The 72,089-nt window shown below is 40.5% G+C and overlaps 2 protein-coding genes across 2 annotated transcripts in view; both read right to left on the bottom strand.

Moving 5' to 3' along the window:
- Positions 1-9,532, bottom strand: part of LOC123972950 — a 26,753-nt gene extending 17,221 nt beyond the window's left edge. Inside the window, 5 exon segments of the mRNA XM_046052729.1 lie at positions 1,024-2,220; positions 2,417-2,529; positions 4,808-4,924; positions 7,848-7,901; positions 9,492-9,532. Coding sequence (XP_045908685.1) covers positions 1,024-2,151 — 1,128 coding nt within the window. The 5' untranslated portion in view covers positions 2,152-2,220; positions 2,417-2,529; positions 4,808-4,924; positions 7,848-7,901; positions 9,492-9,532.
- Positions 9,533-13,558: 4,026 nt separating this feature from the next.
- kcnn1a (potassium intermediate/small conductance calcium-activated channel, subfamily N, member 1a) lies at positions 13,559-60,834 on the bottom strand. The gene is made up of 9 exons (XM_046052726.1): positions 60,697-60,834; positions 41,772-42,245; positions 38,081-38,176; positions 36,919-37,337; positions 23,773-23,914; positions 22,907-23,017; positions 21,846-21,973; positions 19,160-19,229; positions 13,559-17,805 (listed from the first exon to the last, which is right to left on the bottom strand). The coding sequence occupies exons 1-9, from the start codon at positions 60,781-60,783 to the stop codon at positions 17,500-17,502; spliced, it is 1,833 nt and encodes a 610-aa protein (XP_045908682.1). The 5' UTR covers positions 60,784-60,834; the 3' UTR covers positions 13,559-17,499.
- Positions 60,835-72,089: the final 11,255 nt, after the last annotated feature.

The following is a 72,089-nucleotide window of genomic DNA, read 5'->3' as shown; positions in this document are numbered from 1 at the left end:
TTGCTTCGACAAGGTAAGCCTCTGAAGTTGCATTCCCTCAGCCGGGAGCTGGAATTATTATATTCACTGCTGGCCTCTCACCATTTCTTATTTGACATCAAATACATTAGCTGACCATGCGGTTTCTCACCCGTAGGTGGTGGCTGTGATGCTCAATAGCATGGACTATATTAGCAAATAGTACTAAGCTTGGTAGCTGTTGAGGAACAATCACGAGTACTTGGGACACAACATTGTTTGTGCCAATGTCCCCTTTGTTACACTGGTAGACTACAGTAAACTTCTTACTTATAGATACCAAAGGTATGGGCTATAACCAGCATTTACAGATGCAGAACACACATTGGGTAGCAGAATAAGAGTGTCTACTTCACATTAAACTCATCTGTGTCTGGCACATTTATACTAAGAGGTCAATAAATGTAAAAAAAAAAAAAAAAAACACTTTACAGCTTTGGGACAAATCCTGGTTGAATGTCATGGCATCAGCCAGCAGAAAAAGCTGACATAACAGTACTGACAAATGGCATGCTCACTGCAAATTGTCTTGACTGACTTTACATTTCATTGGATTAGATCTGCCACAGTAATATTATCCCTTGCTGTTGATCCCAATAAATGGGGTGTTTGATTACTTCAAATAACCCCAAAAAACAAAAAAAAGGGGAGAGTGATGCCCAAATGTCATTTAGACAGCCTCCTGTCTCAGACTATTACAGAGCAGCATTGACAGGAGTCATACAAGAAAGGGGATAAAGCATGGGCAATATATCTACGGAAGCTGAGATCATAACCTGACAGTTAAAACTTTAAAGGGTTAACGTTGCACTTTTTGTATAGGCCTTATATAGTGAATTTAACCATACTTCTATACTGAATCCATGAGAAGCAGTTCCCACATCCAACTAAGTGCAACTCTTGAATAAGACACTTCCTTTTATGAAAATGATTTCCTTCCCACTAAATTTAGAAGCGATGAGCTTGTCTTTCATCTAAAATTTCCATAGGATAAATGAACTGTACCTTGTTCTTAAAGTACTCCCTCTCCCTACGTGTGGCCTCATGCCTCCACATCTTTAGACACACCAGGAAGCTTCCCAGATACATTGCCATGTTGATGAAAATGAAAGCTGTTCCCGCCATCTGGCCCCCATCAACCCGACACAGATTGGCCGTGATGGGGTTAACGCCTATGGTCATGTAGCACAGCCCCCCACGATTCAAGTCATTCAGGTAGACGATCCCTGCTGCCATGTAGAACAGGAACAGTGCCACGTTGATGAAGGCCTCTGTCAGAGGCCACCAGGGGGCGTCAAGGAGTATGGTGCGATAATACATAGTTAATCCCATCACCAAGAGAATGAGGGTTATAATCCAGGAGACTCCAGCTACTGCTAATATAAAGGGAGTCATGGGGCCTCTGTAGCTGTACCCAGATAGGCCTTGCCCATTATTATATACACCATTATAGAGTCCGTAGCTGTTGGACCACTCACTGTCTTTCTGAATGTAGGCAATGACACAGGCAAAGACCATGCCCCCAAATAGGAGCTGAAATCCGGCAAGAAGTCTGAGCAGGCCTGGCCAGGATTTCAAATAAGAGTACTTCTGGTTATAGACCTCCAGCTTCTCTGCGTAGTACTCTGCAGGGTGGATACTGGTGAGCAGAGATTCCTCTCGTGGACCCTGATTGAACAGATCATCAGAGGGGCTCGCCCTTAACAAAGGCTTATTGGAGTTCTGGCTGCAGTTGCCCAGTGATTCACCCCAGTTCCTACGCTCCAGCAGTGGACTTACAGGAGGACTCACCCTGGTCCCATTAGGAAGGATTGCGATGGTGCTGGCTTCAGAGTTATTGAAACTGTCACTTTCCCTTGTCCATTTATTGATGATGCCCCCCCATGACTGAGGGATGAGGGATTTCAGCCTGTCCTTCATGCTCCCTTTTTTCTCCTTCTCTGCATAAGGTGGAGTACTGGATGTGCGGCCTGTGGAATTTGTATCGTCATCATCTGTGATATTATCTGGTGTGGGTGTGTGAGTAACCCACACAGGCACTGGTGGATCACTAATGGAGTTCCTCTTGCTAGAGGAGGACCCAACCACACTGTCAGGCTCTTGTCTCTTGAATTTCTTGCTCCAGCTTTTCATGCTGCGGGCTGATTTTGGTGATTCATTGAGAAAGAACAAATCACAAAATGAAGCATTGAGAGGGAGAAACTGTGGGAGGAAAAGACAAATTGTATTAAGCATGTAAGCATATATACCATAATTATATGCTCTAAAATCTATAACACACGTCACCTTCATAAACCTCTCAAAAAACAAAGAAACCCTGATTTTACAATGCAATACAGACAACATTAAATAATAGAAACAGTCTTCTTCATGGAAATCTAATCTTAAAGGACCATACCTGCGTGTTTGCATGTTGCAGTATACTTCAGATTTTTACTGACTATTTTTGAACACAGGGCTTATGATTTTCAGATGTTCAGACGTTGCTGGCCGAAAACCCCAATCAATGCGCTGAAAAACAGGATAGGAAAAACTCAGGCAGCAAGTTGAAAGATCACTTATCTCCACCACTTCCCACTACCTCAAGCTGCCTGGGAAAAAGCTACATGTAGTAGCAAAAGCTTAGTCGGTTGCATATACTGTTTAAAAGAAGTGGAAGTAGTCACCGTGGCGTCACCCACTGGTTTGCGGACTACCATTGTAAAGCCTTGAGTTTGGCATTTTGGCCGTCGCCATCTTGATTTTTTTGGACAAGACGGTGGCATTAGCTAGCTTGATGAGCAAGGTGCATCCATAATTCACATTAACTGTTATTTTAACCGGGATGCTAATTTTGGCTAGCGAAAAACAGGCCTAAGACAAAATGTACTTAAATTAACTGCCAACTCTTAATAAACAGTGTGGTGTATACTAGTCGCGTCTAGCCTTATTGACTGCTTACATGGTAGTGACTTGTCAATCACAAGGTAGTCCCGCCTAAAAGCTTACTCTGCTTTATTGTCTATTTTCCTCTAAATGGGACCATAACTTACTAAATGAACATCATGTTGTATTGAAAAAGATTTGAAACTGGCAGCTGAGATCATAAACTCATTAGAAAAGTGTTTGCCAACATTATAAATCAGGTGAGAAGCAGAGTAATTTTGACATTATTTGTAATAGAGCAAGACTTCTTTTTGCAACCAGTGGAGTCGCCCCCTGCTGGCCGAAAGATTGCAGGTTTAAGACACTTAAGACACCGGAGGTTCCCGCTTGGTCGGTTGACTTCGTGGCATTGCTTTCCTTGACCTGGGGCATGCCATGTTAGGACCGGAATGGGACTCATTTTCAGCCTGCAATTCAGCTGCATTTTCATGCAACCTATTACTGAAAAACTTCAATTAATAGCCCAGGCTTTTATTTGCTAAAATCACTGAATTGACCCTGCCTATATTTGGGACAGGCTATTTCAGACTCAGCTATTAATTGAAGTCTTATGGTATACTGGAAATATCCTGTATAATTATAGCTTTACTATGTAAGTTTGCTATATTCTATTCAAACTTCTGTGTATTTTAAGGAAGTGCGTCTTGCTGCAACTTGGTATGCCACAACTGAAGCAAGTAATCTGACACCTTTGAAAGACACTCAACTATAAAACAAACAAACAAGGATAGAGAGAGTATCTAACCGGTACAATAATTGTATTCTTCTGGCATTATGATGAGCAGCGTGCCCAGTATCACTTCTAGCGCCATGAAAACTAAAAATAAACACACGTGGCTGCTCCTTAAGCCTTTTACCTAACACAAGGTTGTAAACAAATCTTCTAATTGTCACAGTGTAACATTTCCTCTGTCTTAACCTTCACTAACACTGCATTGAAACTATTTCCTGCCTTCGAATTTCTTTATAGTTTATACATAGAGTCGAGTATTACAGTACTTGTATACTTGGGGAATCTTTACAGTCTGCTTTTATGTGTTGTGCTGCTAGCCTGATGGACTCTCTCTCTGATTTAAAAACAGGACATAGATGCGACGAAAGTAAAACAAAATAAGTTAAAAAAAAGTGCATATAAATGTTGATTCATTACCACACCCTACTCCCGCCTAAGTAATTTGGGATATTTAAGGTCTGACCACACTGCAACCAAAATTGTGATTTAATACCATGTGTAATTGCAGTAACCCATGGATCAGAATTCATTATTCAGATGAATGACCAAAAAAAAAAATAAAATTCAGGTGAAAATGGGGCTTATGAGTTACATTTCACATTCAATGTGATCTATTGTTAAAATAAAAATTTTGACCACTTTAAACTTGAGTTGTATCATCCATCAAAATAAACACAAAGGCTTCTTTCCTATTTAATCTTACCTTATCATTAGGCCTACATGGAAATGTTCATTGTTATGGATTACACAGCTGAAGCAAGTTTCAAGAGTCTGCTAATAAAATTGAATTGTAATTAAGGAAGAGTCTGGAATGGTAGGAAAAATAAAGATTTCTAACAACTCAGGGAGGGACCACTACATGACTACAGAAGAGCTCAGACTCAACTAATAACAGAGGAGTTCAAGCTGAACTGTGACTCACAGCATGCTGCTGCACGAGCTCTTAATACACAGCAACAGTCTTGAAAAAGTCACAGTACATCCAAGTGGGAACACATTAATAACACAGAGCATATTTCTTTTCAGGACAATAAAAAGATCTCAAAACACCACAATGTTTCTTACCAGTTTGACCCAAAATTGTCTCTCTTGTCATGCAGATGTTAGTTGCTTGTAGGAACTGACACCTACTGTAAAATGGCCGCCGTGTCCACCAGGTCCAGTCAGCTCACCCTCTTCAGTCTCTCAGGTGACTCACTACTGGTGTTGGATGCACAGTTCCGCACTTGCAGGGCGATTGGCCAATGTCTGTGGAGAAGGGGGGAGTAAAAGCTTAAACATTAAACCTGAACCGCCCCTGTGCTGGTGCTGACTGGCACTAGGTTAATCTGTGGGGGAGAGAGAGAAAGAGAGAGAGAGAGAGAGGCTGAAACTGTTGGCATTAATAAAACTGAGGAGAGGAGGTGGTGAGCTAACCTGAAATGATGCATGCAACCTACAACAGGTGCTTTAAAGAGCCTGGATGGCCATTCAGGCTGCTTGGAGTTCATATTATTGACACTTTATTGATAAGTAAAGGGTACAAAGTTGATTATACACTCATTAATTCTGCTTCAGGGACTCCTGGTTACGTATACAACCCCAGTATTGTCATACTTAAAGTATTACGGATATCAATTTAAACTATCAAAAAAACAGTGTCTTGTCCACAAGATTACACTTATTTTTAGAGACAAGCATGTGTTTGATATCAGCCCTAAGATACCAATTACATCTCATATCTAAGATCTGTGAAATACTGTTTTATCATCCCATCATTTATGAATAATTCATCCTCATCGCAGCTGTGTCATATTGTGTTGTTGTCACAGAAGGAACTGGAGTGTTTGGCACTAGAGGGCAGCAAGCTCCTGTACTTCTCATTTTAGACCACCAACTCTTCTCCCCCTTTTTCTGTCTGTTATCCCAGCAGTTCCCAAACCAAACTTTTTAGACAACTCACCCACTTCCACATCTTGGTTACTGCACCCCCAAACCCCCTCTCTCTCTCTAGGTTTTATTTATTTATATATATATATATATATATATAATTTAAAAACAAACAACTTATTTATTTATTTACTTATTTATTTGGTCAATGTCCCGCCCACAGCACTATCAGATTGGTTACACGTTGTGAATTATGGCCTATTAACACTTTGAGCAGCGGAGCTTTGAAGGGAAGGCAGTCGATATTGCTGAAGGTGCAATAAACATCAAAATCTGATGATCTGTTTCTATGATGACAGCCAGCGCAGTGTCCCTGTTACACCAGTGAACATAGCCATAGTCACAGCTACTGGGTTTCACTCAGTGACACTCTTGAAAGTGACAGCTTTTAAGTCAGTCGCTCTCCCCTTACACCCACTCACTGCGCTTAAACACAGCATGCATCTGCCTTCTCTGTCTTTTCACTGCAACTCTGCATCGCGATGTAAGATTATATATTTATTACTTTAAAAAGTAGCAGAAAAAAAACCTCTTCTCAGACTGAACTTAGCAATCAATCCACAGTTCACCTGCGTGCAGAACCGTGCAGAGGGAGGTGGGGGATATTTCCATGACAAAAAAGAATATGTTTCAACCCCCCCCCCCCGTTTTTTTTACAAATCACACCCTGTTATAGCCTCATAAACAGATAACATGGACAAAAACAGGATCCATATGAGGATTTGTAAGTACAGTCTGTGTGGTTCAGCCTGAGAGAGGGAGAGGGAAAGAGGTGTGTGAGTAGCCATTTCCTGTGAACTAACTATTAATGATAACGTTTTTAAATTTTTTATTAAATTTACATAGGAAAGTTTTCAATTCAGGTTTTTATCTCGTGAAAAATTCCACAAAAAATAATTGTTGTAGTTGTTACACTACTACTAGGTATGTGAACAAAATTTTCAACATGGTTAAATGCTAAAGCAAATTGTACAGATAGAAAGAGCTTGAAATATCCTTTAAAATGATACCAAGACCATGTTTATAGGTTCAATAATCGCACAATACTGGTCATTTGACAGCCAAAAGTAGTCACTTTATTTTGTCCTCTGTTTTCCACTGAAGTCAAAGCAAAAGGTGTGACCCTGCGGCACGGCTAAAGCACACTCTGCTGGCTGCTTCTTACGTTGTTAGCCAATGGAAGCAGATTTTGCGGGCAATAAAACTCCCAAGGTCGTCGTTCAAATTCATTGAAAATTCGTTCACACGTAGTTTAGCAACTAAACTAAATGTCTATTACAGTTTAAAGAATGTTTTTACTCACTTTCAGCAAAAAACAAGACAATTTTGTGACCAACAAACTTTGATTTGCTCAAAATGCCAGTATTTTTTATTTTATTAACGGGAAAGACGGAGACTTGAAACGAGGAGGTATCTATGGTTTTTCTAGTGGTGTAATCAATCAGAACCCGGAAGTTCCACAAAAAACAAGCCAACAGGAGCAATTATTTTCATAACACTGCAAGTTGTCAGGGAAAATCCCGAGTTACGTCTGTTGGAACCAAGACGGCAGCCGCGATGGTGGAGATAGTCACGTACCTACTACTACACCATTACATTTTTCCCGTTGCGCACCCCTTAGGGGCAGCTCATACACCCCCAGGGGTGTACGCACCACACTTTGGGAAATGCTGTCTTGTCCTATTTACTGTCTCTCTCTTTCCAACTCATCTTTTCTCTGCTGCATTTAATGTTTCTAAATCTGGCTGCCCATGTAAACACCAACTAACATATAATATATGCTCTAGTATCTTTTGACCATGTTTCTTCAGTCACATGCTTATATTAGAAGAAAACAGCAGCTAAATTCATAAATTATTTCGTGCTCTTGAGATATTGTAATGTTTCCAAGTAGCCTGCTTTCTGTTATTTTAATATAACCAGTACCCAGTCTGTTTTATTGCAACATTCCTCTTTAGCAATGACTACATGTCTTCTCTGCACAAGATTTAATGCTCCACATCTGACTGCAAGAATCATGTGATGTCACTCTGTGCCATCTATTCTTCCAGAGCAGCGCTAATTTTCATGTAGACAAAGCTCAAGGCAAGGACATCTGTAGTGACTCCCCCTCCACCCACATTCCCTCCACCCTCACACACACACTCATTCTGCAGTACTCATAGCCGACACAGTACAGTAAACACATAATGCAACCCACTTTCTCAAGTGAGTCCCACCAGTGGCCCTAGCCCGGGGTTACCTCATCTGTTGGTGCCGTGCGTGTCCTCCATTGCTGGCGCAGGTGCCTGCTCAGCTGCAAGTAATACACAGAACAATGCAAGAGTATAGGGAGTGCTTAGATTGTATAAAACAAAGGCCTAACATGCACATACATACAGATCTTGTTCTGTGTAACCTAAATGTGTTGAATATTTGAAATAAGTATAGTACAGTAGAATCAAAAGTTTAAATTGATCTGAAATGTTTCCTTTAAAATATCATCATACTTGTACACCTGTTACGGAATGTATGGTTATCAGGGATGTGATTTTTCCGGATTAATCTGGAATTCCGGATTTTCCGACCTGAAAATCTGACCCATTTGAATCATGCAGATCTGTAATTAAAAAGAAATGGCTCTCGCGCATCAGTGGTACGTAACGTGTTGGGCAGTAATACTGTAATATTACTTTTCCCTGTAAAGAATAGTGTGACGGATTACTATTTCCAAAAACAGTTATGTTATTATAGTTACTAATCATGTTAAGGCTGCCCTACTGAACGCACCATCCCTAACGTGAATGCACGACTGCGCTGCAGCTCAGCGGCACCGGACCTTATCAGCTGTTAGCCAAAAAGCTAAAGGAAGACAGGAGAACAGGGAGGAGAGGTATTTTCGACAGCTGTAAGTAACGTTGTTGCCTATAGTAGCCTATATGCTAAGTGACTAGGTAATAGCTATATTATTTCTGAGTAAGTTGCCCAACACTGAGTCGACAGTAAGGACCGGATAAATTGGGTATGTTTTGATTATTGCTTGTTATAGGCTATTTCTAATGTTTACTTTGAGTTGTGGATTTATCAATCATATAGCCTACATACACTTTGCTGTATGAATGGTTGCCTTTGTCTTTATGTCCTTATGTTAAAGGTTTTGGCAAGTTATAAATTAATTTCTTGTGAATGGTTGTTACGGGTTTATATAAGGCCTTTTCAGACGGCTTTGATCCGCAGGGTCACTCTGCGCTCCTCATCAACAGACAGGCAAACAAGCGCTCCGCGAGGTAACCATGGCAACGGCTTCTGTGTAACTGGCGCGATCACATGTGTCCAGTATCAGTTATATAGTCTGTTGTGTTTTGAGTTTCTCTGAGTTAGTGTTTTGTCTGTTCAGTATCTGCTATTTAGTCGGTTTTAGTTCCATGTCATTGTTCCCAGTCCTGTGCCTTAGTTATGTTTTAGTATTCACTCCTAGTTCTTGTTTACATTATTTTTGGGTTAGTCTCCTTTGTACTCTGTTCTAGTTCTGTGTTCTTTTAGGTTCTGGCACTTTGTAACATGTGTGTTCTGTCTTTGTTGGTTATTCATGTTGCCCCATGTCTATCTGAGTTCTGTTTTACCTTAGCTTCTGTCTTTGTTCCTTGTTGGTGTTAGTTTATTTGTGATCTGTCCGCTTGTATTAGTTTATTTATATTACTCTGATGTTTAGTGTTGAGTAACTTGTGTTTTGTCTTTTCTCCCCTCAGTAATCTGCCTGCCTGCTACTCTCCCTGTTTTCCCTGCTGTCTCCCTGCCTGCCTGTGTCTCGTTAGTCTCATGTCTGTCAACTGTGTTGCTCCCGCCCTGCTTGTTATTCCCTGTGTATATACCTGGTGTTTCTGTCTTGTCTTTGTCGGGTCATTACCTTGTATACCTTGTGTACAGTGTGCTCCAGTGTGTTGTTTGCTCGTCTGCTCAGTCTCGTTTTGCTTGTCCCCCGTCAGTCGTTTGGATTTCGACCTGTTCTGGATTTTTCTGTTGGATTACCCTGTTTGTGTTGGATTGTAATTTTGGATTTCCTGAACTCAGCCACTCTTGTAAGTGTGCCCGCCCTTCATTTATTAAATCATTGAACTATACCTGCTCCGCTCTGTGTCCTGTGTTTGGGTCCTACAACCTGCCCTGCTTCACCACACACAAATCCCTGACAGAAAATTAGTAGTTATATATATATATTTAGTTATAGAATCAATTATTGAATGTTGCACATTTAACTGTTGAAGCTTGGTAAAAAAATTAATACAAAATAATTATTATAGAGAGGTGCCGATGTCGCAGTGGATTAGACACTTGTCTCTGATTCCCACTGCAACACATCCACCAAATAAGTTGTTGTCATGGGTCCTGCTTTACCATCCATGTTATAATAGAGCCGCTGCCAGTTTTATCGGGGTGTGGGGGGTTCTCAGTATATTTTTCTGCTTTTTTGCCCTTTGCCAATCACATGCCTGGGTTATAAAAGATGGGAATGGAAAGAGATAGTAAGTAATGCAGATGTTAAAGGAATAGTTTGAAATTTTAAGAAATTAGTTTATAGTAGTATAATAGAACAGTTTATTTGCTTTCTTGCCAAGAGATAAGAAGATTGATAGGCTACCCCATTCATGTCTGTCCATTAAGTATGAAACTTAGCTTAGCTTAGTACAAAGACTGGAAGCAGGTGAAAACAGCTAGTCTGGCACTAGTCTGCAGGCATGCTAACAGGCTGTAATTAGGCACAATGGCGCTTTGAGCTAAATGCTTACACATCTTAGTTTAGTGTGTTAGCATTTGTAACACTTGTTTTAGCGCTAAACCAGACTAGAATTGAGATGATATTGTCAGTAGCTAACCTAAGCTAACCATCTCATGGCTATTTCCTTTACTGAAGTGGTTGGCAACTTACTGCACTGTAATGGTATCTCTGGTCTATTTTTGTCTAATTGCATTTTCTTTTATTTGATTTTATTCTGTTGATCTCATTCTAGTTTGGTTTACTTTATATTTCTTGTTATTATTAGATGTTGTTCTAATGCCTATCTTTGCCCTTATGGAAAGCATTTTGAATTGCCTTTATGTTTTGTGTTATACAAATAGGGATGGGGATCGTTAACTTTTATTGATATTGATACCCTTATTGAGGCTGCTTAACGATCCGATTATTTATCGATACCACTATCAATACTTTACTCTTACTTAGTGATGATTTATTTGGTAAGACCAGACCCAATGGGCATGAGGTAGGCCTGCACGGTATGAGGAAAATATGTGCAATAACGTATATTGAAATGACATATCACTTGCGATAAATAAACATATATTGAAGTGTACATATTAACTGCCTGGTTGTTTTTAATTTAATATTTTAAATACAGCTAAATGTTGTTTCTAGAGCAGCAACATTAATGTTTACAACAGCAAAGTAACTCAATAACTTTATCTGACATCACAAGTAATGAGTGACGTTTAGAAAGAATAACATAAGTCTGTATCAGTCCCTCCTCCTCTCTCGCTGGCTGCAGGTGATGTTACCAGGTAGGAGGAAGAGGAGAGGCTGCATTGTCTCAGCCAGCAGCTGAGTTTTTAAGACTACAGACCAGTCTGTGCTCCAGACAGACAGCTTTCTATTTAGCTTGTTTTTAACATTTGGCTAATGCCAAGCTAGCGTTAGCTGTGCTTGTGTAAAACATACAGGATGAGATACTGAAGACAGAGATGATTAAATTAACCGAAGGTTTTATTGCACGTACTTACAGTAACGAGCGTAGCTGTCATCAACTAACGTTACAGTAGTTTGGAGCCAACTTAACCCTCACCTTATTCCACCGTGACGGCGCAGCCTCTCGCTCTGCTGCCGCTGTGTGTGTGTGTGTGTGTGTGTGTGTGTGTAGGAGCCGACAGAGAGCAGGCAGAGACTGCAGCCTGATGATTTTCTTATCCATTGCGTTGCAAAATAAAACTAAATAAAATTGACGAGACTTAACGTTACATCATAGGACCCGCAAGTCTCAATAGCAGTATCGATAAGCTCGAACCTTGTTGATTTTCGGGTTTTGAGAAATTTTGGAACCGGGTCCTTTTGGAACCGGGTCTCGATCCCTATCCAAATAAACTTGACTTGACCTTGACATGCCTATAACATCAGTTTTCCATTGACCTCCATGCATTTCTGACATTTTACATTTACTTTAATGTTTTGCATTTGCTAACACTGCAAGTGTTTATTCTTTTCAAAGAGGTCAACTGTATTAGTGGACAGCCTGACCTTGAGTGCCTCATTAAATAGTGATGTACTGGATGATTAAGTATTAACAGATGAAGCAGTGATGAGTAATGTCAGTCTTCAGTACAAGTTTTGGTGGCTGCATAGAGAATGTTAATGCATATAAGCACATTCACACTGTAGATACATGCATGTACACTTTCATGCTTGAAGTCCTGACACATGACTTGCGGACTCCGACTCTTTCTTTCCTTCACAGCTAAATGAAGCAGGGAAGCCATGGCAGCGTCCAACAGACAACCTCATTTGTATCATTTTTCATTTGTTCATTCTGCCTCAGATCTCTCAAAGAGAGAGAAATGAGCAACAGAGGAGGACACACAGATAGAAAGAGCTAGAAAGACAGAAAAAGAGAAAGGATGCTGAAAAAAAATGACTCTCAAGAAAGAACATTGGGTAGAATGAAAAGGCCCTTGACACCCACTCTCCACCACTACAACATTGTGCATTAAAAAGGCCAAAAAACAGGATCAAGACTCCTATTTTCTCTGATTTCCCCAAGTGTATGCCAAACCCCGTTAGCTGAAAGTGATAGGGAGGGCATTAAGCTTAATGCAGCTGCTAGCTATAAGCTCCCAGGGCAGGCAGGGAGAAAAGTGGGGCCTCTAATAAATTAAATAAATGACTTCCCCTGCCTGCTGCAAACTGTCCCCGAAGGACCTTTTCACACTCTGGGATGATCCTCAACAACCAGTCATCTTCAGTCTTCTGCAACCTGCTTCCTTCTCTTGCCTTTTCTTACTGTGGACTGATCTTCAGTACCCTCTAGGGGAGATCTCTGGTAATTTGATTCTTTTTTCTCGTCTTTCACATTTAAACACAAGAACAAGTAGTAGCTGGATAAATTATCTGACATTAAAGAAGGAAATAATGGTAAGCTCACCTGCTCAGGACATAAACTAAGCTGGGTATCTGTGGCTAAACTGGGCATAACTGACCACCTTTCCAATTGGGCTTGCACTGTGAAACTAGATTCTGATCTACTAGTGTGTGTTTGAAATCACAAAAGATTTTTATCACATATTAAATGATAAAAACAATATTCCATTTAATTATGCTGCACTTGTATGGGAGGGATAAAGAACAGAAGAGCTGTGCCCTCCTTTTCCATTGCTGCATATCTTTGGGATTGTACCGCAACAACTACAGGGTGACTGACTCTGCCATTCTTGTGGGATATCGGCCTGCTGCCAAGTCCCTCCTGATTTGGCAGTAATTAACCAGGCTGTGCCTTGTTTGTGCATGTGGACATGAATAGTAGCTTGTTATTTGAACATTAATGGCTGTGTGTGTGTGTTGTGGACAGACCATAGTTCACCTTGGAACAGCTCCTCAGCAGCTGCGTGTCCTCTGGAGCAATGTTTATGATTCGTCAATACATCCTCCTGTAATCCCGTTTTAGGATGTCCCTGACTCACAGTTTTAAAGGAAGCATGATGTCTGTATCTGTCCACACACGTGTCAACCCACCTTTGAGTGCCACAAGTGACTTTAGGCTGCTGCCATTTCCCTTTTCCTTGGGGTAGACCTTGTGTGAAAAAGTTTCTGACTGGAGGACATGCAGGAGTATGGACAGTTATTTTCTTGACTTGATGTAAAATGAAACACAATTTGATTTCAAATTAAAGGTTCATCTACAACTGCCAAAAAAAGAGGAAGAGAATTTGTGGTCATAGCTGAAGATAGTCTTTAATGATCTTGACCTTGGTGTCTCTCCTTGCTAGGACAAAAGTTCACCTGCAAAATGAAGGAACAGCCAACAGTACAGAGAACATGTTAAATCCATTTGCCATCCATTAAAAGTTGATTTATTCCAGTGCTACTACGTACATTATGCATCATGTGGCAGTGTACACAGAACAATGATTGGGTTACATTTCTTCACTTTTTCGGGGTTTTCACTGTTATTGTTCAGTAGAAGTGTGGTCTGATTCCTGCTCTAGGAGGAAAGCCTACTTTTCAGGATAATAAAAGACTCTGGGATGCGTTTATCACTTTGACTGATCTATCATCATCAGAATAACGTCATGAATGTCCCTCACTTCTACAAAATACTGCATATTTTTTATTGTCTGGTGGAGAAAATCGTGTCACTATCAAATATTGGAATGGTGTTTTGGCAGGACTTTGTTAGTAAGTATGAGGACTGAAGAAAACAAACCTTTACAACAGGGTCAAAAACAACAGAACCTGATCATACCGCCATCAGCAGAAATAAAGTGTGAAAACAATAGAAATGTTACCTTTAATTAACCAGAGTTTCAAACCCATCATGTCCTTTATAGATATTGTTTTTCTACTGCATACTTGCAACATATTGTGCATTGCACCCAGTTACCTAAACTCCTGCGGTTCACCATTTGTCCCGTTTACTTAGCGACATCTACAATGAGGTCATATTTACAGGACACCCACTCTTGCTGTTTACAACACCCCTGGGCCAAAACGGACATCTGTCAGTAAATGAGCTATTGCTCTCAGCTTTCCCCTTTTTTAAAATCTACTCTGTCCCTCTTGTCCTTAACACTCGTACCCTCACATCTCTCTGGGGAAAACACTCCAGCATCTGTGTAAATGCAAATGATCATTACACAGTGAGTGCAACATAGAACATGACCTGTCAGTTCCCCTGCTTCTTCCTTTCTATCTGTTATTTACATTCAAACCACTCAAAGGACTTTGCTACGGGCCAGTTGGGAATCCTCTTTGTGTGTGGGGGACTGATGTTCTTAATGATGACAGATGGCAAGCGCGAGGCTAAACCTGATGTAATGAAGAGGTGGAAACCTTAGATATACGAACAGGCAGGTGAGGTCGTAATCGAGCAGATAATCTTCCATTAGCTGTCCTGACTCATTGGATAACACTGATTGAAACAGAGACTGTAATGGCATGATAGATCCCTTCATACTGGAAGGGTAGAGTGTAGCACTGTAAGAGAAGTGAAGAGAGGTGGGAGCAGTAAAGAGTCATGCTTCATCAACTCAAGTTGAAAGGAAAAAAGCTAATATTCATGCTTGATTAAGTTCCACTCGTAGCAAACTGAATATGTTCTTAAATGAAGTGCTCTCTGGCCAGTGCAGAGCCAGTGGAAGAGTGGAATTGCTGTCTCAAAGGGTTTGACTTGGTTTGACTTCAGCCTGAAGAAGCTTGGAAATAATTAAGATCCAGGAAATAATAATGATCCTATTTGTTTGTTAGCTTCAGGGGCCATAAAGATGATTTTTAGCACTAACATCCTTTCGGGACTATCTAACTATTCAAACTACTTTAGGACAGCATGCTAGCCCGCTAACCCGCTGACTTCCTGATCTGCCTTTTAAATGTACTGTAAAATCCTAAAGATTTCTCTTCACATAAAAAAAAATCTCAGCACAACTTTAGGATGCTTTATATACCATGCCTTTGATATTTAAAATTTTGTAATTTCTCCTTTTATCATAGTGAATGTGTTTCAGTGTCTTTTAGAAAGACAAAACACGGTCTTGATGCTGTAACGTTAAAGGAAAAGCATATGATAGACAATTTGGGGAAATGCACTTATTCACTTTCTTACTGAGAGTTACATGAGAAGATTGACACCACTCTCCTGTCTGTATGGTAAATATAAAGCTACCGCTAGCAGCCACTAAGCTTATCTTGTTATAATGAAAAAATGGGGAAACAGCTAGCTTGGCTCTGCAATCCGCTGACTGACTGAGCCAGGCTAGCTATTCCCAGTGCTACCAGTCTTTATGCTCAGGGTAGCCAACCGTCTGGTAGCAGTCGCTTCACATTTACACTAGAGAGACGAATGTGGTATCAATCTTCGTATCTAACTCTTGGCTAGAAAGTGCTTAAGTGTATTTCTCAAAATGACGAGCTATTCTTTTAAAATTGCAGAGGGACCAATTCATCAAAGTTTCTTCAGCACTTTTATTTGTATCCTTTCAGGATTCTTTTGTATTAGCACTTTGTCTTCATCTCATATTTTTAACAGGGAATGCATTACAGAATCACATTACTGCAACTCTCTAGGTTCTGCAACTCTACAAACCCTAGGTATCCTAGTAAAAAAAGGGAACTTTTAGTAAAAAATGATAAAAGAAATAGAGGCAACAAACAAACAAAAGTAAACTAAAATCTAAATCATCAAGCCATCCACGGAAGATTGTGTTCCATTGTTATTTTTGCACTAAACCATGCAAAGGGGCAGAGTTGGTTTCCTAGTTCGACCAATGATGTGCGCCTGTGGGTCCGTATATACCAGCAGACCTCAAGCCATGCCATTATCTGAAGACCACAGGAAGCTCTAATTGGTAGTGGTGAGAAAGGTAGACTACTACATATTTCATTGTTATGTGTATGACTGTGCAGCATTGAGTTAAAAGTGAACATGTTCTCTAACAAACACAGTCACAAATATTCTCTCAGTCTGTCTCACTTTCGCTTACTCTCTGAACTTTTTCATTTCTCATGGTGTTAGTAGAAATAGGGGGGAAAAAAGGTTTTCAAAACATTTAGAGTTGCTGTGTAATGGAGGCAATGTTATGCATTACATTAAGACATTTTCTTTAAAGTTTTGGAGAGGAATGTATCTGAAAAAGGAATGCAATGCTGTATTCAGACTGTTAACATCGTAAAAAAGCTCTGAAATTAGTAATTAAATAACCCTCTACTATTTATACATTCAGGCACTGAAAAATCACATGTCAATATGTAACTAAAAAAGATAGTCGCTCTCATTTTCCCTTGGTAAGAACAAGGAAGCTGAAACCTTGAAGTTGGCAACTGTGTAAATTTTTCCTACCCAGTAGTAATTCCATATGTATCCCCTTTGCTCTTCTTTTGTGTGACAGTTTCTCCTCCCCCTTTCAAACACTGACCTGAAGTCAGAGCTATCATAGCCTCCTCTAAAGCTTTCACTCTAACCTATGGGAAAGAATCCATGACACTAGTCTTTTGAAAGGGAAATCCAATGGTTTGTCTCGCTCTCCTCACCGTATAAACAGATAGACGGACGGATGGGTGGACAGATGTCCTCCATGGCCTCAGAGGGCCAGCAGGTGAGCCAAGGCCCTCAGCTCCACAGACCAACTTCCCCCCTCTTGGTTAAGGACTCTCCGGTGTGATAGCCAGCTCTCACCCCAGCGACCCTGAACTCAGTCATTTTTTAACTATACAAGGGCTTTTACAAAAAAGCTAACTTGAACAGCCATACAATGGCTAAAACATAAACCATATCTCTACTTTATCTCGGTTTTTCAGTCATTTTTAATTTTTTTTCTCTTTTTCTTTTTTCAGATGCATTTGTGTTTTTCTTGATTTAAGTCTGTTTGCTTTTCTTTGTTCTTTTGGAGTAGCTCTGATCCAGTCCTGTGCTGAGAGGCTCAGTCACAGAGGAATTGGTTTTTGGATTTGATGGGTGGGGAGGAAAGGGAGAGGGAATGGGTGGAAGGGAGAGCGAGAATAAGGGCAAGGATCAGGCCGGGGTGAAGATATGGGTTCATTATTAGTCCAGACGTTGGACTCGCCAGCGGTTACAGGGATGGCTTTGGATGGGACAGAATGAGGTGATGAGTTAGTTTGGGAAAGGTGAGGCTCGATGGTGATTGCAGAAGGTTTGTCAAGGTTATCCGCTATCAGAGGAGGTGTGTGGTGCTGTGGAGGGAGAGCGCCGCCTACGGGCGGTGGAAGTCCAGGATCGCTCAGAGCGTTCAGAGCGCTCTGAGGCTAGTGAGGCGGGTCGAAAGCGGTGAACAAAGCCGTCCAGGAAGTCCTGCTGCTGCTGGGTTATGGCTTGGGAGATGAGGCAGGGCAGCGCCTGCAGGCTGCCCGTCACCGAGTCCAGCTTGTCCTCCAATGTGCCGATGCGCTTGTCCAGCTCCTCACTGCGCTCCTGCAGCTCTGACACCAGGTCATACATCACATTCTGGGTCTAATGAAGGAGAGAAAATAAATGTGTTTGGGGAGGTGCAAGAAAAGAGGGCGGGACAAAGGAGGGAGAGACAAGATGGAAAAACATTAAAAATCTGTTTTACAACTTAATATCCACAAGGAGAGGCAATACATGAAGTTTACAGAAGGCACAGTATGTATACGTTGCCATAGGAAAAAACGTTCATGTCATAGTTCATCATGAATTACATGACTAGACAGTCTAAATCTGACTTACTCAGTCTGAAGAGAAGGAAATAATGACAGGAAGCAGTGTGAAGAGAAGCTGTATACTTTCAGAAAGTCAGCATAGATTTTATCTACCCACAGTTTCACAACCAGCTTCTCTGATCTATTTATAACTAGAGAAGGTCTTTCATGCTTTATGTATACTTCTGACACAACTTATTAATAAAATAAAAAGTGTCTATATTATTATACATATTATTATTACACCTATTGTTGGGCAGTGGGCCCAGTGTTAATGTATGTTGTATCTGCATGTAATTCTTGTATTCAGACTATGACAATTTTATGTTATAGAATATAAATAGTATATTCCATTTATTTTGAGAAAGTACTTTTCATGTGACACAGTCTATGAGTAGAGCTCACAAAAAACTTTATACCCATTTAAGGCATTTTTTAGACCTTCATGTGTAAGCCAAAAATCAAAGGGTTACTTCTCCTAGGGGCTTAAAAAAGAGACATTGAGCAGTTGAACTACTGTAGGGTGTACACAGATGGATCTGAACAGAGTAAGGGCAAGTAAACACACATTAAAGGAGTTGGCCTTAGAACCTTTTAAAATACACACTGTAGTGCAAATGCCATCCACATCAAATAAGGCTGCAGTCATGTACTTCCCTTTGAACCCTCTCTCTGCTTCGCTTTGGAGGGTCAGCTGACGTCTATAGAGTAGGACAGTTAAGCTACAGAGGCATGACTGCATTCCTCCTCTTACTGTGTTGACAGTGCATGGTTAGGTTCAGGTTTCCTCAAACTCTTACACTGCCATATGATGTTACCCGGAAACAGGAATTCTGTCTGTGTTGAGTGTGATTTGACAGCAGGCTTCGGGGATACTTCTGACTACTAACTACAACTACTAAGAATGTTGCAGTTAATCTACATTGAACATTGTGTGTCATTTGGTGATGGGAAGGTTATGCTGCTAATGAGAGCGGTTAGAATAAATCAAAATAGTAAAGACCCTACAAAGCTCAGCAGAGCTATGGGGAATTATATTTTAGTGATAATTCTGTGCAGGTGTGTTCATTACAAGCAACACCTTTTAGATACAAGAAGTCATATGATCACTAGTTAATGTGAAAATATTGATTATTTCCACTTACCTTCGCTAGGTCCACCAAGGTGTTGGCCTGATCATTGAGTTTCCTCTGCTCCATCTTCACACTGCGCAGTCTGGTGGAGGCACAGGAAGGTGGGAACAGGAAGAGGAGGGAAGGAGGAGGAAGACAAGGGAGAAAGGGGAGGGGATGAAGAAGAGAGGCAGACAGAATAAGGGAATAGAGGGGAAGAGGGCAGTTTGCAGGAGTGGAGCATAGAGAGACAGGTTGTTTGGGGGTTATGAAGGGGCAGAGAGGACCAATAGGGAAGAAAGAAGGAGGAGGAGGAACAACACATTTTTTATCAGGCGTGCTCTCACACTGATGACATTGAAAAGAGAGAAGACAACCTGCATGCATCGTAAATATATGTACCTTACATATGTATATGTATACATATATATATATATATATATGAAAGCATTCCTGGTCTTGGTCAACGCAATACCAACCAAAACATGCAAAATTGCGGAAGCATAGCACGCTCATTTAGGAAAAAATAAAGACTATGTTTATCATGTTTTATCTGGGTCTTTTTTGTTATAAGACCTTTTCCTCATAATGGTACAATGCTTTAAGTAGCACGTTTTAACTGCATAAAGTATTTTTCACTGCAATGAGAAACTACTTGCTACAACCCAAAAATAATTTGTTTTTGAATATGGGGGAGGGGGGGGGAGGGGGGGCATTACTGTGACAAAACATGATGTTTTTTCCAGCAAGAACACAATATGCTTCCATACAAGAAAACCCCAAAATCTATGTTTGAAATCAAAACATTCCCATCTCTTTCCACCCAAAAGTAAAACGTTAAAAAAGGAAAAAGATGACATGCCCTTTGTCAGTGCTACACACAGCTCAGTGGTAAGACTTCATATATACACACTGGTCATTCAGTAAGCGTGCAGTGACTGTGGGTGACATTGTGCACAATGAAACGTGAGTTGTGTGTGTGTGTCTGTGTGTGTGTGTGCGCGTGCTTGTTTGTGCATATGTACGTGGGTTGATGTGTGTATGAGTGAATGCCACAGATAAAAGATGAAGCTTGCCAGAAATAAACTGTCTAATGACAATGCTGAACATAGACATTTGAAATAACTTGCGCAATGATACATCAGACATGTTTTGTGATGCTTTCAACATTGTGCCTCTTTACCTCTAATCAAATACATTATGCCACTGTAAGAAATGGTAACGCCGACATCAGTAATGTGTAATTGTTAGTGGTGGCATCACACTGCCATCATTCTGGATGTGTGAGAGGAAGAATTTCCCTGTTCGGCAAATTATGAGACAGGATGACATTCAAGGGCATTTATTCATGTGCAAATCAGTATATCAGAGCAGAGTGAGACTGCTCGCTTACGGCACTATCTCTGTGGGAACCCGTTTCAACTTGCATGTGTCTGTTTGCTCGGCTTTGTCATCCCTTATGGCTGTCGAAGAATAGGGGCTAAAAGTTCAAAGTGTTACTTATTAGTGTAACGCATTATGATTACAATTTTATTCTACAACCTACGTGTCTTGTGTCTATGTGTTTTGTGCTATGTCATCAATGTCATGTTCAAGCTTTGGCATTTGATCTTATATATGTGACAGGAAAAAAACAAATTAATTTTAAAATCCTAAATGTATATTAAAACAGCAAACATTTCAACGTCATTAGAACTACAGTACATTACAGTGTGTGTGTGTTCACGTCATCACAAAACCATCAGGAGTGTAGGATGAGCTCTGTTGATGCAGGTTAATATAGCCTCTACAGCAGCTATATTAATCATGGGCAAAATTATACAGTAAGTCGTAGATGATTATGAACCGCTGGCCAGGCCAACAAAGCTCCAAGCTCATTCTGCGCAAGATGCTTTTTCTTTCACACGTTCTCTCCAGACAACCCTCCACTATTGACACCGGTGGCAAAATGTTGATGCTTTTTTTTTTGGTTGTTTCATTCCATTCAAGGGGGATGGGAGGGAGAGGGAAGTAAATGGAACACGGAAGTAAAGAAAAAAATCAAAAACGATTCAGCATCCAGCATTTCTTTTTTTTTTGGTAACAAACGCTTTTTTTTTCATGCATGTCAAACGCAGACATGGATAGAGGAGGAGGAGGAGGATGTTGAGGAAACAGTAGGAAGAGGATACATAGAAGACTCAACTTACTTCTGAGCTCTGCAGTGATAGAGCAAAACAAAGACAGAACACAGTACAGAGTTTTAAACCCACAACATTCACGAAACGAGTGAAACCATTACACTTCTCACTGTAAGCACAGGGTAAAAGGGGGCGGAGGGAGAGGGGGATAGGGAGGGGAATAGGAAGGACCATTAAACTACATTGCAGTGTGTGTGCTTGTGTATGTGTGTGTGTATGTGAGAGTTTACATGTGTGTGAGCATAACAATCAAAGGAAATGGTATTCTAGGAGAGGACATTGTAACACTACGTAACGCTAGAGGTGATACTACCAAATATTGTCAGCTACGTCTGCATTTCATCAACTTGTTAGCAACACAACTGTTAATAATACAGGCAAAATATTTTACTACATTACGTAACATACTGCAGTTTTAGTTTTTGGGCATGCTGAGTGATTTCCCCTTGGTGACTGGTGCTGAACAACTCTGTCATATTTCTGTCAAACATTTCATTACACATTAGATGACACATAAACCAACGCAGTGCAGGACTTACTGGTGAATGGCTTGGAGAAACTTGCGCTGGTGTTTCCGCACCTTGGCATGATCAATCTTCTTGACCAACTTAGTGTGTTTGTAGATGAGCCATGTTTCCCTGAGTACATTGGCAGCTGTGTTCTTTACCTGTGAGACACAATTGAAGATTGAAAGAATCAAATTTGAAAGTCAGGCATCCATGGTTAATATTACTGTCTGAAAAAATTTTACTACAAAGGAAGGTGAACTAGTGGCAAGTTAGTAAGTAAACTTTATTTAAATAGCACTTTTCAAAACCAGAGCTACAGTGTGTCTTTGTTACAAGCTAACATACAATACAAATCAATTAATAATTAAATACAATAATTGCAGGGATGGATAAAAAAATTAAAACAAATAAACAAAAAAACAACTACTGGAGTAACCAGTTGCCAGGCTATGCAGGTGGATGGGGGTTTAAAAACTTTGAAATGTGTCTACAGATTTAAATGTGTCTAAATGTGTTTACAAGTTTACACTTAAGACTATGTAAGATAATTGGATTAGTAACAAGGTAACAACATTTGCCCTGAAAGTAAAATATGGACCCCTTGCAAACCAGTGTCTCTAACACTGAGGTTGAGGACCTCAAGATAAATCCAAAAAGTTGCAAGAAATTTAGCGGGATAAGAGAGAAGAATAAACACATTTTTGCTAACAAAATTGCTTTCTTTTTTATTTTCTCAAACTTTCTTTTCTTTTCTTTTGTCTTTTAAATGGGTTGTTTTACCTCTGGACGGGTTTAGATACATTGACTTATTAAAGCCTCTGTGTTGGGTGCGTGGACCCCAATATACCTGTATAATCTAATTTTAGTCTAGTTCTATAGGCATCTAAAAACAATTAAAAATACATATCTGGAATTTAAGTTAACAGCCTTTGATCAAGGCGTTTACAGCACAAATCCATATCCAACCTGAGGGGTCATATGTAAACAAAATTCTGTTTTCAGGGGTTATAAACCAAAACATTCGGGTACTCTTAAAAAACAGTATTATACGATCACCTATACTCAAGATGCAATAGTATGCTGTGACTCACTCGTTTGCAGAGTTGTGTGTCCATCATGAAATTGTGGACATGCTTCTCAGCCTTGGTAAGCTCCAGCTTCCTGGCTACCACTGCAACCACCAGTGCAGTGCAACCAGCCCCCTATTGTACAAAGACATGGTAAAAAAAAGCAGCATTTTGTCTGTGAAGTTCCAAAATGCAATTTGTTAACTTTTAATACTAATACATTAATAATAAAACAATGAGAACCAGTAAATAAACAAAACAGTGTCATGGAGTGTCCTGGATGTTATTTAACTAGGAACAGTGAGTTGCATTTGGAGTCACTTAAATCTTTACTGAAGCACCAGCTGATAGAATAGTGAAACTGTAAAGGTTTTTTAAATATATAAATTACTGGTTAAGTAGAGCACAAGAACTAGCAAGCTGTGTTCAAGTTTCAAAGAGGTTAGGCAGGCCAATGTGTATATGTACCAATGTGTAAAAAATGATGGGTAAGAGAGGACTGTACCCAATAACCAAGCATGTATATGTGGGTGAATATAGTAATATAGTAACAACTGCCAACTTATATAAGTGAGTTCAAACCTCATGAACTTTTGTGATTTCATGATAAAATTATTTCAGTTTAGATACACTGTAAAAGGCTTTAATTGATTGTTGATCACAAATTGCTCAAAATCTTCACATATTTGGCAACTCAATAAAAGTTACACAAGTACAAAAAATACATAAAGTTAGCTCAAAGTTGTGTTTCTTTTTGCAGTTCATCATGGTTAGAGTGTAGCTGGCAGCGAGAGTAGAGAGAGCTGAGGTTTAGTTTTATAACTGTTCCCGTCAGAGTTGTCCTGTGAGAATGTTATGTATTTATCTGAGTGAAGAAAAAAGGAACCCACCATAATCCCTGTAAGCAGACACACGCCTTTCCCACAGTACGTGTGTGGTACCATGTCCCCGTAGCCAATCGAGAGGAAGGTAATCGAGATGAGCCACATGGCTCCCAGGAAGTTACTGGTCACTTCCTGTTTGTCATGATACCTGAAGTGACGAAGATAAGCAGAAGTGGGATAGACACAGTCAGTAAAACTGCACGCAATTTCTTGAACTCGAGCATGCTGGAGAATGACGTGGTGCTGTATGAACCAAACAGGGGTGGTGCGTGGAGGAGGTGGAGGTGGTGAAGATCGAGGAGGAGGAGGAAAAAATCATGGTGCAAGGTGTTACACCAATTTTGTAAAGCCAGTTTGGCAGAGAGTCTAAAAAAATGCATTGGTTCATTCTGAGTAACAAAAATGAAGGTATTTTCAATGGATTTGCGAGAGACACTATAATTATTTTCTATCCTTCTTTAAGTCTTTTCTATCTGAGACAGTTTAATGGAGAAACATGTTTAATGGGGAGGAAACTTAAACTGACATGAAGGCAGAAAAAAGCAAATAGTGTCCATTTTTCAAAGAAATTGATGGAATCATTTTAAACCGAGAGAACAAAGCCACTGAACATGTGTTTCATGTTTAGTGTCTGTCAACATAAAAATTAAACATTTGGTTAGAGGAATGATATGAGGGGGCATTCAAAAAATGGGTGTACGCTAAATCACTTACTCTTGTCACACATTAGCATAGAAATGACAATTTTAGACATGTTTCAAATGGCAAAGAGACAGGCCATGTCGCTGTAAGTGACCGGATCAAGAGTACCGCAGGTCAAACTTGCTTTAAATATGACAACCAAGAAATGTAATGTCAGCGCATCCAAAAATGCATATACTGCTGCAGTAAATCAAACTAACAATTGGCTTATTGGTCACAGTTTGCTGCAGATCTTCCTCCATAGAGTTTACTCTGCCCCAAAAAAGGTTTGGCAATGCAAATCATCACTTCAAACATGTTGTTTGCTGAAAATAGCTGACAGCCATGCTTGAATTGTCAGTCCAAAGGGCCACAGTGTGTATGCAATGATAGTTCTATAAAAAAACACACTGTACAAAGCTGGATTGATGATGACATTCCCATACCTTTTGCAGCAAGACAAAAGTCCATCACAGAGGCAAATCTGCCTTATACACCCACCCTCATTCAACTCATCTCATTATTCCCAATGGGCTGTCTAGGAGGAGATCAGATAAGATTTAATTTTGGAGTAAAATCAAATATTCATTAAACACTTTGAGACAACATCTTGCTAACATCCTTCTGACAAGACAACGTAGATGGAGTCTAATTTCTTGGGATTTAGTTTAAGCTTTTCTAAAGGGGATTCTGAATGACCCAATCATGAATTGCTAACGATTTCGAACTATCCAGCAGTGACCCAGCATGTGGACTCACAACGGCCGGAACAATCACCTCTAATTAGTGGACAAGTACAGATTGGACCACTTGGGGCCAGGCAATGAATTCCTTAAACTTTCCTTTCCACGTGAAGGCAAAAAAAAATACACTCAGTTGGTTTTGTAGAAATGTCCGCTGCTCCTTCTCCTCCAAGACAGTTCATTGTTATCAAATATCATAAATTAACTAATCATGCCTTCTGCAGTTCTTAAAACTCCCACTCTCAAGTTTCTATTCATGCTCCAAGTCAGGAGGAGAAAAAAAATATGAGCACTTTTCCCCCCTTCAGAATGACAAAAAAGTGTGCGGTCTGTGGGATTCAAGCTTCTTAAATGACATGCAGAGAAGCAGTCTGTACAATACCATGCAGGAATAAAAAAGATGTCTGCATCCTGCATGCTTCAAAGCCAGTATATTGAGAGCAGAGGAGCGATGAGAACCTCTGACAAATACTGCAGTATTATCAGGTGGAAGGGGACTGTGCGTCTTCTCGGACAGGCTTTGTTTCATTTGTAAACAGTGGGGTAGGAGTGGGTAACAAAGGAAGAAGCTCATTGAATTTGACACCCCTGTCTCTTTTACCTGCATCCCAACACTTCACCAGCTGCCATTTGATAGCTGCCAGGGGGCTAAACTTGATCAGCTGGCTAAATATTGTAATTACAAGTGACTAGTATGTTAATTTCATTCATCTTGTCATCAAGGCGTGCAGAGAGTGAGTCACATCTTCAAGGCAGGCAGAAATGTGCTGCACCTTTTGGCACAGCGAACAATGTATTACAGCATATTATAGTGGCCTTCTCTCTGTTGTAAATACACCCCATAAATATGCTTGACAAAATGCAGAAAGCGTCGTTTTTTAAAAAAGTTTTTTAGAGAATGCTTCCTGTTTTATTATCTGTTTTTTTTCTAATGATGAATGTGGCAATATATTTTCAAAGCACATATTTTAATAATTCTCTGCTCTGTAAAAAAGAGCAGAAGACAGCATTGTGGGAATAGAGACAGAGGCTGAATGGTGAGCTAATCAATAGCATTTTAAGGCTCTCAATATACTGTGTCGAGTTTTGGAATAGCATGGAGAAGAGCTGGCACCACTTTCAACCTATTCCAGGACAAGAGGTACGTCTAAAGCAGACAGTTTTATCCCCCACTGTTAAATCCTCCCTGACAGACACTCTGCAGTGGAAGCATTATCCTGAAATCATTTACTCAAATATTTCAGAGCTGATGTTATTTATCCAATAGTGTACATACAATAATCCTGTAATTCACACCTAAATGAGCTCTGAAACTTTGCGTCTGCGGTGGGTTAGAGGAGGGAGTAGAGAATGATTCACAGAACTTAGGACAAATAAGGTAACATCTCTACAGCTCAATCAGCAACAAAACAGGTCAACAATAATAGGTAACAATAACCTCTATGAGTTTGCTTCTTCATCGATCGCTCAACATATCACCAATGCATCAACTTGTCCTAGGCCCTGTCCATTATAGAAATGTAAAACCAACACTAGGATTTTTTCTGTTTATGTGCACTAATGATTGATTCCAATGAATTTCATATTTTAACTGCCATCAAGTGTAGATTAGCTAATGATACGACGGGTAAAAATACGGCGGCCAAAGTTGACAACACAACCTCTAAACAAACATAATCGTAATGATGGATCAAATGTTGAAGAAGCCACACACTTCCCTCTGCCAACACATACACACGCACGCACACAGACAAACAGAAACTATCAGGAATATTTGAAATGTTTGACAAAAAAAAAAACACTACATAAAATATTTCTAATTTAAGAACAAAGGGAACTGCAAGTACATGCAGTACTATAAAAAGTAACATAACAAGCTTCAATCTCAATGCCTTTCAGTGAAAAGAGTCACATTCTTTTGAGCAATAACTTTAAAGGTGTATTTTTAAAGGGGTATTATCTTTTGGAGTGAATCACCCTTACATATATAAATCCGTGAAACCGCCATGACACACTGCTTCAACATAAGGATGACGATGCACTACTTCCAAAGAAGAGAATATAGAAAGAGTCTCTTAATACATGCAACACAAAAATATACATTTCTACTTCCCTCTACTGGTCAACTGTTACTGCGAAGCAAATGATTTCCTCCACATTCAAAACATTCACAATAACATCACTTCCCCTCTTCTTCCTGCATTTTGGTCTCATGTCAACAAAAACAAATTTAAAGAATGTTTCAGCGAGTGCAAGTCTTGTTGATATAAATGAATTTGAGCACTGGCAAAGATGACTTGGGGACAAATATGTTGGGATGCTCCTCCGGGAGTGTGTTAGTTGCAGTAAACATGAGCAGATTAAACTCAAAGTGATGATGACCTAATTAAAAACTGCAAACCTAAAAGTGTTTTTTACAGCGCAGCCACTATGGAAAGCAAGCAAGCAAGTAGTAGTACCCTCCAAGTGGACTGTAGCAGTTTTATATGTACATTTTATGTTTCCAAGTAAAAAACAAACAAAAAAACAATTCAATTACAGTTATGTTGAACTGAGTCAATAGAAGTTATCCATCCATCCATCGTCAACCGCTTATCCTGCATACAGGGTTGCGGGGGGGCTGGAACCAATCCCAGCTGACATTGGGGGAAAGGTGGGGTACACCCTGGACAGATCGCCAGTCCATTGCAGGGCCAATAGAAGTTATTTTAATGAAAATATCTATTATGTTTTAATTAAAGAACACAAGATAAAATCGATATACCAGAATTACAACACCTAAAACTTAGATTTTAATCTAAATGGAGTCAAAGTGATTTTTTAGTCATGCTGGCATTAGTGATGACAATATCAGTCTGCCTTTCGTTCTATCCACCACTTTGGTCCAGACGGAAATATCAACAGCTATTGGATGGAATGTCATGAATTTTGGACATTTGTTTTCCCCAGAGCCTGAAGTCTAATGATTTTGGTGACACACTGACTTTTCCTCTAGCGCGACCATGAGCCACTTTGGTGATGCCTTAACTTTTCATCTAGCCCCACCATCAGAACAAAATTTCCAATGCTTTTATCATATGGTTTATTACTAAATAACTGCAAAACTAATGACATTTCCATCAGCCTCAGCTTATTGCTAATTAGTAAATGTTAGCATGCTAACACATTAAACTAAGATAGTGAGCATGGTAAACATTATACCATCTAAACAGCAACATGTCAGCATCACCATTGTGAGCATGTTGAGCACCGCTGTGCCAAAGTACAGCCTCACAGAGCAGTTAAAATGGCTGTATATGCTTCTTTTTTGTCTTGTAACAATTTATACTGCATCTTTCATATTTCATATACACTTCTTGGAAGGTTACATAAAGCTACAAAAGGAGGAGATGGAGGGAGAAATTCCTACTTTAAACAAAATATGTATAGTCACACCCTATGTTTGCCATACATCTGTACTTAACTGTAAGAACGATTTTCATTGTACTCTACATGAGCTCTCATTACACTTTTGTGTTCCATTCAATTCAGTTCACACATACTGTATATATGAAGAGGACAGAAAGTAGTATCTGCAGCCATCTTCATCTCTTGGCTTTGTGCCTGAGTTTAACTGGTCAATGAATTCCTAAACACACTTGACCAGTTGAGGTGCTCAATGTCACAATGACCCTTCATCTGATAATCAAACATGGAGGAGTGGCGGTCTCACAAGGTGTGTTATAATTGTACTTTAGCCAAATAACATAAAATATAAACAAAAGAGAGGCTTGCGCTGCTGAAGAAACCGGACATCAGCTTTTGATTAAGTGATTTAATGGGCCTTTGTTGCATGACATTACTGCCTGGTTCACCTACTGTATAAGTGTTGAAGGGAATGTAAATATTTGGTTGCACCAATGGCAATATGACTGCGCTTTAATAATAAACTATACATAATATATTGGTGTCAACCAACTAGGGTGTGAATCCAAAAGTAAAGAGTTGCTTGAGTTTGCTGACTTGCAGATTCTGCAGAGAGGCAGGCTTCAGGCCTCCGTTGCCAGAAATTATCAAGTATGTGTGTATCTGAATCTTATCCATTTTAAAGATGCTGCATAAGAACTTCCAGAGAGTCCACTACACTGGTATAACTAGTGACATTTTCTGCAAGTCACCCTATTACAAATAAGGAAGTCAAAGACGTAAACCCTCGCAAACTCTCCTATTTACTCTGAGCTCTTCAGTCAATTTCTTGTCAGAAAAGCCTTTTTTGACCTTTTTAGTCTACAACGCCACCAGACAGGACGCTCTGTTCATGAAGCCCTAAATCTTAATGTTTTAGTGCTGGGAATGTGGTTATGTCTGTGGGGTTATCATATAGCGAGTGTCCTATTACAGATGTTTCACTGAATAATGATTCCTTACAAAAAAAAACAGTGAGTTCTCGTATCCCAGTCTCTGTGGAGCCTGTTAGCAAACTAGCTATGCTCAAGCTGGAGTTCACAACAGTCCCCATGTAATTTTAAAAAATTGTATTTTGCTCCCAGAAATAATAATGTAATAATATGCTTAAGGGATTCCATCTTATACCCAGTAGTTTTTAAGTTTACTTGCTGCAAACTCTGGGTATCCAAACTTTAGGGGACACAGACGAGCTTTGAAACACCACCACTTCACCTTCACTGCCAACTAAGTACACCTAAGCATTTTCTTTCATGTTCCCAGTCTTCCCAATGCAAAATACTTATTTTGCTGTACTTCTTTAAGGTAGCACATGCTCATTAAAACCCTTGAGATTGCCGACTGTTTTACTAATCCTTACCCACATTCAGGTGTCCCACAAAATGCCTGCCCAAAAAGGTTTCAAGACGTTTTAGTTCTCTTATATCAATTTCCAGCACTTTGGCGCTTGATTGCTGCTATGAGACACATTAACTTTCTTAAGAGAAACTCATTCTATATCTGACAAAACACATTTAAGAGTAGAGAGGAGTAATGAAAGGACTTTGTCAGCTCTTATTACCTTGTCTGATTCTTTATCAGCTGTTTGATTCTAACACTGATTGATAACATGTTAGGAGTATATAACTTGTTAGGCGTATAAGAAAGTTTTATAGCATCAGTTTAGTTTTAGTTGAGTTCAGGTCAGTGTGCTTTATTGGCATGAATGTCAATGCCAGAGCTAGAGCCAGAGTTTTATTTTTTTTTCTCAAATTTTGTTAAGAAAGAAATACAGTATAACTATCTTAATAAGTCTAAACATGGATCAGAAAGGTAACAACTAGTGGTCATGACTACCAAAGTAAGTCTACTAAGACTATCTTTTGTCTATTATAGGTGGGGTATGCGATTCTGCAGAAATCCAATACCATGACATATGCATCTACATGATACAGAGCAAATGAGGACACAGCAAGTAATGTAACCAAAGTTAGATAAGTTGTGATGCTTCGGCGCTAACACGTAGAGAAGATGAGATGGTCCCAGAGCCAGCACACCAGCTCCAGACAGTAATACTCACAACTCTCCTACTGCTATAGCTAACATCACAACAACAGCATGTCTTGGCAAACTAGAAAGTAAGCTGAGTGTCCGTGGGCAAGTCATTTAACATTACCTGACACACAAATGTTTGTTTCTCCATTTACAGAGCCAGAACTGTGTACAAACACCAGCACACTCATTGAATGGACAGGGGCAAATTTATGTTTCCGACACAATGAGGAAACCTTTCAAATGGTTCTCAGCAATGTGTTTTCCCTAGGTCAGATGTTCAATGTATATTTCCATGGGTCAATATAGCTACAACTTATGCAGCTTACTGGTGTTAGACTCTAACCTACACCCTCAACTTTGCAGGCAAGATAGTTTCTCACAGTGGCTGATCAGATACCATTCAAGCTGCATTTGAAACGTCCATCTCCCTTAAGTTCTTTTGCAATTTGAACTGTAAAGTTAGCCCACACCAATCTCTTACTATGTTAATTTATAATGAGAGACACACATGCTCAAAGGACCCTGCAAACCAAATGATCACCCTGAACAGACAGCTAGCAGACCGTGAGGCGATCTTTGCTGAAATTGACAAAAATATGTGTATTGGATTAGAATCATATACCCCACCTTCCCTTATTACATGTTATTTGACTGTGTTTTTTAACATTAAACACAATTTAACACAATAACTTTTGTTAGAGGGGGTGCCTCCACCCTCCTCAACCTGCCAGCACATTCTGGGACATTTAGGAGCTTGTCAGCTTATATATATTAACATAACCAAAAAGTCACGGATACTGTCAGTGGGGGGAGGGGGTTACTTTGTAAAGTGGAACAACTTTGATATTATTACATTACCCAGCAATGACAGGAGTGTGTTTTGTTAAATGGGATCGACACGTTTAGTGTTATTTCTGGGTTGACTTGAGCTTCAGCTTGGGAATTACCACAGTGTTTGCCTAGCGCTGTATCTAGTCAGTGCATTTTGGGCCCCATTAAAGCTTTATTGTAGCTCTAATATTAATGCATATTAGATTTAGATATAGATTACAAGCTGTGGAAGTGACACCAAATGCTTAAAGATACTTTTGGTTTTGCCAATATATGCAACAATACAAAGGCACATGTTTTCCTCTCTGTCATAGCTCAAATCTCACATGAAAAGAAATCAGTGAGACATTGATAGGAGGAGTCAGTAGAGCTAACTGATTCTCCAAAATCAGAGTAGTTCACAGGAAACTGATCTCCTTCTAAGAGCAGACCCAAGTGCCTGAGAGGACTTCATATACTGTACATTAAGGACAGCAGCTAAATAAGAGTTTTGATTCTCTTAAACAGGTAGAAAACACCAGTGCTATTTTTTCTTTCAGAATACTAATTTCTTCTAATTGTATACCTTCAATAGATTAAACAACCCTACAGAAAAAAAGTAATTGTGTCTGAAACTGGATGTGGTGTCATGTCCCAAAGTAAAAAAAAATATGTCAGTAACTTCTTAAGGAACTTTTTACTTTAAGCTGCTGCTACCTGTCTTTGAACAAAGAACAGCAGTGGTTCGTCTTATGATCTTCAGTGCAGATCATATCTTTGGTGATTATAACTTTCACATTCTCTGTTATGCAAACATGCTTTGCGGGTTCTGTATACGACTTTGCCATAGGCTGCAATCGATACTATGCCTGCAGAGCGTGCATTAAAAACACGGTATCAGATCAAGTCATCAAACCATAGAGAATCCACCTGTCCTTGAGGGTGCAACAATTTGCATAAAATCCATCTGTCTTTGTGGAAGAGATGCTCATTTTAAAGATAATCTTGAAGGATTCTAACTAGGGGAAATGTGTATTAGACACTTAGATTGACAATGCATAGCAAACAATATAAACAGATCACTTTGTGATCTTCATTGTTAGGCGCATTGCTCCAACATTATTGGACAACAACATTGTTTTTCAATGAGGTGTGTCAGTTTGCTGTTTAATGTCAGATATATGCCAGGATTTGTGGACAGCAATGCTTTGAAATAATGTAAAATTTTCAGAGTTGTCATCATATGTTTAGCCAGGAGGATAAGGAGGCATTTCGCTGTAATTTAAATCTAATGAAAAACAAAGGAACAGCATTCTTCTGTATTCTGTAAAGTTGTAAAATATATCTGAATGTTTTATGTAAACCTGTGGTTGGTGTGACAAAGTTCAAGTTGCACAGGTGTGTGTTTCTCTGGTTAGACATTCGGACAGTCTGTTCTTGGCTGAAACTGTTTGTGTCTTGTGGCTAAGTGATGACACAATCTGGATGTCAGACCTTGGGTGTAGGTGTAGCTGACTAGTAACTCAAGCCCGATAATCCAGCGCTGTGCTCTGAAGGAAAGTCAGCTAAACTTTCCAAGAGCTTCATGTAGCCTACGGGTCCTCACCGGAGAAAGGGAGGTGAGAAACGGCAGTCTCACATCGCCTCAAAATAGAGCGTTTTGTTTCAGATAACAGAGTTAGAACAGGAGAGGAAGAGAATTAGATAACAGTTAAAGAGAAAAAGGAGCGAGCAACCAGGGAGGAAGGCAAGGCATGCATGCTAGTGTGTAACTGAGAGATTAGGCCTGCTTGTTATGGATAAGGGAAGGCAAAGGGGCAGGGAATCAGTAGTGGGGAGGGATGAGGAAAAACTGCAAAGCATGCCACGTAAGATGGGTACAGTAGGAGATCTGCAAAGGATCAGTCAAGAGTAAGAGAGGGAGGGAGGGAGCCTCGTGGTAGTGAGGGAGAAGCCCAAACAGCTTAGTTAAGGAGCTTAGATGGGGTCGGTTAGCTCTGAAGATGGGCTGTATCAAGAAAAAAGGGAGAGGGGGCCAGTGACCAGCTTTAAGTCCATCTACTGTAACATTAGCATTCCTCACAACTCCACCCTCCCTCCACCCCTCCATCCCTCTCTGTCCCTCTGGTTGTGCGTCTTTCATTCCCCCCAATAGGCATTTTCCAGGTAGACTCCGTGCTCGTCCAATCTCACACCGTACTGCCTTTGACTGGCTCAGGAGCGTGGTCAATGTGACAGTATAACGACGCATTTACCAGAAGATACAAAAGTCACACACAGCACTTTGGAAAACAAGCGCCTCTTTTTCTCCTTTTTTAAAATTTTTTTATTGAAATGATGAGATTGATAAGTAAACATGAAAACTTGCATGCTGTTTCAATGTTTACCAGAGGAGGGGACTAAGGGGAATGAGGACATTCAGTTCATGGGCATAAACAAAAACTGGAGACGCTGCATTCAACCCAAAACATAGTCCTCTTTCCAAAGTGTCTCAGTTTAAAAAACAATGTGCTGTGCAACAATGGGAAGCAATGCACTAATTTACCTGCCTAGCGTTGAACTGCGTAACACTAGTCATAGTTACCGATCAAAATCATATTATGCTAGACAGCAAGACACACCCCAGACCAAAATGACATTAACAAGTACACAAGTAACTTGACATTTGTCCTCTCCATGCATACTCAGACCTTCTTTTTGGCTACAGGAGACAAACTGTCTTCACCTCTAGAACAAAATCCTTGGGGTAGAAGCAACAGAAATCTGTGGAAAACCATTACAACACTGTTCAATAAATTTTGTGTGAAGGGAGACACATAATGGGATGGTAATGTGAGAACACAAAGAACAGAAAGGCTTTTGCTCCTCGACAAATCTTTTGGAGTTGCTGCTAAAAATACTTTTTGTGCAATATGGATCTATAACAATTGCATAAGGAGAGGGAGAGACAAAAATTAGAAAAGACAAATTGCCCTCTAGCAGATTTGTGAAGGTGACTTGAAGGAGCTGCTCCATTTTAGCACAAATTTCCTCCTCCTCCTCCTCCTTCTCCTCCTCCTCCAGCCCCTACCGGCCTAACCCACAATAGTTAGCAAAGAGACGCTTGCTTCAAAGTGCTGCTCACACGGTTGGTCTCTGCTGTGCTCCTATAGCCATTAAAAGTCTGTTTTCTTAGCAGAAGGATGGTGCCACTTTCATGCCAAGTAGAGGGCCTACCTAATCCTCCTTTGCCGTACTATGTTTGCAAAGGATCATCGCTTAATTGTTTTAGATGGGCTGCCCCTTCTCCCCACTACCACCCCACCCTCCAATCCCACTCAGGGCAGCAGTGGCGCCAGCTCGGTGCAAAATGATAAGTTGTTTTTTTCCACGGCTAGAGAACGAGGACTCACATGGTATCCCTATGGAGCAGCATAGTGGGGAAATAGAAAGTACAACAAAACATTATACAAACACACACACACACACACACACACACAAACCTACATGTGCATGCTTGCACCCATCCGTAGAAACACACACATACATGCATACACAAATCCACCCGTCTGAACACACATGTTATTCTGAAACTGAAACCAACGGCATGCACTGCTCATGGAAAGTTTGTGTCAGAGAATGTATGTGTGAGAAAACCAAGACTCTGCTAGAGATTCTGTGCTTCTCATCTAATCATGTATTTAAGTCCAGATTTCCACATTGACCCCAGCATACTATAAAATTAGGTTTTTCAGATGTCCATTCTCATAGTTTTTTTCTAACATAATTCATACTGAATTCCTGTCTTATATAACGAGATCCTAAAAATCCAATAATAACAAAAATCCCAATGTAAAGCCAAGACATGTTCAATTTAAATTCAATATTTTGGGAAGTACACTTTAGATGAGAAGATCGATACCACTCACATGTCTGCACCACAGCTAAATGTAGCTAGAGCCAGCAGCCGATTAGCTTAGTTTAGCAAAAAGACTGTAAACAGTGAGGCTGGCTCTGTCCAAAGATAACAAACCCCTCTGAAGCTAACTAATTAACATGTTAGGCTCTTTGTTTATCTTTAATACGGACAAAAACCTTAGTGGTGAAATATCACTTTGCTGTTTTATGGGGGTTTATGTGCCAGACTATTCCTGAGCTGGAATCAGTAACTTTCTGTATTTTCTGCCGGCTATCTGGCAACTGCTTTCCCTCTGTTTCATGGCTTTGTGCTAAGCTGAGTGATATCAATCTTTTTGCATAAGTCTCAGTAAGAAAGCCAATTAGCTTTTTTTCTTAAATGTCAAACTACTGTATATCTTTAAGGCTGGCAATAATATAGAAATATAGATAGTGAATGATTGTGCAGCAGTAGCCAACAGTAATCTGCTGAGCTGAGACATTACTAATAGTATACAATCTGGACAATTTGTTGTTTTGAACATGTGGCAACATTAAAATGAGGTGACACCTGTTACGCCTAACTGCCTGCCTCTGTGTTTCCAGAGGAGCTGGTCAATGGTCAGCTGCTCTGGAGGTGCTGAGGGTCCAAGAGGATCCCGGCTGGGTTGGGCGCGTGAGAAGGAGTGGTTAGTGACAGGTGTTAACACGGGGGAGTAGTTAAGAGGAGAGGTAGAGGAAGGGACGGGAGGGGAGGTACTTAGTAAAAGCAGGCGAGATGAGCTGCAGGAGGACGGTGAGCATCTGTAGTCAGGGCCTGGCTGAAAGCCTTCATCTGAGCTGATGCTTGACTTTAAGAGTGCAGCACATGTCCAATATCATATTGGGTCTGACAAGAACTGCTGCTATAGATCTTCCACTCTCCACCCACCCTACTTAAGTCCCCCTTCCACTCCAACTACGCAAAAATGACTTTGAAACATCAAAGCTGGCATTAACGTCTCATTTCCCTATGCAAATGCAAAACGAGAAAGGGAAAAAAAAAGCTTTTCATTTCTCCCTGCCTCTTTCATTTTCAGTGAGAATCATGCTGCCCCCTTGAGACGAAGCCCGATGTGCAGTTTTGGGGAGAAAACGGGTTAGGGGATCCTGGGGGCTGCTCTGCATTACCAAAACAAACCATTCAGCAAACAAACAATTAGACACTCATGAATTATGGACAAGCCATCTAGAATAGCAATAAAAACAAGGAGTGGGGATTGCTGAGCTAATGAAACGTATATCAGGGTGTTTTTAAACACTCAAGAAATGGATTAGTATGTGGGCGTATCAGTGTACGCCTTTCTGTACACGTGTACGGTATTTATATGTAACCTAGTGAATCCACACCTTGAACCAGTGCAGATGAGTGACCAAAAACAAACACTGAGAAGCCTGGGACAAAACAGAGACGAGAGTGAAGGAAGAAAGGTGTCTAGTAATCCACAACGCGTGATTGTGCATCAGCCATTTTGATTTTCAATTTGTCCCCTGCAACATCCATTATTCACAACCCTGTGTTTACCTCTCACAGACGCGCACAGTCCATGCAGCAATGATCCAGGAGGATATACTGAACACCAGCAGAACAGTTCCTGGACAGATGGTCATGAGGGTCTTCATGACAAAGCGTGTGTTGAAGTTGATCTTGTTGAGGGCACCGATGCTGCGAGACGAAGCGTCCGTAAACAGCTTGCTGTGGAGTAACATGACCCTGCCTATCAGGTAGAGTCTCAGGAACATGGGGATGGAGAGGATGATGTCCACGTCGGCATCGGCCACCGACGGAGTGTAGGTAAAGGCCAGCCGCGCCGTCCATGTGAAGACGTACTGGCCCGGGATGGGATGGATGGCACACACCAACAGCTCCAGCACGATGAAGAAGATACGCTCATACGTCATGGCTATCCTCCAATCGTCCGCACCATTGTCAACCATAAACAGCTGAAGAAAAGCAGACACATACCAAGATCTTGTGTGAGAAATATTCGTCCACATGCCACTTTTTTAGTTTGGTGTTTGAGATTTAGGCTTTTTCAGCATTTTCTCCAATTGTTGCGTCCTCTTCAAAGTATTGATCATTACAAATTTAGATTGTGAGGCGCATATTATTCAAATCAAATCCACAAATTTAGTTTGAAACTGGAGTTCTGAAAAAGTCAGCCTGAATTAGAGTAAAATGTGTACAAAAAGAAAGAGAAGACATCTAGAAATGTTCCATTTGGTGTAATTTTGTAGCCATAAAATGGCAATCAAGAATTGGATATTTCATTTAATTCAAATGTTATATGTCTGGTGCAGATCAAGCAGATAAAAAACATACTGAATAGGGGATGTAATTCAGTGTAACTTGAAACCAAGCAGAACAACAAAAAAGAAACTGTGATGCAATAAAATGATGCAAGAAAACCTCATATAATATTAGACATTTGGTCTACCAAAGCATTGTGTTTTTGGATTACTCTTAAGTCATGTAAAAGGAGGTGCTATGTATAAGCAGTGTTATAGATTTGTAATTGTGAATGTAAAAATAGTACTTCAATATTATTTATTAGCTAACTTTTTATTAGCTAAGCCCAATTGCCAAATGAGGAATCCTTGTTATCAGCATCATCTTCACAAAACAAATACCAAAAGCTGCTGCTATGACAAATAAAACACCATTATTTTTTCTGTGGTAGACTCACCTGGATTTCCCGGGCATGGTACATTATTATAAGACCAAGCAATATAACAGTGGAAAGGCTGATAAGGCATTTCAGTGCAAATGAGTATGAAGATTCCTATGGTGAGAGAAAAAGACATGAAAAAAGGTATTAGAAATAGCCATGTTAAATTCAAACCCAAAACTGTTCCCTGTATTTATTGTAGACCTGCATTTTTCCATATTTCCAGAGTCTATATTTAGCATCAATAGATAGCAATAGTGACTTATTACAATATAATCAATTGTTTCTGAATAGTTACTGCTTAGCAACAAGGTGAAATAAGGCAGTTGAGCAAAATAGGTAAAATTCAAGTGAAAGCTGTGTGTATTTAATTTAATCTGTAAATTATATTGACAAACAATTGCTCCAAAGATTGGCTTAGATGAGTAGCATAAATGTCCCAATATAAACATGCACATACAGCGTATGCCCACAACAGTATACAGCTACACACACACACACACACACACACACACACACACAAAAGAGGACACACACACACAGTACTTATTAGTTTAAAAGTCTAACTGAGACCAGATAATGGGGTTTTACACACAAACAGCGCAGTCAGGATGTTACTAAACAATGCAGCTGCAGGTGTAGGTGCAGCCTGATATTATCTAGGGATGCTGTTCCCCACCATCTCAACTACCAATTAATCAAAGCCCAGCACTAACATGGGGACTTTCCATTTAATGGTAGTTGTAGAAAAGGAAAGGCTAGCATTAGCAGGGGGGGCACCACAGTGGTGATAAATAGGCCAGCTGGATGCTGCAGTGTGTGTGTGTGTGTGTGTGTGTGTGGGGGTGTGTATGTAGATATGTCCATAGATCTAGGAAAGGAGAACCTGTGCTACTCAAGTCTCCCCTCTATGTTGGTAAAATGCCATTTGATAAATCAATTTAACAGCCATGGTGTAAAAACCCTGCTCTGCAGCAGGCTAATGATCCTAGGGTTATTATAATAACGACAGCGACAACAAATGACAAAAACAACAAGTGGAAAGATCGTTCATAATCGTCAGTGAGAGCTGCTCAATATTACTCTGTCCTTCGGTGGTCCATATTACAGAATGTATTTTTAGCTATCAACTAGATTGCTTTGCCCCTCAGGTCGGCGACATGTTCTCAAGACATTCTAATGTCTGAAATTGTTTTGAGAAGTCCCTAGTGAAATAACATTGAGTAAACCAATTAATCCACCTGCCAGAGGTTCAAGGATTTTTCTTTCCCAGTGCTCACTGCCTCTTAACGTGTTTCCCTCCTTCAGGGCTCAGAAATCCTTTGCTGAGCTTTAAGTGTCTGCTGTGTGATGTGACGTGAGATGGAAAATGGACCATCCACAGCACATGCTACCTGTCTGGTGTTGGGGGAGGGCATACTAAGGAATGGGAGGTCATTTCCATTTCAGCTGAGGTCAGCTTGATGAATGGACTGAAACCCGCTCAGTAACAGTCACAGACATTCCTATTGACTTTCTTTAAACCCCATAAATCATCCTATAGATTACTGCACTGACTTACTAAATAGTACAGACACACACTCACACATGTCACCAAAAGCATATTTAAAAATTTTAAATAATCTGACAGAGACAACTGGAAGAAAAATCAGTCCCTCGTGGAAAGAAGATACCAGTGGTTTTGTGTGCTTTAGCCCATTACCTACAAATGTACTTGACATTAATGCAAGGAATAATAGATGCAAACTATAGATAGAACTTGAGATTTGTACCAGTCAACTGACATACGTTTTTGACTGTACAGATCATTAATCCACAGTCAATATTTGGATGCCAAAGCAACCTTCACAGTACCGGAGAATTAAAAATAGCCACTTGTCACAGCCACAGCATCATGTGACAATAATGTATACATTGACAACAAAATAAAGGTGAAAAATTATTTACCTTAAAGGACATTATACCAGCTAAAAGGAAGTACTTGAGGCCCCTAACCCTTGTCTGAAAAGACACTGAAACTCTACCACTAAACGCACTACCAACACCCACTAATGTAGTAGTAATTACCTCTGGATTATAAAACCCCTGTCCCAGTTGTTAGACCTTTGTCTTTTGAACAGTTTTAAAAGACAGGCAAGTTTCAGGACTCTGCAAATCCATTTTATTACATAGTGAACAATGTAAACCTGAAATTTAAAAAACAAATGCAACATATTGGGTTTTGTTTCATACAATATTCTGCAATCATGTTAAAGTTTCACAATAAAGGTGAGAAGTGACAGGTAGCACTGGCAGGTAATTATTAAGTCTTAGCGCCTTTCAGCTCTTGTTTTGGTTTTACAGCCACAACGTTTTGGTACAGTCTTTCGCTTTTATCAACATAGTTTCAATGAAATGCTCTGATAAACTCACTGTACATTGTCCTATTCTGCACTAAACGGCAGAGGCACAAAGTTAGCAACTAGCCAGTGAACAGGTAAAGTTAGCTGTTAGCCAGTGAATACAGTGTAGCATTTACTAAGTTAAAGACCCCCTCATATTTCTAACAAGTTGCTGAAGACCAAAACAGAGTTAAAACAAGAGTAGATATTGGAAAAGCATTTGATGGGTTGCCAGAAGTATGACTCCAAATTAATGCTAAGGCTGGATCTGTAAATAGGTAACTGCTAACTCATTAGCCATATAAACTTTACAATGCATACATAAGTCAGTCATCTGTGATGCTCTTGTGGTAGTTGGACCCCACATGATCAATAATGTTTGTTGTTAATGTGCTTAAACATATAAAACCACATAAGGTATTCAGTCATGTTCAGTTTTTACTCACGTATTGTTAAAAAGATTGTTCTTTTTAACAATACAAAGACACCGTGACCTGTTATGTGATGTCAGTAAGCAGCCCTGTAAATATGGTGGTGGTAGCTGCTCTAAGTGCACTGAGAGATCAATATTCTAGCCAAAATGCCCTGACACAGCATAACTGAAGGGCTGGTGCACTGGGACAATAACAGGTCAAGGGGCGGTGACCAGGTCACCACGACCCTGAAGCTAAGCTGCCTTGTTGATACCCTTGCTCAAGAGTTCCTCTTGTTCCTAAAGCGTGCTGTGTTGTCTCCACTTTGAAGAAAAGTAAAAGATGCTGTCGGGCAGTTTTAAGCATCTGGAAGTTCATTCCCATCTTTTATTCCTATTGACCTTTCTCGTTATCTCTACTTGTCTTTATCTCTCTTTCTCTCTGTAAATCTCTATGTATGTTGCTCTCTTCATCCCCTTTCCTCTGCTATCCCTCTCTTCATCTCACTCTCCTGCTGTGAGGTAGTGATTTTAGATGCAGGCTTCACAGGGAACAACAGACAGTCACAATAGCACCAGTAGTGTAACCAATTATTTGGCTAAACTCTGATCTGATTGCAAAAAATGAAAAACAAAAGCAGGCCTGTAGCCTAGTCAAGAAATTACTGAATGAAAAATTTAAAAAAGGCACAATCGGAGATTTTATCCAATCGATAGACTGTTAGTCATCAACACAACACTCCTTTTGTGCTTGTGCAATATTCCCATCACCTTTGTTAGATAATGTATGTCAATGTCTGTGCTAATAATTGCTCTTCATAAATCTGACAGCTGCCAACCCCACACAAATCAAAATTAACAATCAATGACAACACACAAAGCTCCCACTCATGCATCACACACATGCACAGCCTACCTTAGTGTAAACCCCCCATGACAGTTCCGTCTCTGTCACCATGACAACAATCCCAAACATCCCGAAGATGAGTGCGTAGTCGCTGAGCCGCTTCCGCTTCTCAAACAGTGCCCTCCGGTGGCCGAGCTTGTAGCCAATGTCCCTGTTCTTCTTCTGCGGCGCCCTGCTTCCGCCATGCCCGCTGCCCTCCCTGACCAAGCTCTCGTTGGACGCCTTGCTGGGGTCTTCGCCGCCGTTGCCCTTGGACACCACCACTTCCAGGCCAGAGCTGTGCAGCGTCTGCAAGGGCTGCGTCTCCGAGTCGAGCTCCGCGAGGTTGCGGCGCGACGAGGACGCCAGGCTGCCCACTAGTGGTCTTACCACTCCGCCATTGTACTTGCAGGTGTTCATGGCTATCTGAGGGAGTCGGCCGCTGCTCTCGGAGAGGGAGGGCTTGGATCCAGCATGGCTCAGCTTCTTGTTCTCAGTAGTGGCCTGTGAGCAGGAAGAAGAGTGATAAATACAATAGTATCAACAACAAAAAGGGTGTAAAAACAGTAGGTGGGAGAGACACAGGTTTAGACTTTTAATAGAGCATTGATGTGGGAGTTACATCTATGTGGCTCTGGAGAGGGCAAACAGAGGGAAGGAGCTTGCAAAACAATTTTGGTTATAAAAGCAGACAGATTTAGTGCTCAGCAGGACATGTGGCCTAACATAACCAACAAATCAACACTTCTTGTTTACTCAAAGTATTCTTTCTTGAACATTGTATATTGGGAACTGGTAAGACGTGGTTGTTCATTAAGAATAGTTATAGCCTGTTCTAGGAAGTGTTGAAAAAACATAATCACACAGCAGTCAAAAGTTCACTTTATGTGACAGTGTGCCAGCTTTTCCTTCAAGAAAATGGCATCAAAATGTGATGGCTCAAAAACATATAAATAATGAATGGACTTTGATGTATAAATAAAATCATATAACCAATAGTGGACCCTACAAAGTGCAGAAAATTGAATTTTTGCGCTGGACAAATTTAGATATGAATGATTAATGCTCGGCGTGACCCTGTTTCCTATCAGAGAAACACTTCCGCAGTAGAGATTAGGAGCAGGCTGCCCACAAGAGAATGAAGAAGAAATGTGGACCTTCTCAGATCAGATGTACCACAGAGACAAATGTGAGATTTTAAGAGGAAAACAAGGCAAAGTATTTTGAAACTCAAAGAATGATGTCTGTTGAGGTTATGGGCAACTTGGGGGCAATAAATTGTTTATTGTATAGCCTATAAATAGGCTATAGATAGGAGAAAATACATTCTACTGTATTTTACGTATTTTAACTTCTTTATCACCTACACAAAAAATTCCTATTTTTCTTTTTTGACCTGGTGCCATACCGGCTCTTCTCTTCTCACATTGAGTCGTCTATCACTTCTGCTCTTCTTGGCAGATAGGAGTGAGTTTTTGTCCCGGTTACGCAGACAGAAAATGTTCTATCCACGCAGAGGCTGTAGAGCAGTCACCCCAGAAGCATCTATCTGCCTGTCTATCCCCTGCCCTTCAGAGACTCGTGCAGATTATCATAATGGGTTATGAAAACTTCACATGGAACAGTGCTTTTTCCGAAACAAGTTGGGGGTGTGTGATAGCACTGCTGGCCCTTTTTATTAGCCTTGACAAAGCATGCCTAATGCCTTTAAATGTGCTGGTGGGAATAAAGAAGGGCAACCCTAATGGAAATTTACTAACTCTAGTCCTGTGATGCTATCGTCTTGCACATATTGTGGCTCCATGAGAACAGGACTAAAGGTTAAGGATTAGTGCAGCCCATAGTGTTTCTAATCCCCTTTTCTGTATTAAATTGCTTTTTAATCTGTGCCATTAGGACCCCTCTACACTTTTGAAGACTATGCAGTGAGTGAACTTTAGGTTTGAATGACAGGAAATACTGAATAAATAGATGCTGATATGGCAATAGCGACCAAGATGCTGTTATTTTGTTTAAGGATAAAAATAGAACAGGGAGTGCTGAATTTAGCAAATTTGATTTTAGTTCAACATATCAAAACAAAACAGCAAGTTCCTTAAAGATACTGAGTGGATTCAATGTCTCGTTACTGATTTTGTTCACACCCAAAGGGTCAGTTCTTGCTATTTACAACTTATTTCTGACAAATGGATGCAGCAACAAAGATATATATCTATAGCTTGATATATCGACAGATTTAATTATTTCACTGAACAATCAAAAGTGTTGACGCTTCTCTGAGTTTCTCAGCATCAGCACTAGCTTGCAAATATGACAACTTAATATCAAAATGTCACTGAAGCACAGGTTTGCACAGACTATGACAGAAGTCCAACAGACATGATGAAAATATTGTTATGGTAGCCAGTGCATGTTCTGGCTGAGCAGCATAAGAGAGTGTAGGACAATTACTGGATTGAACTCAACTGGTGCAAGCAATCAAACTGTGCAGTTCATTTTTGTAGGCCGTATTCAGGGGTGGACTAGTAATCTGGCATACCGGGCAAACGCCCGGTGTAACATAAATTATTTATTTATTTAACTGTTTTTTTAAAAATGGGCCAAAGACCGGCCTATAAACCACGGACAACGGCCCATTGGGTAATTTACTATATATGCACTGGGCCGGCCCAATCACAGCCTTACTAACCCCCACCCTCTCCCCCTCTGCCTTCTGTTTCTTGCGTTGCAGGTCAAAAAAAAGAAATCTTGGCCTACAGCTCTCAATCACTGTCAATCTTTCGCCAAATGACTTGCACCAAAATGTTAATTAACAAATGAAAATGTTTTGAGAAAGGTTTATTTGCACAATAGGAAATCCTGCAATGCAATATAAATATAGAAGAAACAGATCTGCATTGTCCAAAAAAAAAGTAACTTAAATTAAAAAATAAATTAAGTGTTTAATGCTCAAAATCTTCTGGGGAGGAAACCCCCAGGCCCCCAATCCCAAATTCATGAATACATAATTTTTCTAAATTGTATTAAAATATATTCTGTGCAGTGTCACGTCTCGTGGGCTAAGTGTTTTGTCACACCCCTAATCTGAGCCCTTAAATGTCCCCACCACTTTTCAACATGAAGTGACGCCCTTGGGTAGGGTGTGTGCCATGCTGTAGTGACAATGACGATTACTTCAATTAAGGTCAATGATTATAACATAATCATAGCACTATCATAAAGTGAGACTGTCCCCTACTGCTGGTGATCACTCACTGTCATACAGCGCTGCATAAGCTATTTGACATTGTTTTTGTAGCTAGCATAGTTTCCTAATGCAGTCTTAACTTTGGCCCTGGCCATATTAATACTTTTTGGTAAATATTTTTTAGTCTTTACGAGTGCGTAAATAGCACCATTTTTTCCTGCATCAAGCGCTACAGCACATCAGCCTGCCAGACTGTACTGATTGTCAAAAGAGGATTTATTGCTTTTGTGTAGAAAGTAAAAAACTCTGAAGTCCTGCGTTGAGCTCAGAGTATTTTTAGCTTTATTTTTTTAGGTCCTGTGTTGCTTGATATGTTAATGCAGGTCCTGGACTATAATATCTGAGAAAAAAATTCAAGACAATTGTCTGTGCATGTTTGTAAAAAAAAACACTGTTTATGAGTTTTTGTGAATTTATAGGTTTATTTTTACACTGTTTATCTTACTCTTGTCCTACCACAATATTAGAGAATTAGAAACTTCTCTACTTGACTGGGGACTTTTATTACATAAAATAAATTTGACAGATGATTTTATCCAAAGCAACAACACATCAGGCGCAACTTATGGTTCAGTATCTTTCTCAAGAATTGAACCTCTAAATAACAACCTACAATAAATAGCCACCCTGTTCTTCCTTCCCAGCTAAGTTGAAGCCGTTAACTGCGATTAACCCTCAGAGTGAAACAGACTGTCTAGTTGTGTCCCAGATTAGGAGCTCCCTTCTTCAAAAGCTTTAACCTCTTTAATTTATCTGCTAAAAGTAAGACCAAATAACATCACTATGAGAATGTTGGTACAGTTATGACTAACCTCTTACTCTACGAAACTTAATAAATATAGAGAGTGAGGAAGATCATTGTCAAATTGAGGCATTTCTGTGGTTTTAATTAAATGTTGTCGTGCTAGCTCGTGGCATTTTCCAGCACGTATCCTTTATTTTTCTGTGTGCAATTGTAGTTCTTGTGTTGTGTGTGTGACTGTAAACCAAGCTACATGGCATCTGTGATACACTTGGTGGTTTCACCTGTTGTAATATAAATTTATGCAGGTCATGGGTTATGAGAAAGAAAGTGACAAACCAAAACTCATTCTTCGTATTGATTAACGTTATGTATCCATAGAGCAGAATGAACTCGGAGCAAGTGTGACTGTACAATTAATGACTGACAGACATGAATCTTGCCTCCTCCACACTGAACAAACAACACTCCCTGCATGGGCCCTCATTTATTTTTACCTTGGAATTTCAAACTGAACACAGATAATAAATTCCTCCAACCTTTCTAGAAGACATGGTTTGGGTCCCTCCATTCATTAATTTAGTTTTTTATTAATGAAAATGAATCCCCCTTAAAACATTCCTATATATTGTGAACAGAAACGCTGAAAAATAAAACTTGTAGTTTACCCCTGATTTGGTTCCTAATTACATGCCAATTGATCAGAGTAAAATGGCCAGGTTGTGACAGTCATGGGACCACAAAAGAGCCTGAGATGTAAAAGGAGACCGTTCAAGGAAGTGTTGTTCCAATAATGTAAAGGAACAGGATTGATGATGGACACCAGGAGGGCAGGGTTGCTGTTACATCCTCAGCTTTAGTTACCTCTTTCATCAGTCACTGAACCAAGTCAAGAGTGACCCAAACATGGGCGACCGTCCCATCAGTCAGTTTGTATGAACACTGACATTTCAGAGAAATATTTTGTGCTGGTGGAAAGAGGGACAAATAAGAGAGAGACTATCTGCACAGACACATTGGGGAAGTGAGACACAAACAATAAAATACTAAAATATATTTAAATAATATAATAAATAATAAAAAAATATTTACTAATATTACAAAATACCAAGATGGATGCCTGACCTTCTACTCTGTGAATAAGTCCTTCTCATACTTTGCAGAAGTAGTCCTCACATCACATTCCAAAACCTCAAAGCACTCAAACTCCCACCCACTTAGCCAGCCACCCAAGCTCCTTCACTTTTTGCATTGCCCCTGTAACCCGACTAAACAGTGCAGCGAAAAGGGCACGGCTGGCAGCGTTGCCCTTGTCGTCCCCTTATGCCCCCACAGAGGAGACACGGGGAGGCTGCCTGTCCAGCCAACCAATGGCTCAATTTCATTCTGAATGGCACGCAGCATCCAGGCTCTATGAAATGGAGCCTCATAATCAAATTGAAAAGCCTCAGTGCAGAACAGTTTAAATGAAGGCAACTCTCTGCCTCGCTCCTCTCTCTCTCTTTCTGTCTCTCTCTCCAGCCAGCTCAAATCTAATAGAAAATCCTCATTCTTTGGTGTTGTATAGGGCTACTGTGCTGCGGTGTTGAAGACTTATACATCTTAAAAATGTGTGCCTTATAAAGTTTGTGAGTTTGAGCATGTGGGTGCCAGTCTGTTTAATTATGTGTGCTTATATGCAGGGGTTGGGTGGGTGGATGTGTGAATATGTGTACTAGTTGAACAAGCTGAGCATCAGCCAGGCACTGGATTAGGTCGGATATTGACGCAGACAGTGTGCGGCAACGAAACAAGCACAGGGAGGAATTGTTTGAGAAGAACCACGTGTATGTGAGATGCTGACAAGGCTGATATGAAAGCAGGAACCCGAAAGAGAAGGAAGAGCGACAAAATAAGGCAGAGATCTAGAAAGTGAGGGAACATGAAAGTTAGAGAGGGTGAAAGAGAAAGAGATAAATGAAAGAGAGGGAAGACAGCTCCCTGTGGGTGTCTCTGCCAGCCCCTCGAGTGATTGAGAGCTGTAGGCTACACACTCCAGTTTGTCCCTGCACACTAGACGCTGTCACATTTCTCTGACAGGCCAGCAGGCATCAGGGCTCCTCTGTCCATCCCTGACCAGCATGTGGATCATTACTCAGCGCTGGTAAAGACAGAGGAAAACCAGAGGCTGCAGCCCCACATTCATGTTTAGGAAAATCCTCCATCACAGCTGTGTGTTGCAGTGATGGAAATAAACAATATATATTTAATGTGATCATGTTAGAGCATCTAATGTTAAAAAATTAATAGCCCAGGCGTACGTATCATATCTTAGTAATAACAGCATATTTTAAAAAGTTGTCATCTTTATCAGCGTCTAAGTAGAAATGCTATTTCCTTGCAGTAGTAGAAAGGTGAGCCTCTGTGTGCCAAGTCTTATCACCCTATACTTCATGCCCTTATATCTCTGTAGGGATGTCTGCCGTTGAATAATGGCTGCATTGTGTTACACTAAGACACGACAGTCCTACAGATTGAAGACAGGCAGCCTATGTTCATAGAGTTTTCACAGAACATTGTCAAACTGACTTCACATGTCTGGGACAGTCAGCATTTGTGTGGACAACTGCTTGATGTGCACCGAAGTGACCAGCTCCTGTATCTGTGGGATAAGGCTGAATTGTGTGTGTTTAAGCACATGAAAAGCATGTTGCCAAGTGTGTTTTTCACCTTAAACATTTAGCCCATGTCTGATTGTGCATATGGTCCATGTTCACCAACATCTGCAACTGTATATTGATTTAATATGGATACTATGGGATGACATTTGATATTGTCAGTGATTTTGGCTAGGGCTCACATTTAATATGAAAATCAAATTACTGCTGGAATATGGGAAAAATGTTTGATTTGTAATGATTTGTTTGAATTCTCAGCGTAGAAGGTTCCTAAATTTACTGCTCTGCCGACCAGCTAGGCTATTGTTGTTGTCAAAAAGGCTACTAGCAAGCCAGCTGAATGGATAATCATGACACCAAACCATCCACGAAGCAATGCGTGGAAACATTTTGGATTCAACACAATAGATGGAAAAATCGAGTTTTCAAAGTTTTACTGAGTAAACAGTAATGTTGTAACAATGCTTGTCACGTTAGCTTGTCACTCAAGTGAGGTAGCAGAAGCAACGTTGAATGCTCAGAGCACAGTTACAATATAGTTGATCAGGCAACACGGGTTGTGTTTGAATTAATTTAAACGCAGTACTAAATTGCCAAAATGTTGCATTTGTCTGGTTGTAAAGGCTACATTGCAGTTAAATAATGTTAGTTCCTGGACTTATCTGGAAGGTCTAATCTATTCTGATTCTGACTGCACTTATTTTAGGCCTTACCTCGTCACCTGATAATTATGTTAATATACAAATAATATGAGCATAGTGAGGAAACGTAAAATTGAACGTAAGTTTAAATTGTTCAACACAAGCACAGAGCACAAAACAAAACATCCATACACACCGTATCTGCAAAACACTTACATCAATGTATTTAATTTGTTCTTTCTACAATATCTGCACCTGGCAGCTAATGAATTATTAAAATGCTTTTGTTTAAACAATGCAAAGCACTTGGTTAAGGTACGGGAAACACTGATAAGTCTTGAAAATGTCAACACTGATGAAGTGTGAGACAGGCCACAATGACTTTTTTGATATTTAACTAAAACCACAATTACATATTTTATACATTAAATACATTTTGGTAGTTGAGCTAATTATTCTTGGTATTACTATGGTCAAAGATGGTTTTGAATTGACCTTTGAGCACTGAGTACTACTCTTGAGGGCGTAACCATATGATCCATCTGTAATGGAAACTGCGTATTTGATATCCCAACTGCCACGACCACCATCTTGAGCCATTTTCAAATGCTCTCCATCATTTAGTGAGGACAGTTAAGTGGTAGGGTCTGCCCAGGGGGGAGACCCAACACAGCGACTCAATAAGAGAATAACATGCAACTATAGAATCTACACACAAAATATTGTGACAATACTTTTAATAAAATCAAGCTCAGCACTGTAGTCGCCTCAGGGATGTTATAACCTTTACTGAGGCAATGAACTAGACTTAAAATATAGGATAATAGCATTAACTCACAACAGAAACAAGATGTGATTATTTTACTGTTTAGTTCAATGTTGTCATCATTTATAGATCATATTCAATCCAGCTAGGAACATGAAACATGATGTGGCCATAATTAGTTTGCTTTTTGTGTATTTTACAGTGGTAAAATATACTGTAATAAAACAACAAAAAAAGACAAGAGAATAATAATACGTACAGAGAACAATATTGCTACTATGTGCACATTAGATTAAAAAACTGGAGAGGACTTCAAAACAAGTAAATAATGCATGATAAATGCAGGGTTGTGGCTACAGTACATAAAACAGCTACTGTAGATGTTAGGATCAAAGGAAAAAGAGTCTGAATGAATTCTGTGTCAAAATCACTGTCTGTAGATTTCACTGTCCACAAAACACAGTTAAAAATGATGGAAGCTTGATAACAGAGACATTTATTGGCTTCTAGCAAAGCCCACCCTCCCCCTTTCTCTCATTCTCTTGCTCTCCTCTCAGAGATTAACAACAAAAAAGTAGCCAAAAACAAAACCTCCATGGAGGAAAAAGGACATAGGTACATTGCTTGTGGGAATGTGTTATTGTTAGGACTAATAACACGCTGTATTCAACAGAGACACAATGCTATTATAATTAGAAACCAACAAGGTTACTCCATATGTACTCATGTGTGTGTCTTATAAACTAGGTCCTGGGGAGATTGGGGTTAGAACTGATGGGGGAGGTGGTAACTTTCCCTGTGGGATGCCCACTGCCTCATTAGGAACAATTTCAATTTCCAACAAATTAAAGGAGGGCATTGTTAGAAACTTGATTTGTAGATCAGGGCCATAATGGATGGACTGATCCTCGTAAAAGCTGATTTGCTTCTCATTCTCAGAGTCATAACTCGGTCAAAAACACCACCTATTTTTAAAATCAGTTTGACCCGAGGACAACATTATATCTGATATCCACTGTAAACACATGTTCATAAATCTGCTTCAAAATCATAAGGCAACCCTTTTAACTCCAAAACTTGCCTAAGAATAATATTTATCAGTATCAAAGTAATCCAGTGATAGTTTTAGTTGTATGTACATCTGCTCACAGAGTTAGACATTGAAAACCCTTGACTTATAGTAATCAGAAAGAAGGGCTCTGATATGCACAGCACACACATTAAACCCAATCAATCATTCCACCACAGGTAAACTTTTGACAAAAAAACCCCTGCATAAATAACATCCTAGTTGCTTAGTGCTTTCTAATGAAGCAACGGGTTTATTAAAATATGATTATTAAATGGGAAAAGTGAAGGTATCCACAGCACTCACTATCGCAGAATATCCTAGAAACTATAAATGTCACTTAACCATAGATGCTTACCCAGAGAAAGACATATAACTTGGAAAATGGCCAGTAGGGCCACTCAAAGCTGAGTAAGTCACTCACTAGTAGTAAAAAATGCTCATAAATGACACAACAGTGGAAAGCACCTCAGACATAACTCAGATGTGTGAGCGTGAGCAAAGTGCAGCTATAAAGACTAAAAGAAAGTAACAAGAAAAGGCTTAGACCACGCATTTAAAATGGATTTATATTTATATAGAATTTTTAGTTTTTTGAACTGAGGGGGATTTTTACTGTGTTCAGGCTGCTATCCAATTGTAATTGGTTTAATCATGAAGAATTTGCAGTTTTAGTGTAGTTTTTTAGTTTCATTTTCACAACTGGGAAAAGCTGCATACAAACTTATTGAAGTATTTGCTGTACTGACCTCTTATTATTTAGTAGTACTTAGTAGAGTAACATTTTTTGCAGAAAATGTGAGAAAATGACAATTCCTAAAATGTAAAGAACAAAAGACTGCCGTAAGTATTTTGGGGGTACAGAGGGCAAGAGCACAAAACTTAAAATCAGACAAGACCTTTGAAAAATATTGCGCTTTACTTGTCATTGGAATTTAAAAAGAGCAGTTTCCAGGTTAGATGGGTGACGTCACAAGATAATGTCTTGCAGTATCTTGCATCCGATATTCTCGGTGTTGATGCTGAAGTGTGAATGCCGCCATAGAACCTGCTCCTTGAGGTTTGACATTGTACGTGGAAATGAGATTAGAAGAGCATTTCAGAGTTGCACTAATCAACTCTCTAAAGTGACATTTTTATTTTAGCTAATCAACAGTATTGCCCAATTTCTCCCCATAGACTCCCATTATGGCTGATTGCCTGATTGATGCCAGATTTGTGCTGATAACCGCCTCATAAAGAGGCCTTTGCAGTCCTTGACACATTCCCACACAAACTGAGTCTCATGAGAGGAGGCCAGAAACTCATTCTTGATGACACAACTCATCCTTCATAGTGGGTTATGTACATACATCCATCCCTCTGTCCATCCCATTCTTGTGAATGCGATATCTCAGAAATGCCTGGAAATTGTGAATTTCTTCCGATTTGGCACAAACATCCACTTTACTCAAGGATGAACTGTTTCAAATTTCGATACGTTTTCGGCCCCAATTCAATAATTGATGACCATAATTCACAGTTGATCCAAAATTACCTTGATGAACACGTTTTTGGCTCAAAGGTTATCGTATCTTACAAATAGTTTTTTTAGGCCATAATTTAAGAATTTATTGGACAATTCCAGATTTCGCACACACATTGACTGGGACGACTCAATGAGTAAACATTACCTTATCCATTCTGCATCTAATAGGTGACTTCTGATTTGTTGTCACAGTGATGTTACTGTAAGGGAGCTGCAAAAGGCAGCACACATCCTTACTCTACATTTATTCACATTTTTTCCATCAGCGTCAAATTCAAAATGCATCCACATCTGTTCAGCACAGCTTGAAAGCCTTTTGCATTAACAAAGATAGCAACAATTGTCTAGTTTATTGACTGGCAACAGGGCATGCAATAGATCAGAGTGAGTAAGTACAACAAAGCTTGTTGTACTTCCAGCATACACACAGCCAGGTCATATTGTTAGTATCAGCAAACTGTTCTCTATGAACTTTTTTTTCATGTTTTATTTGTTTTCCCTCCTGGCACCCGAAGCATGATCAAGGCTTTTAGGGTTGCTTTTAGGGTTGTGTTTAGGAAACAGAGGGGAAACATTGTGATTATGCTAAGTGCAGCATGGTTACTGTGTGACTGAGGTTAAACAACTAAGACTTGTTTAAGATTAAGAAGTCAACATTGACCTGAAGCATGTATTAAAGATACATTAACACATGCTTTGTACACTGAATTGTCCGCCACAACCTCCTCCTCCACACTACTTCCTACAGTAGAACAAATTTTTTTCCAGGGACTGCAAATCACAATTACACATTAGTTACATATGAACATAATTCACAAGTTTGGAAGTGTGCACGAGAGCGTAATGTGTGTGTGAGTAGTGTACTGTGATAGTGTGTGTGAAAATGTATGTATGAGATACTATGCATGATAACCTTTAGAGAGATAATTTGTGTGAGACATGACAATGTTGTATGTAAAAGAGACGGTAGTATTTAATAGAGTGTAAATATATGTGTTTGAGCACAAAAAACTTATGAGGGTTGAATGTGTGTGATACATAATATGGCAGAGTGAGACTGTAGCCACTCTAGTGTACATTAATTGTCATTCACATGTACAATTACCCTCTCATACTTACACTGTAACACGATGAGTATAATTCTGTGTTAGAGAATAGTGTATATGTAGTAGTTTGTGACTGCACATGTAGGAGGGCATAATAGTGTGAAGGAGAGTATAACATTATGTAACGTTATGATGCTGTGTGAGAACAGTATGATTTATAACCTAAATGGACTCTCATACCAATACTTCTTCCCACTCAAAACCAATAACACATGTGGTCAGAGACAGAAGAGACAGAAGACACACACAAACACACCAAACCACAAAAGTCTGAACTATAGCTTAATCTTTGTGGACCCAGAAGACTAAACCATCTTCATTAGGTGACAGTTCCCCTGGCGGCTATTTCTCATCCCAACAGGACCACAGTGGCCATATATTCCTCACATAGATTATCACCCTTAAGTGCCCCATAACCCACACTAAAACTGCACAATTTGTACCTTTTATCAAACCGCATTCACTATTGTGAGGTCCAACAAGAGTATCAATGTATAAATGCCACTGCCTGACAACTTCTATTTTCATTGTGAGGTGATTGTAAGTCATTTGAAAATGAGCCCTCTGTAAATTCAAGCTCAGGCAGTTTCTTTCCTTCCCCAAGGCAAAAACATCAATAGCGGAGAGAGAAGCCAGGACAACCTATTGCACAGGACAGATCAATAGCGCAACAAACTCAGTAAAGATTGACTGGAGAGTTGCCTGGAAACGTCCCGCTTGAGATTTATGACGGGAGGAGGACACGAGCCAACCGGAGACGCTAGAGGACATGAGAGGGAGAGGAAGAGAGAGTGATGGAGAAATCAGGTGTATTCTCATTTTTTAGCAATTCACGGTCAAAATGAATCCTCACCAGTGCCTTAGAGAAAATATATCTAATTTTAAATACCAATGAGTAACATAAACAGGATTGCTTTGCAACTGTGTGCAGTTTTCCACGGAGAATAAACAACAATTTAAAAAAAAATGTTATCTGAAAAACTGCTCAGTTTTAAACCCTGTCTTGTTCCATATGTTTCTTTCCCATTGAGAAAACGGGGGAAACTACTGAACCAGACCGTATATATGTTTGACATTCAAATGGGGAAATTACTGCAACAGTGACATGATGAAATGAGAAGATATCAGGTTTCATTGCTCCACTCTCCAGTCTAACAGAGAGCCCTTACCATATGTCACCTGGCTCCATCGTGCTCTGACTGGTGCCGCGGTCTCCCATAGACTCAAGCTAATTGAATATCCTTATCTGCCTCTGAACCCCTCTTTTCTCTGATGAAATGAAACAAGGGCCGGTTGGAACAGCAGCACATTTGTATTCACCCACAGACACTTCCAGACCAACTGCAACACACATACTTACTGTACTTTGCTGCACCGCACCTAATCTTGTTTTCAGGTACAGTAGGTGAACCATAACCAGACCCCCTATACTGTACTGTACTACAGTCAAGAGTAGCTGTCTTTCATGCTAGTCTATTACATCTCACATGATAAAAAAGTACTGGGAATTGTGCTAACAGCCTCCAGCTGTGATTTTTTTCCTTTGATTATGAAATTAAGTGCTGCAGTTTTCTAATACCCCCTGGGCCCTTTAGTGTAAATTGATTCTATTTTAAAAGCCTTTTTTTCAGACTGACAGAGAAGAAGTGGAGGCTGGGGAGCGGAAACGGGTGATCAAAAATGGACTCTCAAAGAAAGAGAAGGGAGCGATGGAAGGCTTTGTTTGTGAAAAGGGTTAAAGGGAAAATGGAGGTAGCAAAAGGGGAAGTGCACAGACCATGACGGCGGCCCATTAAGGGGTTAACCGTCGGAGGGAAGCCGATAATGGAGGCTGGAGCAGCTGTATGGGAACTACAGCATGCAGAGAGCCACACACCAACCACTAACACAAACCAGAGACAAACAGAGAGAGAGTGAGGGAGGGAGGAGGCGAGGTGCTACATTTTTCTCATGTCAGCATCACGTGAACACTCATAAACCAAACAAGATAAATGAAAGTAGCATTCGCATATTGTCATAAAAGCAATGCTGTTTTTTAGGTACTTCTCGAACAGTACTGCAAGCACATGCACATGTTCACACGGATACACGTGGTACGTTCACTCCCTTTGTACACACGACAGCAGATGCTTAAAGGTGGAGACACGGTGCTGCGACTCAAATGGGAAACAGGTCAACAGTGCAGTGATACAGTGGAGGATTCCTGAAGAAGAGGGTCTTCCACGTGACTGGAGGCTGCAATACAGTTAATGTGACCTTTGCATTCTGAAGACAAGACTGTCCACATGATAATGATATAGGCTACTCAAGCTCTTCTCTCACTCATTCACTCGCTTGCTTGCTTTCCCTTTACACATAAACACAGGTACAAACCAACATGCAAATGTGCGGGATTACACAAAAGGCATGCAGCAGAACAGGTCGGGCTAAATTCTAATCCCCATAGAAACATCTTTTGTTTGTATAAAGGTAACAAATAGTACTCACATTTTCTATAAACAGCTGAAGGCAGAGTAGATCTGACTAGATGTGGATCAGCTAAATCTTTCTTGTTCACTGAATATTTATCAGTGGCCAGAGGAGACTGACTGAGTTTTACAGGGCAACGGTTGTGTATCATGTGCTGTAAATTAAGTAGTACAGTAGCTCAGGGGATCAGCAGTCAAACTCTGACCTGAGGGCATAAAGACCTAAGAAGGACAGGCAGGGAAAAAGTCATGTGTGTATGAATATATACACACATGTATTCTAGCGTAGTCACCCTGCCATACACACTCACACACAGTCTCTGTATGGAATATCACAACTGTGGGAGAAGCTCTCCAAATGTGCATTTTCAAGGGCAGGCTGCAAGTGAGGCGTTAGACGATTGTGTGAGCAAAGAATGATGAAATCACACATCTCTCACATCTCGTTACTGCACTCTGCCCTCCTACCAAACACTGTGTTTTACAAGCATTTGAAAACAGCCAGCAGGCAATATTGAAATGACTCAATGAGCTGACACGTCGGCAATATCATAGAATACGTAGAAAGACGCACACACGCACACCTGAACCTTCACATACATATAAAGCCATCACTGAATCTGTCCCAGCACTGTAATGAACGACAAATATCTGCTTACAGCTGCATTACTCATACTCTCACACTCTTTTGTGTTGTGATCATGCCCTAACGCAGGAACAGCCTCAGATCAATAACCTAATTAGCCATAAAGCATATGCATTGCGGTGATACATTATATGCCTGGCATCCCTTGGCTAGCATCTCACAGGAATTACCATATAAATGAACTGTGGTCATTTATTAAGCAAAGAGCCGTGGTGGGGACTTGGCATGCAACGTAGTAGGGCGAGAGAGAAAAGAAATTGTAAGTTACAACACACATTAGAAAAGGAAAACATCACGAGAGGTCGAACAGTCAAGTTACAAATTGCATTGACTGCTGGCAGAGCGAAAACATCTGCCATCCTGTGACTCTACCCGTGGAGTAAGTAAGCAACAAGGCTCACAGCGACTGAGGAAACCCCCAACACGCTTTCTTTCCACTCTTTGTATTCAACTGGACTGCAAGTAATTCAATACACCTCTCCTTGTGCAGGCTCACTCAAACGAAGCGCAAGGCGAATGAACTATATCAAGTGGAGCACTATTTGAACACCACTTACAGTAATGTCAGTGTTTGTGTGGGCTGTACTACAGTGTGTGTGTGTGTGTGTGTGTGTGTGTGTGTGTGTGACACATGGACATGTGCGCAAGCCTGTACTGTATGTGTATTGCGCGTGTGTTAAACCATGTGCGTGAAAGTGTGAAATGAGTCGTAAATCCAAAAAGATAGTCTTGTTCTGCACATGATTCCTTGACCAAACTCAATACCCCCGAGAGAGACTGCTACACAATACCAGGCTGATCTCTCCATAGCAACACACATGGTAACACAAATCTATTTCAGAGCAGGAGCGCAGTGCAGCACTTAAACACAGCTGACAAAAAAAATAGGGAAAACAGCAATCAATTATTAAAAGAGCTTCATGTTCATACTTACTGCCTGTGTGTTGCCAGCTGCAGACGAAACTAAGAGGCTTCTACGGCTCACACCTCTCTTCATGCCATTGTTATCAGAGATCTACACCAGCGCCACTCCTTCGTCACATACAGAGGATGTAAACTAGGATCTGCCCCTTGTCTGACATTTAATTTTTCAGCAGGGTGTGTTTACTTTCAAGGTGTTGGCTGCCTTGGCAGACTTGAATGCAGGAGGCAGTGGAAACATGGACGCCTAATGAGAGAAAAACAAACGCAGGCCCTGTAACAACAGGGGAGAGATGACCGATAGAGAAAGTTTAAATCAACAAAATGTCTCTCCTGGCAAAAGCCCGCTGGCAAATCATAACACTGTGCGCAGATCTGTCGACATCAATTGTTCCAAGCCCCAGCGTTCAACGTCACCTCTGCGATATTACAAAGCCAACACAAACACACAGCTGAAACTACTTTAAACTACTTATTTTTTTTAAAGAGATCCGGCAGCCCAATTACCTCGGCATTTTCCTTCATTTAGTCAAGAGGAAAGCTAAAAAGTAGGACTCACTTAAAATTAATGATCTTAGTTAAAAGAAAATCTGAACACTGAAAAGAAAAAACAGGAGCAAAATGAAATACTAAACACTTTAAATGGATGAAAGCAGCAAAACTCTAAATATTAAAAAAATAAGAAGTGTTAGTTTGTCTTTCTTTATGAAATACTTCCACATCTGCTGTTCATGTTTCTGGGGAACAAAATTATTCACTTTCTACTGTACAGAGCTGTACACACAACCACCACTAAACACGACTCCACTAAATCCTCCAGACAGCATCGAAGAGACACTAAGTTTGTTGCAAGTACCACTTTGATATATATTGTGTTGACCTTTGCTTGATCATATAGGGTGATTACACGCGTGCTGGAATGCAGTTTGGCACGATATGCAAAAAGGCTTTAATGTAATAGCTTTCCCCCTATTTCGAGCTATCCATTCTGCAATGACACACACAACCTTAAGTTCTCCAGAAAGGTGGGTTGGCACTCGCCTGACACACACACAGCTACAGCAGAGCAGCTTACATGCCCGGTGCACCCAACAAACATGGGTGATGTGACAGGAGAAAAGAAAGACGGCAGCAGGCTGAAAATATTTTTATTTATTCTTTTTTACTTTAAACCCTTGACCTAACTTCCACATTTGTTTTTTTATTTTCACATCCAATTTTATAGATGTGCATCTCATGACAACTAAATGGTGAACATGCAGCAAAGATTTGTTGCATTCCAAATTGTGATATAGCTTCAGATAAGCTCAGTAGAGCTCAAACAATTTATCAATCAATCGATTAGTTGATCTACAGAAAATTTATGGGCAACTGCTTCGATAATCAAGTAAATTTTCAAGCAGAAATATCACTTCGCCAGTTTCACAATTGTGAGTATTTGTTGGTTTTCTTTTTCTTATACCAAAGTACATTTTACAAGCTATCTGAAGATATCAACTCAGGCTTAGGGAAACTGTAACAGGCATTGTTCACTACTTTCTAATATTTTACAAAGCAAACGAGTAATCCATGAATAGAAAACCTAATCGGCAGATTAATTGATAACGAAAATACTTGTTAGTTGCAGCCTGAGCTGGGCAACATCATTTCATTTCATCATTCATTTCATGCCTGCTAACATGTGTTCTGATCAAATGTGTAGTGCTGAAACTATTAGTTGATTAATCAATTAGTCAGCTGATAAAATTGATTGTCAACAATTAAGTTAAGTAATCACCTATCAAAGAAAAATGCCAAATACTAAAACTGAATACTTTGAGATTTTGAACTGTTGGTTTTACAACATAAACAATGTGCATCTGTCACACTGGGCTCTGGTAAGTGGTAATGAGTATTTTACACTATATTATCTTTATTTGACAATGACTAAAATTGTCAGAATGAATCGATTAATGGAATAGTTTGATGTTTCAATCTCACTTTCTAACTCTTGTCAAGAAAACAAGTAAGCATATATCCCAAACTGTCAAACGATTCCTTGATTTATATAAATATTAACAGATTAATCAATAATGAAAAGTTGCAGCGCTAAATTATTGGTCCTTCCTGTCTCCGAGAATGCACCAGGCAGGATTCTCCACAAATCATCCATACTGTCCCAGCAGGGGACAGAAGCCACATAAACATGATAAAAATATGATCTGGCAAAAAGTGCACTTCCTTCCGTTCTTGCCTTCTCATTTTGAACTTTTCTGGCATTTCATTCATTTTCAGAGTTGTTGATATCTGTGCCGTGGATGGCACCAAATCTGACAAACTGTACAGTGATTAATCACAGGCTTCTGCTAAACACGACGTCTGGGTATCCTCTAATATCTGCCTTGTTAAACAAGAGCAAATCCACCAGTGTTTATGTGCTAGTCCCAGCCGGAGATATCACCATAGCAGTAAGTGGCAGGCATTAGAGTACTTACACAGCCTATCACAATAGAAGCAGCAATGCGCCTTTCAAAGCACAATGTTATGAGATAGGACACAATATCGTACTACCTGCCATCAGTTCAGTGGGCTAGCTATTGAGTTTCAGGTTGTGCTGTGGGATACTGTAATCGTATACACTTTGTCAGGCTTGTTCTGTCACAAGTGTTTTGTTTAAGGGATTTCAAATGGGGAGCGAGGGCAGGGACTGTCTCATTGAGGGCGAGTCAATATGTAACCATGATCCCACAAATATCCGTGAATAGATAAGCATGTCTAGCCGTATCAAAATACTTGCCACGCTCGGCTGTGAGTGGAAAAGGGTGGACACTTAGGAAGAGTATGTCATGGGAATACTTCTAAGATTTGTCTTTCAGATTTTTAGTTTCATGTTTGAAAGTGGATTATGTAATAGTTTTGTAATAAATAAATGTCTTGTTTGCAGTAAAAATATATGAGCTGGAAAGCTGCAAAACAAAGGAGAACTACTGTAAGTCAACATACCAGACTCTCAAACTAGTTTAATGTTAACTAAATCAAACTGTAACGTTACATCATCAACAATAAACCTGTCCCTGCTTGCAGTCAACATTAGCCTAACAATTAACGTGATGACAGCCAACGGGAGGTAAATGATTATGTTAATGGACACCACAAGTTTGGCAAGTAAACAAACGCTCACTCATCTTTTCATAACAAACGACAGTCGGGGTTGACCTTCGGTAGGTCGTAGTTAAAGTAAGAAGCAAGCTAACGTTAGCTGAGCTAAACATGTTCACTAACCTCAGGTTGCTAACCTATTTTGCGTTCAGCGCTTCTTTGTTTGGGTCTTGTATATGAAGTATACAAGTATAGTTGTAAGTTGTATATGAAGTTTCAAAGCCAAAGTTTCTGATGAACGACACAGCAGCTGCTGGTTTTTGTTGTCCTCTCTCACATGTGGCCGCGCGCAGCAGATTCATAGCATGTGTTACGTAGGCAGGTTATAGGTAACGCAGGGAGGGGAATAACAGCAAGCTCATCAGACGTTTCCTAAAAATAAACATTGTTCACGAGCCCCGCACCTTGAGTCCGAGTCAAGTCTGAAGTCTTTTGAGGACGGGTCTCAAGTCGAGTCTGAAGTCACAATGTGTCCGACTTAGGACGAGTCTCAAACTCAAGTCCCCATTTCTGTGTGATGCATCTATGATGCAGTGCATAACATAACATTTAGAAATTTTCGACACCAAATAGCAGACCCTTTATATGTCTGCTCAATATTACATGAATTGTAACTATAAGAATAGGGTTCCAGTAGGCCTATTCTTAATTTACCTCACACTGGGTGTTCAGCTTCTCTCTCAGCAAAACCCCCTGTGATTTTAACTTGAAACTTGGCAACTTCAAGAAAAAAAGTTTACTTTCCCTTCAGTCATTTGGTCATTCCGGTGTTCTGCTGATGCTCCAAAATCGAGCCAAGTTCAGAACAGTCATGTCAAGGTTGTTCGATGTACCACCTTTTGCTACTGGTGCCAGCTCAGCCCCTGAAAACAGCTGCAGCATTTTAAAAGGCAGTCTGATGCTCTTATTTAGATGCTGTACCCTCGTCAGTTCCTCCTTTTGCTTTTTTCTTTTCTATCCTGTGATATAAAAAAACTTCACATCGATTGCACCTGGAGTAAGGAAAAACAAAAAGATTGGTGAGGACTAAACTGCTGCTTATTTGAAAATAAATACAAATTAACATCTGTTCACATGTTCATATGTCCATTAGTATAATCAGCCAAAAAAATTAGCACATTAGTGTTTCGTCAAGTAGATTTCTCTGGGGAGATGACTGGTGAAGCGTGAGGTGTTAACGGCTAGATGCAACAACAATGTACTTTAGCATCTTGCAGTTTGATTTAGCTTTCTCTGGTTTGCCTTTCTCTGCAAGATCACACTGTACCAAAACAAAAGAAAGAACATTCAACTCACTAATTTTTTGACAAAACACTGAGCAAATGTACTTGACAATGACCTGTCTTGTTAAAAAACACTTTCCCAGATCACCTTGTGGGTTTTCTATAAACGCCAATAAGGCTGAGGGGATAGTAACATTTATACTGCCAGTTAATCTTCTTTTAATACATAGATTTTTACATCATTTGAATCAGACTGCTTTAAATCGTTCTTATTCTTATTCTTTTTCCTTTCTTTTTTTTCTTTTTTAATACATAAATGCTGACACACATATGCACACCTTCTCACTTGTTACTGCCACCATATTTGAACTTATTTTGACATTACCTCCTCAATATGTTATCATTCATGTTGTTACTTATTTTTCTGTAATCAACATGCTTTTCTTTTCATAATTTGTTTGGCCAGATCTAATAAGTCCTGTGAGGTATTTTCTTTTTTTATCATACATGTAATATAGGTCTAATACAAATAGTAGTCCTACCCTGTTGGACAGCTCTCTAAGCAGAGCAAACAGCACATTTTACTGTATAAAGTGAGGTTGGGAGTATGTGGAACACCCTGCCAGGAGCTGCACTCACTGGCAGGTACAGGCCTAACGGTTTAAAAGTCCACCATTGTGTCATAACGGTGCCTAGAAGCCAAAATATTAAAATTCCCCGCTCAGATGCCCCTCTGTTCTGTGGAAACAACAAACGCTTTGTTTCTAATTCGGCTGCCAGGGAGCGTCATTTGAATATTTTCCGTGGGTTACCCCAAACAACACTGCAACATGGAACAGGTGTGTGTTCGCGTTTGTGCGTGCGTGCGCGTGGTTGTGTAACCAAATTAGACAAATGGCAGGTTAAATGAAAAACATCACGCATTGGGTTACATGTAGTTGCATTGGTGCTTTTGGAACAGCTGCTCAACATTGAATAACGATTCAAATACCACCCGCCCCCCCAACTCCGCTTTTTACATACATAGGCTACATACACACACACACGCACCACGCGCGTGCACACCATACACATAGGCGAATTTGCTCTATCAAAATCATATGACAGGCGTGGTCGTTGAGTGAAAACGTTAAGGCCAGTTTGTTTTTGTCATTAGAGGCTACTTAGATACGATATCGCAGGATAAAATGTGAAAAATCTACCTTATGGAGGTCGATGCGTATCCTCTCCTCTCCTTTATGCGGGCTCTCTGGCCACAGGTGATAGCTCGAGCCGTAGTTGGGGCTGTCTTTGCTGCTGTTGCTGACAGTCGCAGACGAGTTCCCCGCGTATGCCTGTTGTGGTACCGGGGGGGTTATGCGGGAGTCGCGGCTGTGTGTCTGCGCCTGGTCGCCTTGCGCGGAGATCCTCCCAGACTTATTGCGGTCTTGTTCACAGTGCTGCGGACGCTGGGGACAGAGCCCCAGTGCGCTTTGCTGCTGCTGCTGCCGCTGTTGCTGCTGCTCTTGCTGTTGCAGCAGTGGTGCCTGGTGAGTCCTACATAGCTCTCCTGAGCCGCTGGCGCAGTAGTTGATAGGCAAGCTGCTCCCCACCAGTAGCTGTTGCTGCGCTCGTAATTGTGGGATCTGTTGCTGCTGCTGCTGCTGCTGCTGCAGGTCCTGAGTCTGAGACTCGAATGCTCTCCTGTTAGCCTCGGTTGACTCACATACATTTAAAGAGCGCCCTTTCTGCGAGTTTGCACGGATTCCTTCAGGGGAGGGGTCCCTCTGTTGGAGTCTTAAATGACTGTGCTGTTGATGCTGTTGTTGCTTCTGCTGCTGCTGCTGCAACAACTGCCTGTGGTCTCGGTGCCCTCCTGCTCCTCCTCCTCCCCTGCAGCGTTCCACGATGCTTGCCTGTTGGTAATTATTGGCACTCCTTTGGAGACGATCCCCTCTTTTAGATTCCCGGGTTAACAGCAGAGAGGAGGAGGACGACGTTGGTGGCGGTGGTATAGGCGGCGGAAAAGGTGGGGAGGGCTGCGGTGGGAGAGGATCGAAAGGATGGTGCTGATTTTGAGAAAGGCTCGCCTCCTGCTCGGAAAAACTGCAGTGGCAGCTTGGAAAAACAGGCTGCTTCTCCGACTGCGGCGGCGGCGGCGGCGGCGGCTGCTGCGGCTGAGAACCGGTCGGGGCCCAAGGATCCTGCTGCAGGTGCGCCGGCTGCCCGGTGCTGGGTTCACCGCCCCGGTGTGAAGTATGCTGGGCGGTGTCGTATCTCGCCAGAGGTAGAGGGTCGCCACTGTGAACAGGTCTCCGAGAGGGCTGGCTCAGACACGGGAGCTCCTGGAGACTCTGGCGGTGAGCGGCGGCTGTTGAAGTGCGGTCTCGGTGATGAGAAGAGGGCGGGGGCGGCAGGCTGAAAACAGGAGCGACTGGGTCTGGGTTCTGCTTGCTGTTTCCTTGCTTTTCGTCGGGGATTTGGTGCTGATGGACAGCTCCAGCGTACCGATGCCGCATCCCCTTGATCGCCTCGTCTCGCTGTGGTTGCTCCTTTGCCGTGCAGAGCTCCGGCACCCGTTCATTGCGATCAGTCCCAATAGAATAGGACCGACTTGTATCATTGGTAGGTTTGACCAGGACCTGCCTTAAAACGTCACCGTACAGCCAAAACACCGCCTTCGACTTAATATCGGTCCATTGCCTGCTATGCGCACAGGTTGCAGCTGATCGATCACTCCCTAAGGCTGTTAGGATATTACAAGAACGGGATTATTAAGATGTAGAAAGGTGTTCAAAATCTTGCTCACATGGTCGATCATCTTAATCCACTGTTGACCCAATAGATCGACTTTATCAATGTTACCATAACCACCCTGCAAAACAAAATATCACTTTTACTGCTACGTCACCCAAACAGATCCATAGGCCTGTCAAACATTATGCTTTGCCCAAATCCTGAACGTCACTTTATGATCAACTCTAAACGATTACCTTCCCTGCTACTTTGACGCCCATAAAGTGGACCCATAATATAAAAATCATGAGAGGAGCAATAAACACACACTCTTGAGATCTATTTCCAAAACCCATTTCCACTTGTTGGTACCATAGCAAAGCATAAAACAAACCGGGCTGTAGCGATTACCTCATGCCATACAGCCCGAGCCTTGCAGTCTGGTATTAAATAATTTAGCACAATATGCCTGGTTTTGTATTACCAGGCAGAAATATTTAGAACGGGAGCTGCATGCAGAGCCTGCAGTCGGTTCGCAGCCTGCTCTGTGTGTGTGTTTGTGTGAGCCGCTGCTCTCGCTGGTGTTGCATGCTCTCCGTGTAACATGGTAAAGGCTTTACTGTCACAGCAGTCAGGAAACCAGCTAGATGGAGACAGAGAGAGGCTGGGCGCAGATGGCGCTGTCCGTGGTGCTGAAGGAGTCAGGAGGCGCATTACTAAAATAGCCTTTGTGACGGTGTCAAGTAGCCAGAGGATAGACAACTGTCCATCAGATTATGGGCAGACATTTCTCGCAGCTGTGAGGATTATTCATTTGGTGACACAACTTGGATAAAAGGATAAATTCAGATTGTTTTTCAAGTTGTTTCACTGATAGTAAAATCACACATGTAAACATTTACAGTGAAAAAAGTTACTGGTGGCTGTTATAATTTCTATTGCAATACTGGTCATGTACTAATTCCTTCATATGACTTCACTGTAACAGATGGGTAGCAAAAGCCACTCCACAGTCTTCCCTCTGTGTTTCCCCGGCAGCTTTTCCAAGCTGAGCCATAGTGCAGGGAAAGTAACACAAAGAGAGACTTTTGTACTAAAGAAGAAGATACACTTGATTTAGTATGCATCCTTCTGAAGCCTTAAATGCTGTTTCTTCAGACCAGGTCATCATGTGATGGTTTTGTAAGTAAGCGAACTTTATGTCTTCAGCAGCTTTAAAAAAAAAGAAGCTTCTTCATTCCAGGGACACATAAAATAGGCTACACCATAAAATACAACAAGAATCTCAGAGAATGGTCATACATAGGTTTTTAAAAGCTTTTTAAAATACAGAACAAACTTAGGACTGCAGAACAAGATGTTCTGAACATCTTCCATCCCTATTCCTTTAACGCTCTATAGGAGTAGGTTAGTATTTGAAAATATAAGCATGAACAACACAAACACACCATTTTACTGCAAGAGAGAGAAGTTGAGGCTGAGCCAAAGAGACAGGAGAGGATAGAGATGGAGCGGGAGCCAACGTTTACATCATACATTAGCCATTCTTAATAAGTCATAATCCTTTCCTTAAAGCTGGTTCAGCCATTTGGGGTTTTGATGGGTCTAAAGACTGCAGCGGTGGCACACTTTGCCTAAGCACTGGAAGAAAGCTGCAGGTACACTCTGTTTTATAGCTACATGAAGTACTGCAGGAATTTAGAGATGAGCTCTGGCCAGGGCTGCATTAGAAACCTGATCATTTTCATTAAGTAATTGGTCACTGTGACCTGTGTGAGTTCCTTGGCAAGATGGAGTTTCATTTGCTAGTTTGGGAAGCAATGTTACTGCTTCCACATGAATAATTAAATAAAACTTTACAACTCCTGGAAACACAGAAACACTTATTCACCAACCGGCTATGAATGCAGAAGCCCACATTTTCTCTCCATCTTGCAGTTTTTCCCCTCTCCCCTCCCCCTCTCTCTCCCTTACGCACACCCACAACCATAACGACACACCAATATTTCACTCACACAGCCCCTTTCTAGCAAAAGCTGCCACCAGAATATAGTTCCTCTCTTGGATTTGTCCCATGCAGCCGTCAAACTTGGCCAGTTCAGCCGTGTTAAAGCATATTGTGTGTCCCTGCCTTGTTGGCTTCTGGAGGGAGAAGCAGCGGAAGATCTGTGACACTAAAATGGTAGAGGAGGAAACACAGAGGAGGCCAATGGCTTCAGCACGTAACATAGGAAGTAGATAAGAAGCCTGTAATTACAGAGAAAGAGAAATCCAACCAGGGCGAAGCAGAGAGATGTGTAAGTATTCGTGTGTGCTTGAGAGAGAGAGAGAAACTGATAGTGTGCACTGTGTGTGTGTGTGTGAGAGCGAGAAACCACACCGAGAGGGAGAGATATCTAAAGAGAGCAGGTGCGCCAACACAGAATAGATCAAAAGAGTTCAATTGAAAAGAATAGGAAGACAGAAAATGTGTTGTGAAGTGAACCAAAAATAATTAGGTACAGAGATTAGCCTATTATCTTAACGCAGAATCACCTACACTGAAAGATAAGTCATATGTTTTTATAATCATGGTTCTTGCAGATAATTGTATTCCTCTATGGGGTATTTTCTAAGCATCTTACTGTATGTTGTGTTATGTGTTTCCACCAGGTTAGTAGGTAAAGTCCATTTAATCTGAATTGAGGATAGAGGGTGTCATATGTTATACAGATTTTAAAGGCCTCTGAGACAAATGTGTGATCTTGGACTCTATAAAGAAAATCGTCTTGGGTATGGTTGCTGTCCTTTGAAAAGCACCTATCTACAAAACATCAACTTTTAATGAGCTTAGAACAATGTGCCTGTTTTTAGCTGTTTGACAGTAATTTGTTCAGATAATCCATTTTTAAAGTGGTTTATTTCACTTGACAAGTAGGAGAGTAAAAGTAAAAGAGCTATTAAATTTCAAAAAATTGAAGAGACATCCTTTTCCCCGGACAGCACCATTATAATACAGTATTTTAGCTTATTTACATCTTAAAATGGTGTTATACTGTAAAATTGTGGTTTTGAGAGGGCAACTGAGTGAGAAAGAGCTTGACCTTTTCAGCCTTCTACAAATAAAAGTTAATATTTACTGCTCAATTTATGCAGCTGTTCTAACAAAAAAGACAGAAAGACAAGAAAGAAAGAAGAGGTGTCGAGAAGAAAGGTTTTCTAAAACACTTCTGCTTGGCCCCAAATGCCTCAAGTGTGATAGCTGTATGTAAGGCAGCCATCTTGAATTAGTCTGTCAATTCACTGCATGTCATGGCTATGGCTGTCATCTTACTCAACTATGACTAACTGGAGTGATGCCTCAAGGATGGAGAGTTGTGGTGCTGCAGGAGTGACAGCAGGGCCTTGATACAGTGCTATGACCGGTGAATAATGTGACACATATTCAGCTGGACTGATGCGTCTGGCCTGCGTAACAGCATCATGATCATTAGTAAGATTTGCTCCATCTACTCAAATGACTAAGCAGCTTTACCATCATTCAGGAAGAGACAGGTACAGAGAGAGTCATTGTTAAATATCACTTGACATGTTAGCACCCCAATATCACATAAATGGGTGGAAAAGACTGTGCAAGGCAGACAACTGTGATGAAGTGTTTTCTGTTACCCCCACAAGCAAAGCCAAGGTGCAGAGAGTGATGAAGTGGCAGTAACGCACAGGCATGCCAGGTAACATCTGCGATGAGATGAGATGAGATGAGATGAGATGAGATCCCATTGAAAGAATAAGGGGATACTCGAGAAGCATCCCGGGTAATCCTGACACACAGCCATAAGCTTAGAGGAGCAGAGGGGCGAGTGTTCTCATCCATCTCAGAGAATGAACAAGAGGGCAATTAGTCACCTTTCCCACACAAAACGCCCCCCACTACACACACTCAGATACCGCCACCTAGATGTGGTTGTTTCCTCTTCGGCACGCTGAAGGAGAGGCTATCACAGCACAGCTCTATTAATTTAGATTTGCTCTGGTTTTTAATTATGAGGTTATGAATGACAATAAGAGGAAAATCTTATTGTCAGTGGCAATTATTTCCACAAGAATGACAAAAATATTTAGCAACAAGACAACTGCAGTCCAAAAAAAACATATACAGACAGTTATGGATAGATTTTAAGCTTCTTCAGAGATTTGTTTGTCATTCAATAGCTCCCACTTTAATTTACAGTTTTTTACAACTACTTACGCACATTTTCAAAACTGTCTCCATTTTTTAAAACTCTACACACAATTCCACAGATTAATTGACACTGAAAGTCAAGTCAGTTAGTTGCAGCCCATAAGTATAAGTCTGTCACTCAAAATGAAACACCGCTTATAAAATACCATGTACATCTCAAAATGGCAAACACTTTTTGGATATACCATGTAAATGCTCCGTATTTGTATAGCGCCTTTCTAGTCTTTTCGACCACTCAAAGTGCTTTCACACTACATCTGCATTCACCAGTCATACACATTCACACACTGAGCCTAAGTGCTCAAACGGAAACTAACATTCACAAACATTCATACACTGGCGGAACAGCCGCCAGGGGCAAATCGGGGTTCTGTATCTTCTAATCGACCTTCCGATTAACAGCTAACCCGCTCTACCTCCTGAGCCACAGCCGCCATGTACACACTATAGTTCTAAATCTAAAGCTCTTTTGTCTTTCTTAGGCTAATGTGTACATTGTAGTACAGCATGATAACCAACCTCATTTATACAATGCAGTGTAAATTAATGGATGACTTAGAGCTACAAATGTTTCAATTGAATTCAATTCAAAACTTTATTACAGACTCAAGGTCCAAATCTTACCCACAACAATGCATAAATACATACCCACAAACACACATGCACACAATACATACATATATACATATAAAAAAACACCATAGTAAACCATGGTTAGAAAATTTTAAAGTATTAAATTATTTAAAATGATTAGAACACATTGTTCTACCAGGAGACAATTATACCAGTGTTTCCAAATACAGGATTGGTAGCATGTAATATTTAGCCGCATGTTAGTTAAGCCCAATATTATTTCATTTTGTGACCCATTAAGCCCGCACATGAATTTAAACATTAGGTTTCTTAAAACAGCATGAAAGGTCGTTACTCCTGCAGCCACAAACATCTCATCTCACTTGCAGTACACCATCTTGGTCTCTTGAGTAATATTCTCATTGCATCGTTATGTGCTACTTTAAGTTTCAATAGATTTGCCTTTCTATAATTTGACCTCAATTAGAGGCATAGAACGGTGTGCTTAAAACAGCGATATCTTTACACCAACTGTACATTACAGTACAATACTCTTATGCTCAAATAATCATTAGATAGTTGCTTACCTCAAGTTGGGCTGAACGATCAGTCCATCTTCCTTCATGGTCAACATGTGGTTGATCACATGATCAATACGTGTGGCCCTGATCTCATCAGAGATGCATCTCTTTCCTTCTCTTCTTTGCCCTCACCGTCTTCCTCTTCTGCCCTCCTCCTCCAACTCTTCCTCCTTGAACTTGCCCTCTTTGTCCTCCCCTGCCTCTCCCTCCTACTCCCCTTGCTCTCTGTCCATCGTTGGGATCCATTGTTCAAAACAGGTAATCTGACCTTTGAACTACTCGTACGCCTAAAACAGTGATTGAATAGTGATCAGTTAAGCATTTAGTGTTTGCACATGTGAGGAGTGTTACCTGGTGTGTGTAGCATTTTGATTGGTTGTGTTTGGAAAAGGAAAGCAAGTCACTTCCTGTTAGATGTTTGTGTCTTATATAGACAATTGTGTGTAGTTTTTTGAAATAGGTGTTTTATGAAAGTGAACACTGAGTGAAAGCCTGAGAAATAGGCTGAGAAATATCTTATGGAGCTTATTTGGAGATTTGGTGTGTAGTTTTGCTATTTAAGTGAGAGGTTTCAAAAATCATGTGACATGTAAAGATGCTGTGTGTAAGCAGTTGTAAAAAAACAAAAAAACAAACTACAACTCATTTATCTCTATCTGAGACGTTATCTCACTAGCTTTACAACCTACGTTTTAAAGCTAGTGAGATAATGTCATACGCTCTCCTACCTCTACACAAAGTGCAGCAGCGTCAATGCAGCAATGACAGAAGTGTCTCCAGGTTTAGTCTGCTGCTGGTTGTACATGATGTCTTCTTGCTACACAACAACAAACACCTGCCTTGTTTTCTCCAGCTTGGCCTTGGCGCAAGCATTGGACCATCAACCTCTGTTCATAGAGCACAATATTGTCACTGCATTAAATGGAGCAGTTAATGATGAGGGGAAGTGAAGAGGACAAAGAGAAAGAGAAAAAACAGGGCAAGGTCCATTTATAATGCAGTCTCTGGTGTGTGTGTGTGTGTGTGTGTGTGTGTGTGCCCGTCATATAGGTGTGAAGATGGTTATGACATTATTCTTGTGTGAGGGTGTGCATGTGTGTGTGTTTGCATCAATGTGCACATGTGAACACGTGCATACCTGTGTGGGCGGATGGGACCAGCATTTGACAAGAGAGACTCAGTTTGCCCAGTTGTAAAATATGGTGTTGAGAGATAAAGAGAGGAGAAAGCTCATCACTAATGCAAAGGTTCAAAGACTCGGTCCCCGTCTCATCATCAGAGCCACAAACACAAAGGAGATGACCAACTGACCCCCCATTTTCACCACCAGCAGGGAGAGATGCACTGTACACTATACTATAAAAAGCACGTCTTAAGAGGCATCCTTTAGAAGCCATTTCAAAAAGACCTCACTTATATTGATCACCTTAAACCATCTGCACAAGGACAAAAACATTTGAAATACAAATGTTTTTACAAAATAGCATAATCTGATCTAATTCAGGGAATATCCCTGTATATTCCACACTGCACAGCAGTAACACAGACACGGTTTTTACAAAAATGTTTTTACAAAATAGCATTTTCAGACTGGTCTAATTCAGGGAATATCCCTGTATATTCCATGTATATTCACAGACAGGGTTTATTTCTGCTTCCCAAAGGTGTATGTTAGATAAGAATCATGCCTGAAAAAAAGTCATGCACTAGTGCTGTAGGTGTGAAAATACAAATGAAGTGCTATAAAGGTTTTTAGCAACAGATATTAGACCCTGCGATTGCAATTTCATCATGCAATCTTTTCACACCCCTCCTTTTTAACTAATACTCAGAAAAGAGAATGAGTTGAAAGGGAAGGCAGTGAGGAAAGGAGAGGGAAGGGAAGCACATACCTTTTCTCTGATGGAGGCTGCATACTCTCTCCTTGCAGAAGACACGTCAACGATGATTATAAATGACAGCAAGAAAATCAATAGTCTCCCACTAAGAATAGGGGCTCTCCCAGTTATTGCAGTTTCATGTCTGCAAATAACGGGAAATACTCGCTCAAGATTTTTGCAAGCACATGCTCAGGTTATTGTTACAGCTATTGGCTGCTCCCTCTT

The sequence above is a fragment of the Micropterus dolomieu genome, linkage group LG06, assembly GCF_021292245.1.
Source record: "Micropterus dolomieu isolate WLL.071019.BEF.003 ecotype Adirondacks linkage group LG06, ASM2129224v1, whole genome shotgun sequence".
Lineage (NCBI taxonomy): Eukaryota > Metazoa > Chordata > Actinopteri > Centrarchiformes > Centrarchidae > Micropterus > Micropterus dolomieu.
This window is presented reverse-complemented; position numbering and strand designations above follow the sequence as displayed.

Coding starts and splice junctions, on each gene's coding strand:
- kcnn1a (XM_046052726.1), bottom strand. CDS start 60,783: ATGTTTAGCTCAGCTAACGTTAGCTTGCTTCTTACTTTAACTACGACC. Junction 23,915..36,918: donor ACTGTGCGCGTCTGTGAGAG/GTAAACACAGGG, acceptor TCGTCACTTCAG/GTATCATGACAAACAGGAAG. Junction 23,018..23,772: donor GTCTGCTTACAGGGATTATG/GTGGGTTCCTTT, acceptor TTTGTACAATAG/GGGGCTGGTTGCACTGCACT.